General features: G+C 41.0%; 1 long non-coding RNA gene and 2 pseudogenes across 1 annotated transcript; 2 read left to right on the plus strand and 1 right to left on the minus strand.

Annotated features, from left to right (window-relative positions):
* Nucleotides 1-13814: 13814 nt before the first annotated feature.
* On the minus strand, nucleotides 13815-24256 carry LOC141372488 (uncharacterized). Its single transcript, XR_012377752.1, has 4 exons — nucleotides 24198-24256; nucleotides 21940-22017; nucleotides 21478-21524; nucleotides 13815-13870 (listed from the first exon to the last, which is right to left on the minus strand). It is a non-coding gene; the product is annotated as an uncharacterized lncRNA (long non-coding RNA).
* Nucleotides 23872-23953, plus strand: LOC112825652 (U4 spliceosomal RNA; annotated as a pseudogene).
* Nucleotides 24257-47353: 23097 nt separating the features above from the next.
* Nucleotides 47354-48109, plus strand: LOC112825634 (ferritin heavy chain pseudogene; annotated as a pseudogene).
* Nucleotides 48110-72089: the final 23980 nt, after the last annotated feature.

The following is a 72089-nucleotide window of genomic DNA, read 5'->3' on the forward strand; positions in this document are numbered from 1 at the left end:
GCCATTTGCGACAACATAAATGGACCTTGAGGGCGTTGTGCTAAGCGAAATAAATGAGACAGAGAAAGTCAAATGCCACATGACCTCACTTATATGTGGGATCTAAAATGAAAACAAAACAAAACAGAAACAGGGTCAAAGATATAGAGAACAGATTGGTGGTTACCAGAAGGGGTGGGCATGGTGAGAGAAATGGGTAAAGGAAGTCAAAATGTCCAAACTTCTAGTTATAAGATAAATAAGTCATGGAGATGGAATGTACACAGCAAGGTGACTGTAGATAATAATACTGTATTGCATATTTGAAAGTTGCTAGGAGAGTAGATCTTAAAAGTTCTTATCACAAGAAAAAATGTTTTTAACTATGTATGATGATGGATGTTAACTAGATTTATTGTGATCATTTCACAATGTATGCAAATATCAAATCATTATTTTGTATACCTGAAACTAATACCATGTTATATGTGCTATATGTCAATAAGAAAATAAAATAAAATAGATTAAAAACAAAACAAAATAAAAAAGCAAGCAGGCAAGCCAGCAACGGATCCTTACTTCCCACCTTGGACTAAAGCAGGAAAACCTTCCCTGGCTAGGAAGATTCAACTGGGAGCTGACTCTAGAAACTTCATAAGAGATTCTAATGGAGTTTCTTTAACACTTTTTAAGAAGTGGGGCTGGCCCACACACCACGTCAGACCAGGAATGACAGAATTCTGTTTCGTACAGCCTTAAGTCAGCTGCATTGGTCAGCTGCAGAGGAAGTCTGATGGCCGGCGGTCGTAGCCAAAGGAAACCAGGAAAATTCAGGAGGGTGATGGAACTGGGGAGCCGTGGCAGGCCAGAAACAAGCCAACAACTACGTGCCATCACTTGTGGCAGAAGAGACCATGCAACTGCAGGAAATGGCTGCAAACAGCAAAATTGGGGACATGAGACAGAATCCTATGGAGAATCCCAGGACAGCATGGGTAGCCGTGTTATGACATGTCCCCAGTGGCAAATGCAATGACACCACCCTCAGTGGCCTCACAGCAAATGTGGAGTAACTTAGATTCATCAAACTATTAGTTTTATTGTTATTTAGGGAATGGACCTCAAAACCCACAATTGGTTGCTCAACCTAAAAAAAAATTTTACCTCCTGCTACTCCATAAATAATCACTACCCGTGTGAAACTAAACAGGAAATGAAAACGCTTGGTTCATCCCTGGAGAGATGCCACAGACGTGCATTGTCAGAGCTGCCGTTACAACATGGCTCATTGACTCGGGGCCAGGTGCCCTGGTTGGTTACCATGCCCTCGGGGACAGCAATAAGGTACGATACCTGACTGTGATCTGACTTTTCGCACTTAACAAGCTGAATAGAATCTGTGTGGGCGGTAAACTATTGTTTCTGAACAACTTGCCGCATCCTATCTGATGTCTGCTTTAATTTGGTATCGTGTTTGCAAAGCTGAACATTGTTTTAGTCTGGATTTGGTGGGAATCTGTTCCCACTAAATCATGGGCCAGTTTTTCCTCCTACAGGTACATTCTTTGACTTTGATACATCGGTGAATATATTTGTCTCGTGTGAAACCCTATTTAGATTTGATCATTTCTTCTTCCCTCCTAACTCCCTTTCAAATAATAACAGCAGTTCCTGGGTATTGAGTGTGTTCTCTGTGCCAGATCCTGTCCTAAGCTCTTTGTGTGGACAATTTTGTTTCATTCTTACTAAAGCTCTAATAACCACGTGCGATAATCTTAATTTTTCCAATGAGGGAATGAAGTTCGAGACTTTAAGTGACTTGCCCAGTGTCCCCTCACTAAGAAATAATTACTTTGAGGTCTTTGTAACTTAAAATCTGCAAAACTGGGAGTATGGTGTACTTTCTACAAGGCTGCCAAGCATAGAATCACTGTTTCTTTCGTGTACTCCTAAGACATGGAGTTTAATGAGGTGAGCGGAAGCTGTGTTGACTCACCCCTACCTGCTATTCTACCGACTCTTGGTGCCATCAATACCCCAGATTGTCCCATCTGAACTGTGGGCCCAGACATGCGGTGGGTGAGGAGAGAGTCTCACATAGGAGAACGAGCCAGCCGTGTTGTTCGCTAGATGCCCTCTTGGCGCCTACTCTGTTTGGAATCAGTCAATATAATACTCGCCCAGTGACTCTGACCCAGAACTTTGAGTGTCTTTGCTAATTCAGCTCCTGGCAGAATATTTTAACTGCCCACCTGAGGAATTCCTGGCTCCTAGAAATTATTCAGGATGTCTAGAAAGGTGAGCTCCTCAATGGATAATACCACGTGTTGCAGTAAACACCTTCATATGCGAAGTATTAAAATCCATGAACTTAGGGTGGCGCCTGGGTGGCTCAGTCGTTAAGCGTCTGCCTTCGGCTCAGGTCATGGTCCCGGGTTCCTGGGATCGAGCCCCACATTGGGCTCCCTGCTCCGCGGGAGGCCTGCTTCTCCCTCTGCCACTCCCCCTGCTTGTGTTCCCTCTCTCACTGTGTCTCTCTCTGTCAAATAAATAAACAAAATCTTTAAAAATAAAAAAAAAAATAAAATAAAATCCATGAACGTAGCTCAAGCTCTCCTTCATTACATATCCAAGCATATTAGCTATTGAAGCCAGGCTCACCCTTACCTCTGTTTTTTTTTATTGTCCAAGCTTATTTAATGTAATGTTTATAATGATAAATAATCACCAATATGACTACACATTTCCAGATTTTATGCATCTAACCAAAAACAATGAGGTAAATTATTGTGTGGAGTCATAATATGTAGTTGAGTGAAAAATGTTAATGCAGAACAGTAGGTAAAGTCAGTTCCCATTTCGAAAAATGTGTTTATATACATGCATGAATAAGAAAAAAATAACTGGAAGTATTTGTAATACTGACTACTATGTGTCTCTACACAGTTTTCCCAAAATATTGTGCTCATATTGCTTCCCTTTAAGCATCACATTCACAACTTGGAACAAAAACAGGTCTCTAAGTTTATAATTTAGGACCACTAGTTCTCCAGCTTCTGGATGTTAGCTTTAAAATCTGTAGTTTGTTGAATTTGAGTTCTGCTCTCTCTCTCTCTCGCTCCCTCTTTCTTTTTTTTTTTTTCCTGGTGTCATCAATGTTTTCAAACTTCCTGTAATTCTGAGACATTCTTTCAATTCTGAAGAGAAGAAAAGAAGAAACCCAAAAGAATAAGCCAGGAGATTCTCTCAGGGTGCTGGAACTACTCTTAAACAGACAGATGTACAAAAAGATGGGCAAGGGGTTCAGCTTCGGGCCACATGGCTGATTGGGAGCTCCAAGGTACTTTGCTGCTCCAGACCTCTCCACTGCAGAAATATAGCGGCCTGGAGTGACTCAGCAGTGGGGCAGGGTTGGGCGGAGTGAAGGAGGCAGTGCGGAGGGACTGAGGCCAGGGATGGGTGTAGGCTGTGTTCTGAATGTAGGAGTGTACGTAGTCTTCAGTGTCAGGTCACGTACACACAGGATAAAGTGATTTAGACTTCTTCAGACTGAATACCAGACCAACAAGTATTAAAGTTCCAAAAAGATTTTTTGTGAAGAGTTTCAGCATTGTATATAACAGCTCGGTCTTTTTGGAGAAACTAGAAAATCACTGGAGTCTTTTGGAAATACTATATATGAAATAAATATACTATAATTTACTTTTTAATGTCATGTTATCACATTATTACTCTGTTCAGCAAATATTTCTTGAGTACATACCGCATGCCAGGCTCTGCGCAAAGCAGTGAACAAAATAGACAAGGCACATGCCCTCGTGGGACTTATAGTCTAGATGTGTTCTGGTCAATAAAGGAAGGAGTACCAGACATGTATGGCTACCGATCACTTAAAATGTTGCTAGTCCAAATTGAAATGTGCTATAAGCGTAAAATGCATACTGGATTTCAAATACTTGGTATAAAAAAAGTTAAATATCTCAATTTTTTATATCAATTACATGTTGAAATGATAACAGTTTGAATATATTAGGGAAATGTACTAGGGAAATGAAATATATTAAAATTAACTTCACCTGTTTCTCTTCACTACTTTAAGGTGGCTAGTAGAAAATTTTAAATTATATATTCAGCTTACATTAAATTTTCATTGGACAGTGCTGGAATGGGTTCTCAAACCTCCCTTCACTCATAATTATATAAGAAGCTTAAAAATATAGATTTCTAGGTCCCCTCCCCCCCCCCCCCAATTCTTATTCCCTTAGCCTGGGCGTGGGCTCTGGTGCTGGCATTTCTTTTTAAAGCTCCCAAGTGAGACAAAGGGCCACTGTTCCAGGAGCGGTAAGAGTCACAGAGCCCACTAAGGTAAGGCTATGCCCTAACCATCTGTGAGCCAGCCTCTAGTCATTTTCTGAGGGTCCTCTTAGCTTTTAAAATGTGTCCCCCAATTATATACCTCTCTTCCAGAGGTGGAGCTTAATTTCCCTCCTCTTCTGTGTGAAGACTTATGACTGACTGCTAACAAATCAAATGTGGCAGGAGGAACCATATGTGGCTTCCAAACTAGGTCATAAAAGGCACTGTGGCTTTCCCTTTTTCTCTCTTTCTTCCATAACACCCGAGGAGAAGCCTGCTGCCATGTTGTGAGGGCACCCAAGCAGCCCTACAGGCTTGGACACAGAGGAAGGAACTCAGGCCTTCTGCCAACGGCCAGTAGGAACTTCCTGGCTGTGTGAGTGAACCACACTATAAGGAGATCATTCCACCCCAGTCAAACCACAGATGACTCAGCCCTGACCGACATCTTGACTGCAAGCTCCTGAGAAACTCGGAGCCAGAACCACCCTGCTAAGTGCCTTCCAAAGTTTTGCCCCACAGAGACTAGATGAGATAGTTCATGTTTCTTGTTTTAAGTCGCTAAGTTATAGGCAGTGCAGTGTCCCCGTGATGTGGCGCTGGGCCTCCCTGCTCCTCACCATGGCCTCCCTGAAGCCGCCTGCCAACAGTGAGCTGCCCAGGCAGCTCGGAATGGATAGTGAGAGGCTGTAAAGCTCTCCCTCCCAAGGTGAGGGCTCATGCTGTGACGATGGTGTGGGCACTAGGTAGGCATCCGGAGGGCAGCCTCAGGGCTGGCCTCAGAGCTCACACAGCCCAGCTCCCTGGGAGCTGCACACCAGGCTACAGCCCTGATGCCTTGCTGGGGGGCTACACAGCACAGCACCTGGTGGAAAGGCACCAGGACAATTTTACATGTCCTCTGACCTTTGTTACGGGCATATGAAATTTGCCCCCATCCTCCTCCCCAACCTGCTTTCACTCTCCTCAGCCTCCATCCTAAAACAAAGTTCACCTTCAAAAACGGGGCTGCTGAGAAACATACACACATCTGTGTGCCTTTTGACTCCTGAACGCAGTCTTCTCCCCTAGACATTTCTCACTTCCCACCAATGTCCTCAGACCCACAGCTGCACTTGCCTATGATTATGATTTTATCCTTACTTCTGGTATTATTATACAGCCCCATTCCCCTTTGCCTCCCCAAAGACAGTCCCGCCATCCAGCTCTCCTACATTTCCTGGCACACAGAGTCCTCAGGAGGAAATCCTACAGTGCACACTTCTACACTGGGGAAGCAGTAAGGAAAGCATTATGGCAGTCTTGGTCAATTATGGAAACAACTATTGCAGATTCATGGTCTTGGTCAAGAAATTCTGCTGCAGTTGGTTTGGCAATAATAACAGTAGAGTAATAATACTTAACTTTCTTTTTTGACACCATTATTTTAAGTTCAATTCCTTCAACATGAAGTTCTTGAAGATTTATATGGTAAGAATTTAGTTTCAACTCACTGGATCCCCCAAGTTGTTCTGAAATGAACGCCTAAGTATCAACATCAATTAAATGCTTCATGCTTTTTTTTCCAGTGCAAAAGGGGAAACAAAGATTACCTTATTCTTAAAGGGTCTTTTCTCCATATTTTTGCCTGGCTTGAAATCAGACTTGTGTTCTAAAAAGGAGCGATTAAGTACAGACTTCTGTTTTAACAGGATGTATTTAGGTCAGCCAGGAGCATTCTCCCTGCATTGAGTCAAAAAGTCTTAATCAGAAAGAAAAACTGATTTATTGTCTTGACACACGTGACCCTGATTGTTATGAGGGGCTATCCATGTAAGTGTATGATATTTCAGCTTTGCATAAATAACCTCTCCATTTGTTCTGACTATGAATACTCAGGTTTGAACGCAAGGGCATCTGACTTGAGGTTGCTTGTGTCGGAGTCTTCCACTTTGCTGTCAAAGGCGAATTCACATTTCTTTCCCCAACCACACCCTTTTTTAATGCTCCATCCTGCACCCCTCCAGTACTCTCTTCCACCCCAAAGAGATAATCCATGTATTTCAAAAGATTCCTCTTTAGTGAGATGATAACTGGAAGCCCACCAACTTGCCTTTTGGGCTACTAGGCTTCACTCCTTGTAACGACAAAGGGGAAGTCCACTAATGATGTTTACCCATCTCAGCCTGTGTTTGACTAATGTTTGAAAGGGGTTTTGTTATCATAAGACATTCCTGAACAATCACTCTCGCGGAACATCAAGCACACGGAAGGAGAGGTGAGGGTCAGGATGGGGGAGGAGGATCAGAAAGACTGCCTGGTTCAATCCTCCCCGCTTGCTCAGCACCATCTAGTGGGGGATTCCAATGTGACTCTAGGAATGAGAAAGCTCAGCGTGGTCCTCCAGGGGAGGAAGAAGAGGATCTCTTAGTCCTCTCAGACCACATGCAGTCACCCCACTTCATCTTGTGTGGGTTATACACATTTTGAATTATACACAGCACACATTTAATCTTGCTGTTTAATCTTAAATTGTCTCCAACCTGAGATGTGGGACTCCTTAGCTCTCTCTTAATGCGTGGGCAAGGAATACAAATAATATTAATACAATCAAAGCAAGTAGTGCCTGGGAAAAGATCAGACAGCATGCCAGAGTTAGATAAAATAGAATGCTGTTCTCATGTGGCTCCTTATTAGAGTTGTATTATCTTTAAAATTACATTGTTATAACATAAACTGGTATGTATGTATAAATAAATTGTCTAGATAGTTGAAATTTTAACCACCATAATGTTTAATATTATTACTTTCAGAGGATTAGGGAAGAAAACCTCACATGAATCTCATTTACTATATAAAATCCTCAGGAGCAACACAAAACGGCCCCTGTTACTGTTAAGTTCTTGTGTCCTCTGTCCATAGTTTTTCTTCCTTCTCGCTTCCATCTACTGTAATTCTACCTTCTTGTAGCACCCTGCTGCACCGCATTTCTTAATTGTTGACTTCTTTTAAACTTAATGGTAGGCAAACATATGACTAAATTTTGTAGAAACATGTCTAAGTTCAGAGAGAGACCCTCTATAACTCACCGATGGGTAAAATGTACCTGTCCGTGACAACACTTTTGACTTTCCTTTTCTGCCTAAATATCCTGAGCTATCAGAGGTCTTCCAGAAAATGAAAGTGGCTGAATAAGTCAACTTCAAACAAGTTAAGTGCGGTAGATTTTTGATACCCTTTTGGTTAAAAGACATTCACCAAAATATGTGTTCACATAAAAAATAGAGAAAAGGTCCAATTCAGTTGGTACAACAATCTAAGGAAATACATATTGGATACTCCCAACAGTCTTGTCATGCAAATTTCTTTCATGACTAAGTTTTGGTCTGTTTCCTTTTTGAAATCAAGTGGGTGTAAATGAGAGCTAACTGGACGTTCTTTACTTTCTACTCAGCCTCAGACTCCCTTGATAGGACAGAGTGGCAGGTGATCCAAGCTGACAAGATAGTTACTTATCCGTGATATTCTAATCCAGTTCTAGGATGACAAATGGCTCCCTAGAAAGCAAAAATAGTTGTATGGCATCTCTACTTATAGGTTAGAACCTTGGTTAAAACATGATGTCAGGAAACTAAGATTCTAAATGGGATTCCCCTCTCTGGGGCAGATCCCCTTCTGTGAAGTCTAAGGTTTACACCACTTGGCAAGTTCTCTTTAAAGAAACAGAACACATTACAATTAGGTAAGAAAGAAAATATTTAAGAATAACTCCAAAGAGGTCATAAATGCTATACACATCATGAAATCCAGATTAATAGAGTGTTTTTTATTAGCTACCTGACACTTCTCCAGTATTTTTTCTACTTCTTTATAGCTGCATACTCTTGGATTGCCTCTATGAATGACAATTTTGTTGTATAATTTTCCACAACAACAATGAAATATAACTTAGTCCTTCCTGTAGCATTGGAGCTTTTGGCTTGGTGAAAAATTAGATCAAGGAGAATAAAGATGCCCTCTATGAAATGAAACGTGGACTCTCTCCCTGTGGGCGAACTTTGCCATCTGAAGGAATAAACCAAGAGAACATTGGTTAATGTGGGAGGATCCAGTTGGGGCTATTTTGGAAATGGTTTTGGTATCTTCGATGAAAGGAGGCAGAATAGCCGAGTGTTTAGGAGCATGGTTTACTTATAACTATGTGACTTTGGCAAGTAACAATCTCTCTCCATGATTCACTAATACCTAACTCATAAAGTTGCTCAGGGGATTAACTGAGAAAGGTAATATAACATATTTAGTACAGTGCTTGTTTTGTTGTTGGTTAGCTTTGCTCCTGAATTGTTTTGCCTTAAATATTAACAATATTACTAAAAAACAAAAATAAAAAATGCCCCAAGTGATGCTGGTCCACAGTCAACATTGAAAACTACCAGACCACACTTGTACCAAGAATTCAGTTACTTTGATGGGAGATGCCTTGGAGGTGAGGTGAGGAAGAAAACAGTGAAATAATTCCTTATACAGTGAAGAAGAAATGCATTCATTTAAAAGCAGCTTTGCTGTCACAAAAATGATGGTTTGAAAGACTTCTTTAGTCATGCTTCCAAATCTAAGAAAAAAAAAGATTATAAAAAAAAGTGCTTTAGAGCAACAATATTCAAATCAAGTCAAATGTATCTGGAATTTGCCAAATTTCTAGTGCTCCAAAACTAAAGTTTTGGAGTATACACTACATATAGTATAAATACACTATAAAATGTATTTTTTAGAAGATTTTATTTATTTATCTGACAGAGAGAGAGAGCACAAGCAGGGGGAACAGCAGACAGAGGGAGAAGCAGGCTTCCCACCGAGCAGGGAGCCCAATGTGGGGCTCGATCCCAGGACCCTGGGATCATGACCTGAGCCGAAGGCAGATGCTCAACGACTGAGCCACCCAGGCGCCCCTTAGCTATTATTATCTTATCATTTTTATTATTTTTATTTAGTTGGGGGTGTAAAGTTTTTATTTTGGTTTGTATGGAACCAGAAAAGACCTTGAAAGCAATCTTGAAAAAGAAAAACATAGCTGGAGGTATCAAAATCCCAGATTTCAAGTTTATTACAAAGTTGTAGTAATCAAAACAGTATGGTGCTGGCACAAAAATGGACACATAGATCAATGGAACAGGATAGAGAGCCCAGAAATAGACCCACAATTATATAGGTATATATGTAATCTTCAACAAAAGAAGCAAGAATATGAGAATATGCGTGGAAAAAAGTCTCTTCAACAAATGGTATTGGGAAAACTGGACAGTTACATGCAAAAGAATGAAACTGGACTACTTTCTCACACGATTCACAAAAATAAACTGAAAATGGACTAAGGACCTAAATGTGAGACCAGAAACCATAAAAATCCTAGAAGAGAGCACAGGTAGTAATTTCTCTGATTTCGGCCAAAACAACATCTTTCTAGATAGGTCTCCTAAAGCGAGGGAAGCAAAAGCAAAAATAAACTATTGGAATTACATCAAAATAAAAAGCTGCTGCACAGCAAAGTAAACAAGCAACAAAACTAAAAGGCAACCTATTGAATGGAAGAAGATATTTGCAAATGACATGTCCAAGAAACAGTATCCAAAAATATATAAAGAATTGATACAATGCCCAAAAAAACCCAAATAATCCAATTAAAAAATGGGCAGAAGAGGGACGCCTGCGTGGTTCAGTCAGTTAAGTGTCCAACTCTTGATTTCGGCTCAGGTCATGATCTCATTGTGGTGAGATCAAGCCCTGCCTCAGCTCGGCACTCAGCAGAGAGTCTGCTGGAGATTCTCTCTCTCTCCCCCTCCCCCTCTGCCCCTCCTCCCCCTCATGTGCATGCACACGCACTCTCTCTCTCTCAAATAAATAAATAAATCTTTTTTAAAAATGGGCGGAAGAATGAACAGACATTTCTCCAAAGACGATATGCAGATGGCCAACAGACTGGTGAAAAGATACTCAACTTCATTCATGATCAGGAAAAGCGCAATGAGATAGCACCTCACACCTGTCAGAATGGCTAAAATCAAAAACACAAGAAACAAGTGTTGGTGGGAGGATGTGGAGGAAAGGGGACCCTTGTGTACTGTTGGTGGGAATGCAAACTGGTACATCCACTGTAGAAGACAGTGTGGGGGTTCCTCAAAAAATTAAAAATAGAACTACCTTATGATCTAGTAATCACACTGCTGGTATTTAACCAAAGACTACAAAAACACTAATTCCAAGTGCACCCCTATATTTATTGCAGCATTATTTACAATTATTTACAAGCCAAATTATGGAAGCAGTCCAAGTGAATGGATAAAGAAGATGTGGTATATACATACAATGGAATATTATTCAGCCATAAAAAAGAAATGAAATCTTGCCATTTGCAACAACATGGATGGAGCTAGAGAGTATAATGCTAAGTGAAATAAGTCAGTCAGAGGAAGACAAATACCATATGATTTCTCTTATATGTGAAATTTAAGAAACAACAACAACAAAAAACGAGCAAAAGGGAAAAAAGGGACAAACCAAAAAACAAACTCTTAACTAGAAAGAGCACACTGATGGTTACCAGAGGGGAGATCGGTGGAACCATGGGTGAAATAGGTGAAGGGGATTAAGAGTAGGCTTATCTTGATGAACATTGAGTAATGTATAGAATTGCTGAATCACTATATTGTACACCTGAAACTAATATAACACTGTATGTTAACTACACTGGGATTAAAATTAAATTAAAATTTTTAAAGTTTTTATTTTGGCTTTTGTTTTTTGTTTATGATAGTTTTATTCCCTCTAAGAGCTATACTGGTTCATATCTTATCTTGTTGGGCCTTCTCATTTATAACTCAAACCCTGAGGCACTGACAGAGATTTAAATACCCAGTGCGTTTAACAAAAAGTGAAGTGTATGGGCAGGAGTACGTGTGTATGTGTGTGTGTATGTTAAGTGTTCTGTTTCTTGCATTCAGCATACCTTTAAAAAAAATTGTACTAAGGGCTCCTGGGTGGCTCAGTCGGTTAAGCATCTGCCTTCGGCTCAGGTCATGACCCCAGCATCCTGGGATCGAGTCCCACTTTGGGTTCCTTGCTCAGCGGGGAGTCTGCTTCTCCCTCTGCCCCTCCCCCTGCTCATGCTCTCTCTCTCTCTCTCTCTAATAAAAAAATCTTTAAAAAATAAAAGAAATTATATTTATATATGTAAGTGGCCAGAAAAATAACGGCCTAGAAATAAAAATTAACTTTTGGAGCATTTCTCAGAATAGTCTACTTTGCAAGTGTCCGTGTATTTCTAGAACATATTCCAGGATGCTCCTTGTTAACTAGTACAAGCCACTTAGCTTCCTGGTGACTTGAGCTCCTCATATGTGAAACAGGAATAAGATATTTAGTAAGATTTACAGAATGTCATTCATTCAATACGTTTATTAGGTGTAACAGTGAATAAAACTGACATGATTCCAGCCCAGGCATCATGGAGCTTATAGTCAAATAAGAATGACAGACACCGAATAGTGCCATGAGTGGTATAAAAGAGTACTGGGCACAGTGGGAATGTACAACATGCTTGTGTAGTCTAGTCTGAGGAAGTGGCATTTGGATTTGTAGGAGTTAAAAGTTTTTGTGAAAAGAGGATTGGAGAACAGAATAAGAATTGGTTACATGGAATCATTCATTCATTCATTCATTCATGTATTTATTTAACAAATAACCGACAAGATGGATAAATCCCTGACTTCATAGAGCTTACTAACATATGTATCTCACCAGCTGCAAATGCCTACGACACAGTAGGAAGTCAAACTGAAGGCTCTTCCATAAGCCTCGTGTATCCATACCCATTACCTCTGCTCTCATCAAGTTTTATCAGGGCTATTCCAGCAGCTGTTCCTATTTAGCCTACCTGCTACACAGCTATCAAAGTTATCATCCAAAGTCACTTACCTTTTAATGCTCTAAGGGCCATCTCTGAATTTGGAGCATTTATTTTTTTTAAAGATTTATTTTTTTATTTTAGGGAGCGAGTGAGCAAGCATGAGGGGAGGAGTAAAGGGGAAGAATCTCAAGTAGACTCCCTGCTGAGCACGGAGCCTGACGGAGGCTCAATCCCAGGACCTGCCTGAGATCATGACCTGAGCCAAAACCAAGAGTCGGATGCTTAACTGACTGAACCACCCACGTGCCCCTGGTTGTGGAGCATTTAAATGGAGGAAATTTCATCCAGCTGTTCCACGGAATTCTAAAAATGAGGTCTGTTTCCTTGTGGGTTGGTTACTGTTGGCCTCGATACACCCTGTATTTGGAACACCCACCATGAGAAGAATAGAAGTTTTCTGAGCTGTAAGCTTGAGTTGGCCTTAATAATAGTAAACTGCAATCTGTGTTTGCTCTGTCAGGGCTTAAAATACATCTCCAGCTTGAAATGTCTGGACCAAAGATCTGGTAATTGCTTATGGGGTCAGTAGGTTTCCACATGGGGTGCCAAAGGGTTGTAACAGATAACCCAAGATCAGGCTGAGTCAGGGGAGGCAAACAATAAGGAAATAGAAGCAGGCTCGACAGGAGCTGTAATTTGCTAAAGCAATATGGGTGCCAGATTCCCCCTCCAATCCCTACACCAGATTCAGCCTATCTCAGAACAGCCTTAGAGCCTAGAGACTATTATTTAATGTGTAAATTTTTTACTTCCAGCATTCAGCTGCAGTTTTGATGCACAGAAAGTGGATTCTTTAAACAAGTTGCTTAAAAGTGGATTTCAGTAGATTTACCAAAGAGGAATCACCTTCTGTATGATTTTGTGTTTTATTTGGCTTTCCACAAATCACTGTTAAGAGAAAAATTCCCTATGAAACTGCAGGGGTGTGTGTGCATGTGTGCGTGTGTGTGTCTGTGTTTAAAAAGAGATCTCTAGCACAGACTTTAAAAATTATATTCATTTAAATATCTAATTTTAAGAATATAGACATTTTCCTTTTTCCTGTATTATTTCTATAGCTGAAAAGTTAGATTATTTGGGGGCAAAGAAAAGTGAGGCTGAAAAAAAAAAAGTTTCTTCAAATCTCTAAGTTCTTCATGGAACTTGACCTGTGATGGATCTTCAGCAAATATAACATTTAGAAATGGAACAGGTTTTCTTTTCTTCTGTCTCTGTTAGGATTCTCCTGGTTGCAGAAAATACGAATCAAACTGGTTTGAACAAGTAAGATTTATTTGCTCACATAAATGAAGGATCTGGATTGAGCCAGGATTCGTATTTCTTTCCTCTCTTTCTTACTCCATTCTCAGGCCAAGTAATCAGGATAAGGCTTCCAATAGCTTCTGAGCCTGCTTTTATTCCAGCTTCTAATTAAAAATAAAGAGCAAATGTCTTCCTCCCAGCATTCTTAGCATACTTCCTGTACTTTGCGCTGACTGAACCCACATGGGTCACATGACTGGTTCAAGGACTCTCTGTAGTCAGGCAAATGCAATGCGGCCATTGGCTCGGGGCAGAGTCATGTGCTCCACTACTGGGACTGGAGGTAGAGCCCTGTGGGGAACAGGTGAGCAGAAAGTGGGGGAGGAGTAGATGCACACAGTAAAGCCACAGTTGTTGTGGGAAGGAGGGGAAATTGATGCTGGGGAGACAACTAATAATTTGCTTTAGCCTAAATCCCACTTCTTATCAAGTTCCACCCACCCACCCTCCTCCAGTTCACATATCATTCTGAATCCAGAGATACCTTGAGGGGAGGGGGGGTAGAGGGAGGACCTACTTCTATTCCTTGCCTCCTTCTGAAAAACAATTTTTAGCTTTCCATTACCTACAGAGAACTTCTCAATCTGGGATACATCCCTCCAACGATTGTGGCAGTATGCCAGAGACATAACTGAATAAACTGATATCTTCCTTGCGCATCGCTTTTACTGGAAGATTTAGAAAAAATACCCTAAATGTATATTATCAGATAAATATATCATGGAGTAGGATTGAAAAAGCCACACGAATTCCAATAAACCACGAAACTTCAAGTAAATTTTCTGCCTTCCGTGATGTGTTCAGTGCTTGGTGCCATGTTGCCCTGGTACGCACGTAAGACCCCAGATTCCTAGCGTGGCCCCCTAGGGTACTGGCAATTACACACCATCTCTGTAGCCTCGTCTCTCTGGTCTCTTCTCACACATATCTCCCGCACCCCTGAACTTTTCGCCGTTCTCCAAATGTTTCTTTTACATGGCTTTACATGTTTACTCCTATCATGCTCTTTGTCAAAGATGCCCTTTCCCGATCTACTTCTACACCAGGACAACTTTTATTCATTCTTCAGTACCCAATTTAAATATTATTTCTGCACCAGAGTGCAATATTTTTGAAATTTTTTTCTGGCTCTTTGGCCATGAGTCATCTCTCAATTTTTGATTCCTAGAATATCTTATTTATGCCACTGTTATTACACATAGTACATTATGTTGAAGTTGGGTTTGGGGGGGGCTGTGTCTGTCTCTTCCCATCAGACTCTGGTCTCTGTCATAACCCCATCATCTAACACACAGCTGGCAATATATATTGACTGACTAACCTGAAAACTGATATTGCTCCTCATTCTTATTTGCACTTGCAATGTCTAATATAAGACCCAAGGAAGTACTCAAACATATACTGAATGAATTAATACCAAACGCAAGGCTCCATTTTTTTTTTTTAATTTTAAGTAGGCTCCATGCCCAACATGGGGCTCGAACTCATGACCCTGAGATCAAGAATTGGGTGCTCTACCGACTGAGCCAGCCAGGCGCCCCAAGACTCCAATATTTAACACCAGATCCTGGAGGCATTTTAAGCTTTTTCTTGAAATTAAGGGAATGGGTAAAGTTATCAAACAGAGAAAAATGAGTAGTGAATTACAATGGGTCAAGCTCTTGGGCAATACCAGGAACCAAGGGCAACCACTTATGGGGGCCTTCTCTCAGAGCAACCCAAGTAACAGAATCAATTCCTAATGGAGAAAGAGGACCAAGCTGGAGGGCAGTGGCTCTGATTTAATGCAGATGCATTTGGTTTCAAGCAACGGAAAAACTCAATGTACCAATTTAAGCAAAAAAGGATGTTCAAGTACAATGTTAAGTAGACTGCAAATACCTGGTATCTAGGTTACTTCCATCTTTCCTTTCTTCCGATCCCAGCATATCTGCTTTGTCCTTGGCTACCTCTCTTCCCGGTTATAAGATGACTTCCAGAGTGCCAGAGTTTTCTGTCATGCGGGCATGACAATGTCCAGTGGAAAAAGGGGACGATCTCCTTTTTGTGACTCTTTTAATCATAAACTATTCCCAGATTTCCTCTCACACCTCACTGGATAGAACTGAGGCACACGCTCACACCCAGAGAAATAGACAACCAGGATTGGCTAAGCCCAATCAGTTCGGAATTGGGAATGGGTGCCAACAAAAGATGTGTGAACATCTGAATAAAAGTTGGATTTGGGTCGCAATAAAAAAAGAGAATTTGCTGTAGGGCAGGTGATTAACAGGGTCTTTTATAGACTCCTTTGTCATTTGCTGGTGGAGAATAATTTTGGAGCAATGAAATTGTTGCGGCCCAAAGGTGGGTAAGATCCCGCTGTAAGGATTTCCAGTTTAGAAGGACATTTAGCCACATTTAAGAAAATCACGTCTTGATGCTCTGTGATGGAAGTAAGATATGCAAGTTTATATATTTTATAATTATAGCTGTATAGATTTTAAAATTTACCTAGAGAAAAGATTGGAAAGAAATAGTCCAGAATGGTGGTTGTGTTAGTTGGTTTGAGGTAGGGTAATCTTTTGTTTTCAAAAGTTTTATAATGCGGTTATATTACTTCAGACTTTATTTGTCCTATATATACCCTCTTCAAATCTTTTGAAGCCCTATAATAATAGCCTTGGCTGGTGACTTATGATGAATGTCCGACTAAATCTGTGACAATCATATTTAAATATAACTTTTGTTGGTTGTGGATTTTATTTGGAGCAAAGCAAATTTTTTTCTTTTGTTTTGTTGTTGTTTTCTTTTTTCTGATTGCATTTTGTTTTCCTCTCTTCCTGATCTGAGCCGTGCTTTCCTTTTTCTGAGCTCCTCATCATGTCTGTATGTTCACCACAATATCAATATCCATGATAGGATTCCCTAGTGCATTCCTTGTCCCTGCCATGTGTACACAGTTCTCATCATTTCCTTCTATAACATCCAGAATCACGTGGGAGCTCTGGCGGAGAAAATGCCTCCTCAAAGGTGATCAGAAGAAACCATCTGTCTATAGAAAGCATTCTCCCACTATGAGAAAAGATTTCTTTACTTCTTGGGCTTATTCTACCTTCTCAGGGACATATGTGTATTAACTGAACCAGAAGGGATTATTTAAATTTCTTTATTTGTGATAAAGGGAGTGGGGGATGGTCATCAGGTTGACTTCCCATCACATTTTTAGCAAGGAAACTTGGTTTCCTCCCACACCAGGGAGAAATCTTGTGGGTCTACCATCATTTCCTGTGACGTTAAAGCAGCCATTATGGTCAAAATTTGAAAGCAACTGCTCATGCACACCTGGGTGCTCCTTCCCTGGGTCTCCAGGATACCACACTCTCTCGGATCTCTTCCTACCCCACTGGCCACTCCTACAAAGTACCCTTCGCTGATTGTCCTTCATGTTCCAAACTTCAAAATATCAGAGTGCCTGAGATTTCAGGCCTTGGGCCTCTTCTCTACTGTATCTGCATAACATTCCCTCTCAGATCTTATCCTCCGCCTGGCTTTAAATACCACCTCCAAGTAGACGTTCCCAAATTTCTGTCTCCAGCGTGAGCCACTTTCTAAACTCCATATAGCTCCTCTTCGATGTCTAATAAACTACAGTTTAACACGTCCAAAACTGAACTCTTGATTTTCCCCCCTAACTGTACCTTCCCCCATGATTTTCTCAATCTCAACAAACAATGAATTTACTTCTGCGGTTGTTTGAGGAAAAGCCTTGGAATCACCTTGGATCTCCTCTAGCAAGTTCTTTTGCCTCTACCTTTAATATCTATTCATAATCTGGCCACTTCCTACCACCTCCACTCTCACCTTAGGGCAAGTCACACCATCTCTTGCCTAGATTATCAGACTAGTCCCCCGACTGGTCTCTCAGACTTTTGTCCTTAACTCCTATACTGTATTTGCCACAAAATAAACTGTCCCTTCTAAATGTAAAGCAGGTCATGTCATTTCTCTGTTCATCACCCTTGAAAATGTCCCATCTCACCTGTGAAAATAAACTCCAACATCCTTACCATTGTGCCATATGCCTAGAAGGCTCTGTGGCATTTGTCCCCCTACTACGATTCTCACTTAGGCTGCGAGCCCCCTCCTGGTTTACCTTGCTTCAGTTAGGGTTGACTTATCTGATAGGTAGTAGGCACACGGCCTTAGGCCCACAATGCTAGCAAGAGTCCACAAAACCATTTGATTTCTTTTAAAAACAGAAGAAAAAAACCATCTAGGTTAAAGGTAATATTTTAATATATAATATTAATATCTTTGTTTTTATACAACACAATCATAAAATAGAACTTTTAGTAATTTTTTTTATGAAAGAAGGGGCCCACGAGGCAAAATTGCCTAGGCCTAATTAAAATCCTAGTGTATTTGAGGCACCTGGGTGGCACAGGTAAGCATCTCACTCCTGGTTTTGGCTCAGGTCCTGATCTCAGGGTCATGAGGTCGAGCCCCACGATGGGCTCTGCACTCAGCATGAAGTCTGCTTAAGACTCTCTCTCCCTCTCCCTCCACCCCCACCTCTCTAAAATAAATAAATAAATCTTAAAAAAAAAAAAAAGAAAGAATAAAATCCAAATGTAGCCCTAGTCTAGGCTGAATTCCCGGTTGGGCTAGGGAAGTCTTGCTGTTCTATAAAGTGGGAAAGCTGAGGGATCATTCTCTCCTTTTTGGTTTTGCATCCCCCGCCCCCCCCACATGGGATCCTGTTTGTCATTGCTCAGTGACTGTGTTCCTTGTGCTCAACCCTTTCCCAAATGACTTCAGAACCCCACTCACACAAATAATGGGAACCTGCAGTCAAATAAATGGAATCCCACCTTTAGGTCTTAAGACACAGCCACCTACACCTTCCTTAAGGATCTCCACTTGCCTCCTGGGTGCAGTGAGAAAACAAGGGGAAATTGCCCTCAAGGAACCAAAAAGGGAAGACCGTGAGACTCGGAGTTCCATCTAACTGATGCCTAATTAGCTGCTTAAACAAACAAAACAAACAAACAAATAAACAAACAAAAAAGTCCTTGGGACCCCTGGGTGCCTCAGTCCCTTAAGCAGCTGCCTTCCGCTCAGGTCATGATAGCAGGGTCCTGGGATCGAGCCCCACGTCGGGCCCCCTGCTCAGCAGGGAGCCTGCTTCTCCCTCTTCCTCTGCCTGCCACTCCCCCGGCTTGTGCTGTCTCTCTCTCTCTCTGTCAAATAAATAAATAAAATATATTTTTTTAAAGTCCTTACTATCGCGTGTGCCCAAATTCCTTCAAGAAAACAAACCTTATATTTTCAACCTCAACGTTTATATGACATTTTTTGTTCTTCCCTTTTATAAAGATTTTCTATTCTCTTGTATCTCAATGAAGGTAAAAGTTCACCTTTAATTTTCTCCTCCAATAACTATGGCTTGTAAATACGGGTAAGTTATAGGGCATTGCTATCACAACCTGGAAATTACCTATAAATCTAACCAGACCAGTACCTTTACAAGAGGTCAGAGAAATGGCTAAAACACCCTCTCTGGCATTAACTAAGAAGAAAAACTTTGGTAGGGAGTTCTAAGAACATTAATAACTTGGTTTTGCAAAATCAGTTTCATTTGTAATATGCATACATGAAAATTTACCCATGGTGCTTCGTCTTAAAGCAATCTTAATTTAACCTTTTACCTCCATTTTTATTTTCTGTAAAAATAGGCTCTTTCTAGAATGATTTTTACTACTGGTCTGCTTACTTGCTTTTCCATCCTCCGTAATGTTTAGGAATGAGTCACAGAAACATACTTGAATACCTAGCACTGAAAGCCATTAAAAACAGAATATCCATGTCTGAAATATGTTCCTATCTGGATGTGCCTGCGTGAAATAATTGGACTCTCAGCATTCTTTTTATGCTCTTAATTCAATGAAACAATTCATAAAGGAACACACTTATATTTCATTGCTCATTTACACGTTTGCTTTTCCTAGTGTTCTCTTTCAGACCAAGTTTCCTCCCAACTAATACCAGTTCAAACTGGTGAGGCTTCAGACAAGCTGTTATTCAACGCTGCCTGTACAACAGAAAGATCAGAAGAGTTTTAGAAAAGATATGACCTGGCACTCTTCGAGACTCTGATTCGATGTATTTGGAGTCTATATATTCACAGCTTGGTTATTTGGTTACCATGTCATCAAAGCAGATCACAAAGAAGAGGAAAAGCCCGTTTTTCTTCTGCCTGGGTGCCTTGACACCTAACAAATTATTTTTTACCCCCAAAAGGAAAAATGGGGCTAAAGAAATTTTTACATTTAGTAAATAAAACATGCTAACTCTCAAGAGGTGGTTGGCCCCTTAAATAGCATGGCAATGCACAGAAAGACCATTGGGCAGGTCTGCATGTCCTTCATATAGATGTCAACACCTACTCTGGGTCCCAAAGTAAATATTTTTAATATTGTCTCATTCTGGACTGTTTAAACATGTACTATATCAACTATATCACTAAACATGCACTGTATCAGTTTAAACTGCATATTCCTAAAGTAATAACGTGAACGTTTCCAGCAGCTCATTCTGTTTCTTCACTAGACATTAATTCTTCACTACATGTATTTCACCTCTGAAAAATCACATCTGTAAAAGGCTGCAAGATGTCAGACAGACCAGCACAGTATTTCTAAGGCTTAAGACCCAGATCATTGTTAAAGAAAATAACAAAAAGTTTTCCACACAGATATGACCCCGTGTCTCCGGTCTCTTCCTGGTCTCCAACAATATCGGTTTACTACACCCTGCCACCACTTTCCAGGAATGCTCAGCCTTTGACTGATGTGACTGTTCGCCTTATTTCTCAGAAGGAAGTAGATGGGGCTAAAGAGGGAGGTGGGAGCTCCTTTTTACCTCCGCCATATTCGTCTTCCGGTCCTTCCAGTGGGAGGAATGAAAGTAGCCCCACAGGAAACGCTTTTGCCCAAGCCCTTCCCGTGCCATGGCTGAGAATCCAGTGGGGCCATCTCACTAACCCCGCCCATCAATGCCGCCACTGGCCAAACATTTTGTTCCTGGGTCTCCACAGAGCAGGGTAGCAGAAACAGTCGTTCTCACCTGAATGAGGACATTTTTAGGGATGGTTTAGGTGGGGCGGAGAGGAGACGGGGAAAAATGGAGTAAAAAAATAAAAAAACCTGTAAACTTTTTCTTATGAATCTGGATTTAAAAAATTATACCGCAGCTTTTTTCTCCTTTTGGCACTCTCGTCTCCCAGTTGGTTCAAAATAAGCAACAACACCCTCCTTTGTAGTCTCTCTCCTCTGTGTGTAGCCCTTGGTTTGTGAGAGGAAGTTTTAACCCTCTATGAGGTGAATGCCAGGAACCATTTTAGGATGATTTACCAGAAGTCAGTCAGGAAGCTGACATGTGATGCCTGTTTGTAAAGGAAGAAGGACAGAGCCAGGGCATTTTATGTTACTGTGAGAACCCACACTGACCTTTGATACAGAAACAGGTAATACTTCTTATTCCAATAGCACACTTTCAAGTGAGAAATGTAACCTCACATCTGACCACTCCCATATCTTTCATGGCACTATTAATAACGAGTCTACCTTGGTTTCATACAGAACCATGAACTCTGAGAAATGCTGAAGAAGCTGCCCCAGGCCCTACTTTCACTCACAAGCACAGACAAGCTCAGTGGTTTTCTTATGGTCACCCAGCGACACAGGCGGAGAACCCAAGTATCTTCTTCTGTCATTTCGGTGCTAATGCATTCCCCAAACTGCTCATTTTTCTGGGAAATAGGCATTTTAAATTGTAAGCTACTAGAAGACAGAGACTGTGTATTTTAACCTGAATGGCCAAATGGCCACCCTTTTAAAGAAATGGAAAATACCTACCCGGGAGACGAGAGCTCTGGAATTTGGGCTTGACTGTGCCACTGGCCCTGGCAAGTCATTCAGTAAAATGAGAGCATTAGATTATATGAAGTCTAAAGTCTTTTTAGCCCTATGATTGTGCACTGAAGAAATATTCATCAACGAATATGGAAGGCCAAATACCAAAGGCACAAGCTTGTGCCTTTGGTATTTGGCCTTCCATATTCGCTGCCCTCCGCTGGCCTCCCCACTCTTCGCTGCCCTGCCCAGCACACCTTGCTCTGCTTTGACAGACCCCCACCCCCCACCGACCCCCAACCCAGCCCAGAAACTCTAACTGGCCCTGTTTTCAACGCTTCTTTTCCAGGCTATGTGACTTGATCACTATGGTGCATTTTGGTTATGTTTTCTCACTCTTGAGAGATCAACATGATTGTCATTTTCTCCATTTACACTCAGAAACCCCAGCAATGGTGTACAGACCTAGAGGAAGAGTTGTTCGTCTTGAGAGACAGGAGAAAAATAGCGTTGTTGTATTTCTCCATCCATGTTTTCAGAGCCCTTGAAAGAGCAGCATGCTTGTTATTTAAAAGGTTATGATATTCAGAAAGAAAAAAATATCGTCAGGGTACAGTAACTGCACTGGTTTTTGCTCCAAAGGCAGGAAATAGCTTGGCCAACCTGAAAATAAAATATGCTTCTATTAAGCAGCTAAGCTTGTTAGACTCCCAGTCTGGTGGCAGGAACAGCGCTGCATACATAATGCGGACGCGCCAATGCTTGTTCTTTTTCCAGAAATTTAAAAAATCATTTTTCCTATTTTTTAATTCCACAGAAAGATTCCAAAATACAAAACAGATTTTGCTCCAACGGTTCAACCATCTTTGTTCCTCAGATTTATTGTTTTTTTCTTTTTTTCTTTTCCCTAACAGACATTACCCAACAGGACTCTCAGGGAAAAGGAGAGCTCTCAGTCCATCAACTTTCTACTGCCTCCGGAACCCACTTTTTCCAGAGAAGATTCTAAATGGGTCACTTCCTTCGTGTGGCCTCACTACAGATGCCATGCCCATGCTTGTCCCTCATCCTATTTTCAGAAGTGAATGGCCAACTCAGTTGCATAAGGCTTTGCCTACATCCAGCCAAGGTCACGGTTGGTACTTAAAAGCCGTGGTCTTTTTCTCCCCCCAAAGACTAGCTTTTATCCCTACCTCCACCCTTCCTCCTTTTTCCTTTGCCCTCTCCTTCTTCAATGGGGCTGTGTTATGAGGGACCTGGCCACACACAGAGAATATTACAGGAATAAAACCTGGAAAAAGGCACACAGTTATGAAATATCAAACTTAAACTTCTCTTTATTTTGCTCCCTGAATTCTCCTCCCCCTCCAAGAAAACACAAACCTCGACAGATCTGTGGCTCATGTTATCTTCAGCTGTAAAAGCCAGCTGAACCAACAGGGCGACTCTCTCTCTTCCCTGCTGCCTAGAGGTTTCAAAAGGAGCTACTGTAAAGGAACAGTTCCTTCTTTGGCTTTATGGACAACTTTCGTGGAGGAAGCCGATTAAGCTGGAATCAGCCTGATAAAGAACTCTATACACTGCAGAGTTGTATACTAATGAAATCTGTTAACATCTCAGGAATTCTTCCATGCCAATTAAAGAGAGTAAGGGCAAAGACAGGAAAGTTAAAGTGCTAGGGCCAGGATACCGCCCTCTGCTCTTTTCATCGTGATCCTTAAAAAAGAAGAAAGCAAGTTCAAGGATCCGTCCATTTCTTCAGTCAGCCCTAACCTATGAACTTCAGTGGGAATTTGGCCTGAGGAAAGATTGCCTCATCAAACATTGATTCGGTTGAAGCCAACCCATTTTGAGGTGCCACCCATTAATTTCTTGACTGCAAATAGGAATTTTGCCCCAGGCCAGAACTCACAATTGGTCCCAGTTGACCTGAAATGGATTTCCACAAGTGGCTGGGGAAAGGGAGTCTCTCTTTAGGATCTCTCTCCTTTGGTCCAATCTCTCTTTCTTTATTCCCTCTCCTGCTTCATCACATTAATAACAGAGCCCTCAAAGAGCTTCATTAGTCAATGGCACACAAACGGCTGCTCAGAGGATTTGCGACTGGATTGATCCTGATGCGGCTGGTCTAGACAGCACAGGACTGAAATGACTGTGCTTTCCAACTTGGGCGGCATTCTCTTTTTTTTCTTCCCCATCTGATGTATTCATTCAATGTTCGCTTCGTAAATGAAAAGACAGTGTTCTTACAGAATGCCTCTCTGCATTAGGATCGAAGTCTTGGTTTACACATATTTGTATATAAATATAAAATGGCTCTTATTTTTTATTCCTGAAATGCATATTGAACATGCAAGCTACGAAAGAGAGAAAGCATATTAAAGTAGTATATTTTTTAGCTTCGTGCAGTGGCAGTATCATAGCCAATGAGGTTTATCCAAGGCACGATTATTGCTAATTGAAAACTTTTCCAAAAGTAGTATATTTTTAGGGGTGATGACATGTGTAGCTTTCCTAATCAGTCACTAACCACAGAGACTGGAAAACTAATAGTTGTTTCATATATCTGGGAAATGGGCTGATGTTTGGCTCAGATTAGAGTAACTCTTCCTTTCTCTCCAGTTTTTGAGGCAAATTTTCAGACCCTCTGTGACATATAGTTGAATTCAGGCTGCCCTTGTGAGACTTAGAGACCCAGAAGCCAGAAGCGCAGTTATTTGTACCTCAGAGAAGCAGTCCCATTGGTGCACACGGAGGCATGTATAAGGATGGTCTTTGCGGCATTTATTGACCGTAGCTAAAACAACCACCTGGAAAACACATAACCGAAAATCATAGGGGAATGGCTAAATAAATAAACTATAACTTGTCTTGGCCACAGAACACTATAAAACAGTTTTGAAGAATGAGGTAGAGTTCATGAACTAATAAGGGCCCATCTCTAAGACATAGCAATAAAAAACTCCATCCTGATCCCTTATACATTGTTGGTGAGGATGTAAATTGATCCAGCCGCTGTGGAAAACAACATGGAGGTTCCTCGGAAAATGAAAAATAAATCTACCATCCGATCCAGCAATTCCACTTCATATGCAAAGGAAACGAAAACAGGTTTTGGATGAGATACCCGTACTCCCATGTTTATCAACAGCGTTATTCACAATAGCGAAATGGAAATAACCCAGAGTTATGGAAATAACCCAAATGCCCACCCACAGATGGATGGGGAAAAAAGATGTAGTACATATATACAACGGAGTATTATTCAGCCACGAGAAAGGAGGATATCCTGCCATTCGCAACTACACGGTTGGACCTTGGGCACATTATGCTAAGCGAAGTAAGTCAGACAGAGAAAAAGTACTGTATGTTATCATTTCCACGTGGAATCTAAACAAGTTAAACCTGTAAAAAAACAGAAAGTAAAATGGTAATTACAAGGGGATGAGGGGTGAGGGTAAGAGTGATGGGTGTTTAAGGGTACAGACTTGTCACAAACAGTAAATAAGCCATAGAGATCCAAAGTACAGCATAGTGAACATAGACAATATTGTACAAGAATTACATAATGTGATCGATATCACTACATTGGCAATCACATTACAATATATACATGTATCACACTAACACCCTGTATACCTTACACTTACACAATGTTACATGTCAAGCGTATTCGATAAAAAAATTTTGTAAACCATAGTATTTATTTTTAAAACACGCTTATATGCATAGAACAATACTGCATCATTTCTACCTAGAAGAAGGTCTATAAAGAAAACACAGTAGACTGGTAAGACTTCCTTGGGAGAGGCTGGGAAAGAGTTTGGATTAAGAATGGTGATGACAGGGGAGCTGAGCCTTAAATGTAATATTTTCATTTTTCACAAAGAAATTGTATCCATCTATTATTTATGTAGCTTAAATTTAAGTCCTTTGAAACACAGTATGAAGAGGTTGAAACTTTTTTTTTTTTTTTTTTTGCATTGCTCTATTTAACAAACCCTTAATACTACTTCCTGAAAATCAGCTATTCTTCTTCCGGAGGCTTATTTATGCCTGAGGGTTCTGTTCTAGTAGAGCAATGGGAGAAGGAGGGTAAACAAACTGGAATTTGAACTACGTTTCAACACAGAATAAAGCATCAATTATCTCCCTTTTCCACCCTTTCTTGGACCTGAGCCCACTACTTCTCAGTGGCCACCCCACCCACCCTGCGAGATACAGAACCCCTAGAACTGTGAGGCCCTTAGAAATCTTTGCTTGAACCCCTTGGGTTAAGGTGAGGGTATCAGCTTGCTCAGGTTGAATCCATTGTTCCCAGGGACTAATCCTGTTCCTCCACCTCGGTTTAAGCCTTCCTCTGGGAGGGAGGCAACCCCCGGGTGGTCTTCTCTGTCCAGCTTCGCAAACTCCTCCCGTTAATTTCAACAGCAAAGAGCTGTTGCTTTGTCAGAACTGTTTATTTTTTTTCTCGGGCCGGGGGGGGGGGGGTGACGTTGGTTTCTTTGCCCGCATTTTCAGTATTCCAGTTTTTCAGAAGTCAATTCCTTTAGTTTCTCCCTTTCTCTTCCTTCCTTTTCTTTGTCTATCGGCCTTTCTCTCGGTCTCTCTGTCTTTCTGTCCCTTTCCAAATGCACGCTGTCCCTTAGGGTTCTCTTTATTTTCTCACAAGGGATTCTATAAAGCAAATTTTTGTTATGATAAATTTCAGTAATACTGATAAAAAAAAAACTCTAAAAAAGTTAAGACCAGAAGGTAGATTCAGTTTTAATGAACTGTTCTTCTTTTACCTTGCTTTTATGTTGCTCCTTTTTATCTCTTCATCAAGGAAACTGTATTCCATCAAGCCTCGGGGTATGATAAATAACTTACAAGGATGCACGATTGTACCTAACTCACTTGACAGGGTGACTCACAACACTGATAGGTATTATCTACATTCTTTAAATGGTTTCCTGCAGGGGTAAACCTGTGCGCACCCAGAAATACAAAAGCACAGGAGAATAAAATGTCCGGAGGTGACTTGTTTGGCCCATCCTTATTTCCTTGCAAGAGGTTGCTTAGAAAATGCAACTATTTTCAAAAAGGCGTGAGCAACTGAGAGACAGATGTTCGCATTCTCCCTGGATCTGGAGCCTTCCAGGATGGCTCAGCAAACAGCCCATCTCTCAGGGTGTCGCAGCCTTTCATGGGCTCCAACAAGAAAGGCAGAAGTCATTCTGGCTGAAGTGAAGGCACTGAAGCCGAGCCTTCCCGACCTTGCTTAAGAAACCTTTTTGCCAGGTGCCTTTCCAAAGAAGTGGGAATTCCAGAAAGCGACATTTCTCGGGTACAGAATCCTCCCTTTGAACTTGAGAGTCTGCGCATTTTCATTTACTTCTGCTTAAACAGACACATGACCAATGTTTATCAGGCCAGCACTTGCTGGGGCCTTCTCCCTTCGAAACCATGAAAGGAAGCTCTGGTAAAATTAAGATTTTTTTATACCTGACAGGCTGTGACCTGTAGAAAGCTCTGAGTTCTGGCAGAAAAACAAAATCAATTGAGTTTCATCTAAACCATTCTTTGGCTTTCAAGACCCTTTGATAAATCTCAGATGGAAATTCTTCAGTCCCACAGAAGCTCAGGAGGGTAACCATACACTTTGATTTTTTACTTTATCATGTAATTGAAGTGGCATTTTTATTGATCAGTTGCTCACTGGATCAGTGGTTTTATTAATCTGCTTTTCTAGTCAAATAACCTGACAGGACTTCATTTAAAACTGATTGTAGTGTCTGTAACTGGGTACCACTTGAGCAGTGACCATAGATGACTGGAGTCAACATTTTATTACAAAGCCCACACAACGGGATAAAGATCCAGTCGAGTTGGGAAAACTGGGAAACTTAACATGGCTGCCATTGTCAACTTCCCGAGTCACTGCCACAACTGGCTTTTTTGCCTAGCGGGAGGGGAAGGGAGAAAATGAATGCACCCTCCACACTCCAGCAACAGTGATCTTTCTGAAATACAAATTCTATCATGCCTATGCCCTGCACAAAACCCCATTGCTTTTGGTAGAAAGACCAAAAGACTCACCCCAGCCTCCAAGATCTTCCAACACTCACCTACCTGTCTAGGCTCATCTCTTGCCCCTCCCACTGTAAGCTCTGCCACCTGAACTCCTTACAGCTGAAGAAGTTCATCAGCCTCCCTCTTACTTCTTGGCTTTTAAGCATGACAGTCCTTCTGCTTGGAATACCCTTTCTCTATTCAGCTAGATAATCCTTATTTGCCCTTCAGGACAGTTTTAACTCCAGACTTTCCAGAAGCTCTCGGCATCTAACACACCAATTTGAAATCTCCTTCTATCTTTGATGCTCGATTGTAAATTTCTTGAGAAAAGGGACTGTGTCCTAGACATCAGTGTTTAACTCTATTGCAATAGCCTTCATAATCCATTAGACAAAATTTTTCCCCTCCAGGTTATTTATCCTCTCTCGAAATGTATCGTATGGGGTCTGGTCTTCCCAGCCAGAAAAACATCCATGAGAGCTTGTCTGGCCCATTCACAACACATAGCAATTTGGGAGAACATAGTAGGCATTCCATAAATATTTTATTCATTAACTATATCTGCAAAGCCTAGCACAGGGTATAGCAGGTACTCAGAATTCATTGGATCTAAGGTATCACTGATGGTGAGATGCATCGCTATTTTATATACCATTAAGAAACCACGTAAAGCCTCCAAAATTATGACATAATGCTTATTGAAACTATGACACTATGCTTTCTTATTACTTAGACGTTTTTCTGTTTGGTCTAAGAGAACTGCTTAGTCATAGATGTTTATCATATCATTCTTACACATACATTAAAAAGGAAAATATAAGCAAAATAAATTGGTTCCATTTTCTAAACTTTTTCATATTCAGTGTCTAAAACTCTGCTGCATCACATTTTTAATTCAGAAAGGTCAGCGTCCGTGACGTTTCCCACAGTATCAGCTGTGCCACCCTGAGTGTTGGTGTTGTACCATTTCTTTTTCTTTTCTTCCTTTCTTTTTTTTTTTATTTACAGAGAGGGAGAGAGAGAGAACACGCACAAGCTGGGGGAGCAGGAGAGGGAGAAGCTGACTCCCCATTGAGCAGAGAGCCCAATGTGGGGCTAAATCCCAGGACCCTGGGCTCATAACCTAAACCAAAGGCAGATGTTTAACCGACTGAGCCACCCAGGTGTCCCCGCTGTTGTACCATTTTCTTAAAAGTGTGCTCCACTAGTATCTCTTGGATTTTCTTCCAAGCCATTGACACCCACCATTTTGCAGGTTTGGGGGCTAGTGCCCTGTTGATCTTATCAAGTGTTAGATTTCAAATGACCACAATTCATGTGCCTTCCTCACATGGTCCTTAAAAGTCAGTTGACAGGAACACAGAAGCGCTCAGGTATCCAACTGTTCCACAGGGAATGATCGCCAAGGATACACCATGTTTGCTCTGGCTGACAGCAATGTAAGCCACAATCAATGCAAAAACCTACCACAATTTTAGAGATAATAAAATGTGAATAAATGCCTCACTTAGAATTGATGCAATATAAAAGTCTGTGCTTAATAGGTATTGTTGAAAGAGTGAGACTAATAGAGAAGCATTTTGGAAAAATAGTTCTAGGAAGTTAATCCCCAAGGTATAAATAATTTCGTATACAGTTTCTACTTTCACTGATGCTCGATTGTAAATTTCTTGAGAAAAGGGACTGTGTCTGAACATATACTGTGTACCAACCCTAATGCTTGGTTCTTTTATATACATTATCTCATTTAACAACATGTACATAATTTCCAGGTGTTATAGTCAGTTGCCAGAGTGAAATGTAGATCTACTTTATCTATCACTCTGTCTCCAGAATTCTCCATTCACCTGGAAATAACTCATATCAAATATCACAATCAAAATTGCTTTTTATAATTGCATAATCAGAAAATATCTTCACAAATCATCAAGGAAATCCTTAGTCTTATTGTCAAAGATATTCTATAATAATTCCTGAAGACGGATAATTGATGTCTGGCTTATTTTTTAATTAAAATATTTAATTAACTTGAAGTTTCCATAAGGTTTCACAAAAATCAACTGTTAAATCAAAATGCAAAGACAAATTGAAACTCAGAGATGGAACAAATAGCTAGAAAAGTTATTTCTAGCCTTAGCTTTGAAAAAGCCTGGAATGTTGCAAATAGTTTCAAAAGGTGTCTTAAAATTGTCAGAACAATTATCAAAACAAAATCAAATTTAATTCTCTTGGGCTTAAAAATACAGACCTACTAGGGTAGGAATGAGGAGACTGGGTGTTATACTCCAAAAGCAAGAGAATTATGCAGTTGAGTAAAACCTCTACCCACATGAATTTAAGAGAAAATCTCCTAAAACCAGAAGGGGTATATGTGTGTGTATGTTTTTCGAAAAATAATTGATTAATGCATCAGTGTTATTCAAAGCTCATCTGCCAATGAATCTTTGAGCAGAGAGGTTGTCGCATTATCTGTTAATCTCCACTTCCTTCTAGCCACAGAGTGTTGGTCCCACCAAACTGCCTAGAGACAGCTTGGCCAATCCCACTCACATCATCCTCCAGTATTATTTGAAATTTGGGTGGTTGACATCTGAAGAAGAAGTGGGGAAAAGCTCCATGGCAGGCCTGACAGCATGGAGGCTAATTTCTAAGGGCAGAGTAATAAAATGTCATTCACTCACACAAACCCCTGTGGTTGTCAAAGCAAGAGCCAGTGTGTTTTCTGCCACAATCTTAGAGCAGAATTAGCGGAGGGGGGAAAGGGGCGGAGGTCTGAAACCTTGCCAATGTGTAAATGTACCTGCTACAAAGATCAGTCCTTAGCTCACTTTCCTGGTCACCAGGGATGTTGTGGATGGTGGTCAGGAGCTCCGTACCCACATGGTGACGGTGTTGCTTTGGGGTTTGTTTGTTTGTTTTTAATATTAATCAACCTGATAGCCAGTCTAATTTACATAGCAGTACAAAGGCCTGCATTTTGCAGTTAGTTCCCAGTTGAAATGGAAATACCCTTACTAATTACCTGAGCAGGACTCTCTGACTGGGTTGGAGATTAAAGGGATTTATTCACCTGTGGAAAGGCCAAGGTGAGAGAAGCCCACTCCTCTGGAGAAGGAAGGAATCTACAAAAGCAAGGAGAAAAAAGGGAGGATGGGGGTGAGCGACTCTCAGGAATGGAGCTCCAGGGCTGCTGGCCTGTTCTTGTCCCAACCTGGGGCTTACATCCCAGCAGGCCCTGTGGGCACACGGCGCCTAAAGAACACAATACTTTTAGGGGCCCAAGAACATGTTTTTATTTCTTTATAAATCAGTAGGAAAAAAATGAACTTTTACGTTGAGGAACGTATTGTAACACATAATACTAATATATCTGTCTCTGTTGCAAAATTAAAAATGTAATTTTAAATTTCTTCACAGGAGGAAGTGTCTTATGCCCACAAAAGTCATAAGGGGGTCCTGCCTGTCGTATTAGGTTAGTTAAATGATATGAAATTGCTGATGACCAACTGTTTTAGATGCACAAAACAGGGAGCGACTAGTCAATGGGTAGAAAATGTCAGTTACAAGAGATGAGTAAGTTCTAGAGATCTGCTGTACAGTCTAACGTCTGCACATAACAATCCTGTATTGTACACTTTTAAAAATCCATTAGGAGGGATGCCTGCGTGGTTCAGTCAGTTAAGTGTCTGCCTTCAGCTCGGGTCGTGATCCCAGGTGATCGGGGGATCGAGCCTCGCACTGGGCTCCCTTCTGAGCAGGGAGCCTGCTTCTCCCTCTCCCACTCCCCCTGCTTGTGTCCCCCCCCTTCTCTCTCTGTCAAATAAATAAATAGAATCTTTAAAAAAAAAACAAAACCGTTTTGACCTAATACCTATGTCTCAGAGGATCCTTTGCTAGCGTGTAGAAAATCTCAACTCCAGCCGGGCAGGCAGGGAAAGTAGAGAAGGCAATCCTTTCTTTCTTTTCCTCTCTCCTACCTTTTTCTCTCCCCACCTGCCCCCCTCACCTCCTTCCCTTTACTCTTCTCTCTCACCCTCTTTTTTTTACTTCTCTCTCTCTCTCTCTCCCAAACTTCTAGGATTTTTCTTATGGAAACCGGGGAAGGTTAGTCACCTCCGACCTAGGGCCCCCAGTGGACCTTGGACTGTCCCAGGCACTCACCCTGCTCCTTCCACCCCTCAACGCCGTTTCTGCTGCCTTCCTCAAGGAAAGTCCAGATAAACTCAGATCAGGGGTATGCTGAAGCTCTCTGGGGGCTGGGGCAGGAAGCCAGGCCCAGAGACAGACCCACTCATGAAGCTCTCTTGTTCTTCCCATACTCTTCCTCCGTTCTTAGTTCCTGGGATCTCTATCTGGTGGGAAGGAGGAGGAGGAGGAAGACGGATTCTATACATTTGTTTATCCTCTACAACCTCTCCCATCATTCAGTACAAAGATTTTGATGTTAAAAGTTGAGAATTTGCTTTTTTTTCCCCTTCTTATTTCATCACTGACTACTCCTAAAGAAAATGAATGCCTTCTGGTCTAGCTGCCCAAATAAGGAAGTCACCAGGAAAAGAAGGTTAAGTAGGTAAAGAAGGAAGGCTTATGGCATAGAGCACATCAGCTATCGCTTCATCTATCACCCACTGCAAATAAAACTCATTAGGGCCAAATCACAGAGATGACTGTCCTAGGGGATGAGGCAGTATGTTATCAATACAAACATTAAGGAAAGATAGGGCCCTACCCTCAAGGAACTACAGTTTGGTGGATAAAAGCCACATGCGTAAATGACACATGAAAATGAACATCAATGAAGAGGAAAGAAGTACTATGTGGGTATTGATCGAGAAGTTAACTAGGATCCAGACTCCCCTTGGTGATGAAGTGAGCTTTAAATCTATGCCATGGGCATCGCGAATGATGGTGGATTGCCCGCTCTGGTCTGTGGCCTATTGAGAAGGTTGAGTGACATCTGTTAAAACCCAGCACAGAGGTGTGGTTAAACATTTGAACTTAGAGATGTCCTGCAGGTTTTGGAGAAAGAAGATACTTATAAGCCAGGTGGTAAAAGAAAGAAATGACTGAACTCTCATCTTATAGAGCTGTGAATGGAGAAACAGGAGACTCTATGGATTTGGCTCAAGGCTTTCATTTACCTGAAAATGTCAAAGAACCTTTGCTATGCACCTGACTTTCAGAAATTCTAAGAGAAGAAAATGAAGAGAGCCATTATCTGGCTCCTATTTAGAGAACAACAAGAGCAAAATGGTTACCTTCTTAAAATATGGCCCACGTCATTAGTTAGAACAAGGATTACAGAGGAGAAAACATGGAGTCCATTTTGTGCCAATTTTAGTTTGGGCTGAAACGGTGAGGTTGAAAGTAAGAGGTGGAGCTGGGTAGTGGTAAAGCCTTAAATAACCAACCATGACTAATTGTTGAGTTTAGCCTGAATGAATTCACTCTGCAAACATAGGTGTCATCAAAACATAGCTTATGCAAGGCCTGAATGGGAAGCATGTCACAACATATAACTACAAATCCATTCTTTGTCTGCAAGGTCACAATCAACTGTGCATTTGGTATGGTCGGGTGACCCAGGATGGTTGCCCCAGGTGATTTCAACTTGATGAAAGTAGACAAAGGTAAGCATTTTATTAATTGTGTTGTTAAAAATGAATCTGTGTGGGCGCCTGGGTGGCTCAGTCGGTTAAGCAGCTGCCTTCGGCTCAGGTCATGATCCTGGGGTCCTGGGATCGAGCCCTGCAACTGGGCTCCTTGCTCATCAAAGAGCCTGCTTCTCCCTCTCCTTTTGCTTGCCTGCCGCTCCCCCCCCCCCCCCCCCCCCCCCCCCGCTTGTGCTCTTTCTCTCTGTCAAATAAATAAATAAAATCTTAAAAAAAAAAAAAGTGACTCTGTGTAGTCAAAGAGTTTGTTGTTGTTATTGTTGTTATTTTTCATTCAAAGAACACACTAGGACAGAGTATAGTTACCTTTTAGGACAGACCTGGCTTCATATTCTAGTTCTGTATTGAGCTGGCTACACGAGGCACAATTACTTTATCTTAAAATGAGGCCCCTGCTAGCCCTAGAGTGCTATTACACTATTTGGTTATTGTGAAGAGCTGAAAGGCACTTTCCTCTGAGAAGGTGGGAGAGCATCTGAGAAAAATGTAAGACACCATTAAATCCACTTACCATTGCATGTTAGAAAGAAAAATAATGAATTAAGTAGGGATTCTGTGAATTTATTTCCTACTCCCTTCTTTATCCACTAATCCCAGCTTTCAAAAAAATAAGTGAATATATTAAATATAAAAAAATCCACCAGGCAGGGGTGAGCCATAGGACATTCAAACTTAGTACTTTTCCACTGAGCCCACACACCAAAGAGGGCATACAGTTGGAAGTCTTGACACGTGTGTGGTACTCTGAAAATGGGCAATGTATTTAAGAGACCAAACTACATAAATGAGCTGTTAGAGTTTGGTCTTAGGCCAGGGTTTCTCCACCTCGGAGCTATTAGAATTTTGGACCAGATAACTCTTGGTTGTAAGGGGCTGTGATGTGCCCTGTAGGATGTTTAGCAGCATCCCTGGCCTCACCAGATGCTGGTAGCAAACTGCTCCCCCTCCCAGTTCTGATCGTCAAAAAGGCCTCCAGGTGTGGCCAAATGTCCTCTGCGGAACAAAATCACCCTCAGTTAAAAATCACTGGTCTGGACAAAAGGATGAGGTGGATTATGACTTTTTTTTTTTTTTAAAGATTTTATTTATTTATTTGACAGAGAGAGACACAGCGAGAGAGGGAACACAAGCAGGGGGAGTGGGAGAGGGAGAAGCAGGCTTCCCGCGGAGCAGGGAGCCTGATGTGGGGCTCGATCCCAGGACCCTGGGATCATGACCTGAGCCGAAGGCAGATGCTTAACGGCTGAGCCCCCCAGGCACCCCAACATTTACTTTTGATACTGTCTGTTCCTGCTACCTTTCCTGCTCCTCATCCCAAGCCTTTTTTTTATTCATCCATTGAAGAGATATTTATTAAATGACAACTATGTGGCAGGCACCATACTAAGAGATGAAGGATAAAGTAGTGAACCAGAAAGAATGGTCCTAACGGTCATGCAGTTTATAATTTTGTTAGTGAGACAATGTGAAGAAAGTAATTATAAAATAATATGTACAAAATATACAAAATTCAGAATTTTATAAGGTGCATATAATAAAATATACAATAATATGAACCAAACAGAAGTTCAGGGAACCGACATAGATAAGTAAAGCCCCTGTTTCCCCCAACCTTGTTAGTGTTACAGTGAATGGTTTAGAAAGGCATAAACCTACAAAGGAATGGTAGTGGGAGAGGAGTAGAACAATAAACATTTTAAAAAGCAAAATTTAGATGGATGAGATGAACTTAATAAACTAGAGGAAACTGAAATAAGACTCAAAATAAATCATATCGTCATGATGCTTAGTAACACTGAGGTCAGAGAGGAAAACCTAAAACTTCCGCAGAAGAAAAAGAAAAAACCAAACAGATCACATACAAGGATACATGAATCAGTATGCCATCAGACTTTTCACTAGCCGCACTTATAGCTGGAAGAAAATAGAGCAATACCTTCGAAGTTCTGAAGAAAAACTCTTTCAACCAAGAATTCTGTACTTAGCCAAATTGTTAAATGACTAAGAAATAGAATGAAGACATTTCAAGGCATTCTCTCAAATTACTTTCCATATGGTCTCGTTTTATATTGCTATAACAAAATGACCTCAAAACTTAGTGGCTTAAAACTATATGTCACGATTCTAAGAATTTGAACAGAGCACAGGGAGACAGATCATCTCCGCCCCTCCGTTTCTGATATCTCAGATGGGATGATCGGAATATCTGGTGGCTGGCCCATCATTTTTCTCTTCCTACATAGCCTTTCAATGTGTTTGGCATGGGCTTGCTCACAGCAGATTAGCTGGACTTCTTCCATGGTTCCAAGACAACAAAACAGAAGCTGTCAGTTCTCTTAAAGACCAGGACTTGAACTGTCCCCCTACTCTATTGGCCAAAGAATTCACAGGTCAGTCCAGATTCAAGGAGAGGAGGGGGAAAAAAACCTCTCTCAATGTGCTAAACCAGTTCTTAAATAGACCAAGAGGTGTTGCATAGCCAGCAAGTTTGGGATTGAGTTGAAGAGTAAAAAGATCTGCTTCATGAAAAGATAAAAAGATCTACCTTTATACCTGATAGCAAGAAACAAAATGGATGAGACTGTGTGACAGACTGATTTGATTTTAATTGAAATGACAGGGAAGGGACATGAGATGAAATGCATTTAAGAAATCGCTTTGGGGGCACCTGGGTGGCTCAGATGGTTGAGCGTCTGCCTTCGGCTCTGGTCATGATCCCAGGGTCCTGGGATCGAGTCCCGCATCGGGCTCCCTGCTCGGCAGGGGGCCTGCTTCTCCCTCTGCCTCTCTCTCTCTCTCTCTCTCTCTGTCTCTGTCTCTCATGAATAAATAAATAAAATCTTTAAAAAAAATCGCTTTGGACTGCTGTGTAGAGGATGACTTGTGTGGGACAAGGGTGGAAGCAGGAAAACCAGCTGGATGCTTACTTGGACTGAGAGTAAAGGCAGAGAATAAGAGAAATGAGCAGATTTGTGATCAATTTTGGAGGGTTAGCCGAATAGATTTGCTGGTGGATTAGACATAGGAATAAAAGGAAAGAAAGAATCGAGGGTGATATCTAAAAGTTTTTAGCTTGAACAACTACATGGACACTGATGTCATTCATTGAACTGGTAAAGAAAGGGAAAGATTTGGGAAGGGAATCAAAAATTCTGGCTTGAAATGATTATAAGTTATCAAATTTCATATCAAGGAGGCAGCTGGCTATGTAAACATGGAGGTTAGTGGAGCTGATGAAATATGTTTGGAAATCATCATCTGGGTGGTTTGCAAAACCATGGAAATGGATGAGACAGAGATAGAAAAGAATAAAGAAACTAAGACCAAGCCTTTGGAATGCTCAAAAATTTAGGAACTGAGCAAAGAAAGATCATCCAAAAGGAGGAAGACAAAGGCTATCAATGGTAAAGAAAAACCCAGAAGAACATAGTGTCAGGGAAGCCAAGAACATATGTGCCTTAAGAACATAGAGTGGTTTATATGCTGATTGGCCAGTAAGATGGTATAAGGAATGCTGGCTCTTGTATTTGGCTAGCTGGGATCACCGTAAATCTTGACAATGGAAACCATAGTAGAGCAGGTTGAGGAGGAACGGGATGTGAGGGGTTAGAAAAAATAGGATTCAAAGCAGTGGGTAGAGATAGGATAAGGAACCAGAATTCCCCTAGGAAGAAAAAAGATCCAATCACTCTTACTCTTCTCCTGAGCGATACAGAATTAGGAAAATGTATACATCAAGGTGACTTGTGATGACTTGATCTAAAAGCTATTGTAGGAGAAGCAAGATAGGAGCAGTGGCTGGCCCCAGCATTAAGACAGAAGGTAAGTGTGATGGTACTTCTGGAATGGATAGAAGAAAGCTGAATGAGTCCTGATCTACCTGGGTAGATCTACCTGGGTTTACCTAGCACCCTCATAAACAGTGTGGGTGTGAAGCAAAAAGATCTGGTTGCTAAGAACCATAACACGAAGGGATTAGCCAGATTCTGGCCATAAATTCTCTTGTGATTGGGCATAACCCAGGAAAAAATAATTTTCCCTTGAAAAATTTCTGTGAATGAGACAGGCATGTCTCTACCCTCTTAGTCCTGCTCACAGTCAGGACTTAGTCTTGCCTGTCCTGGTCCAGACTTAACTTTCAGAAATAGCCAGGGAGAACCAACCAGGAGCTTTAGCAATTCTAAGGCTCTCTGCTCCCACCAGCCCAGTGGTAACTAACAAAGCCAAAGCCACTAGCTTCACCTTGAGATTGCTTAGCCTAGGCAAGAGTCTTACTCCAGAGGGCCCTGGCCACGTGAGCTGGAGTTTTATTCCAGAGGGCCCTGGCCGCTTGAGCTGGGAGGCTTCCTTTTTTTTTTTTTTTTTTTTTTTTAATTTGAGGGAGAGAGAAAGAACACAAACGGTGGGGAGGGGCAGAGGGAGAGGGAGAAACAGACTCCCTGTTAACTATGGAGGCTTATGAGGTGAGGGGCCAATCCCAGGATCCCAAGATCATGACCTGAGCCAAAGGCAGACACTTTACCGACTGAGCCACCCAGGTGCCCCTGGGGAACTTCTTCATTGAACTTGGGAGGAAATCAGCCTATTCTTGAAAAGTGCTATCACTGGACCACTTTGGAGAGAAGGAACTTATTTCAGCTTTTCTCTTTAGAGGCAGTCCCCAAGACCAACCACTTTCCAACTATCAAGCCCTCTGCTGTCGTCAGCACACATAGGACCAACTGGACCTCAAGTTACTCATATGAACTCAGGGATACCTGATAAAGAAGCAGAGGCTAGGGCTGTGGGGGGGATATGTGCTGTCCTTCCAGACTTTGTTATTACTGATTATTTATTACATATTATTATCTGAACATAAAGAGCACAGGAAGATATGGCAGTTACACGTGGTTTGATATGGCTTGTTCACTTTCCCTTTTTCCTTGACCTAATTCCAATGTCCAGAGAGTATCATCAAAAATGAGGCTCTGTTCCTACCCAATGTCAAGTCAAATGCATTTTCGCAATAATTATAGAAAGGTATCTATCTGAACATGATCGCTGGAACATACTCAAGGCTCACTAAATGTTGATCTTTGGAAGTGAGTGAAACGCTGCATAGTATGCAGGCCATGAGTCCTAACGGAGTCAAAGTTGGCTGGTTGATATCACAGTGGATGTCTTACATCATGTTTTCTTCCTGACACCTGTTTTGAGGTATAATGTACATGCCATAGAACGCACCCATGTAAAATGTACAATTCAATGATTTTTTGTAAATATATGGAGTTGTATAACCATCACCACAATCTGGTGTTAGAACATCTCCAACACCCTCTAAAAATCCCTCATACCCATTTGCAATCATATCCATTGCAACCCAAGCCCAGGCAACTGCTAATCTACCTTTTGTCTCTATATGTTTGCCTTTTTAGGACACTACATATAAATGGAATCATAAAACACAGAGTTTTGCATCTGGCTTATTCCATGTAACACAGCATTTCTGAGGTTCATCCATGTTATAGAAAGTTCCTTTTTATTACTAAATAGCATTCCACTGTATGGACATACCACATTTGTTTATCCCTTCACCAGTTCATGGACATTCGATATGGTTTTTAAAAAGCCTTTCCTGAGTGTGTTTGGTTCAAATGCGTCATAAAATTATCTTGCAAATGGACTGTTTCCTCCCTGCCTAAATAAAGGTAGTTATAAGCACTTCCTAAGGGAGACCACCAGCATCTCACAGAGGCTGTGCCAAGGGCTTATGTCAGCTGCCCCAACAGGCTGTGATACAGGCCATGGACAGATAAGTGAGCATTGATGCAGTTCTACTATCTTCTCTCTCTCTCTTTGTGGAGGGAGGGATAGGGAAATGAGACTTATTCAGAAAATCCACAGGTGGTCTTAGAGCGTTTATGATACCAAGGCATAAGGGCGTTGAATTCTCCTAGGAAAGAAAAATGAAGAATATCGGAAGCAGCATCAAGATTGATGAAGGTCCTAAACAACAGGGGAGGAGAGGTTTGCTGGCCCTAGATGGGTAGGAATCCTGAAGGGGGGCAGAGTTCTTGCTCTGAGTTAGTAGAGCCCCAGAAGCTTTATGCCTGGTCTTGAGGCACCAGCTGGTCCTCTGTGGGGAGGAAGAAAAACACTGTGGTATTATTCAACGGTACCTCCAGACCAGTCCCTGGGGAGACTGTTCCAAGTTCCTTTAACAGCGGGGCCAGTAAAATTGAAAGAGTAAGACTACCTCTTGGGGACCTAAAATATCTGTGGCCACTAAACTAAAATATCAGGTCAGACCACCCAAGATTTCCAGAGTAGTATTCACTTGGATTGAGAGGTTGGCTCCTCCAGCAGGGAGCAGGCGGTGGTAGAGAGCAGAGTGGCAGCCCCACGCAGCTGGCAGCCGTGGGAGGAGATGGGGGCGTTGGTGAGCAGCCGTGGAAGCAGAGCTCAGAACAACGGCAGGAAGACTATAACGGCCACAGAGGGTCACGTGGAAAGGGAGAAGCCTCCCTGGTTTAGAATTCTATACTACAAGTCAACGGGGGCCTGGGGAAACCCAGGACAATCACTGCCAAACCTGGGAGGCAGGTCCAGGCACCTGAAACATGCCCTGGGCTTTCCTGCCTCTGGGTCCTGAGGCTGTTCCTGCTGCCTGGAACAGTCTTTCTTGGGCTTCAGTAGGAGGACCAACTTTTACTCTTCAGTTCAGAGCTAAAACGTAGCTCATCAGAGAGTCCACTGCTAGTTAGAGACGCCCAATGACAGTCTATCACAGCCCCTGCTTTCCTTGAGAGTACTGCATTTCAGTGGTTCTAAAATACACATTTCTCCCCACATTTTAACATCTCTAAGACTGGGATAAATCACAGTTTAATCAGCCACAGTCTTTCTTAATAAAGGGTTAAAAAAATGATGTACTGAGGCACCTGGGTGGCGTAATAGGTTAAGTGTCCAAATCTTGGTTTCAGCTCAGGTCGTGATCTCAGGGTCGTGATCTCAAGGTCGTGAGATCGGGCCCGGCATCCAGCTCTGCACCCAGCACCGAGTCTGCTTAAGACTCTCTCTCCCTCTGCCCACACCCCCCTCCTTGCACGTGGGTGTGCTCTCTCTCCTTTCCTCTCTATAAATAAATCTTTACAAATAAATAAATCTTTTTAAAAAATGACGTATCTTAAAACCAGTGGCATCTCTGTTCAATAAAATACAGTATTCCTCACGCTCTATGAATGTTGTTTTGTATGTAGGTTTATTGTTTGTCTACCCTATGAAACGGCAAGCTTCTCTGGAGTACGGACCACACTTGATTCACCTACCCAGCATGTAGTACAATTCTTGGCACATTGCATGTGCTCAGTAATGATTAGTCAAATGAATGACTTAGCCTTGCTATAGGCTCTCAGCCAGAAAAACACCATACACAATACTATGTATAATCAGGTGACATAATAAGCTCTTTTAGACAAAATCAAATATATATTCCCACTGTCAGATTCATACGGATCCAGTAGTTGATCCCGATGTTGGTTCCCATTTTTATTACTGGAAGCAGAAACTCCCAAACAAGCAGATATCTGAAAACAAAGCACACTTCTATCTGTCTGACCAGAAGTAGCTGGCTTTTGCATTATACATTTCTCAGAAAATCACTTTTAAAAGTGACATATTAAGAGAAAGTATTCACACAGCCTCTCTCAGTGTAAAACCCGGGTGCTTTGGCAAGTATGCTATTTTTGCATTTGAGGAAAACTCATTGTCAAACATTATGACCAGTTTCTCCTGCTTAATACTATAGTTAACACTAATCCTATGTTTATAACCTTCTAATCTATTTTCATAGACACAATAGATTTGGCTTTATCTCTTCATTTGGCCCTGACTTAAATAGTAGAAAAACCAGGGGGATTGGATCTGGGCAAAAAATAATTTAATAATTAGCAAATATTTCAGGAAATGCCACTTAGAAACAGAGGAAACGTAAATGGATTTCAATGCATGGTTGATCCATTTGAAAATTTTCCTCTGACTAAAAGTCCTTCTTAAAACCGATGCAAAGTTCTGGATAAATCTCCTTATTATAAAAGTCCCCAAGAGTAAGAATTTAAATACAAAATTATGCAAACTGAGAAAAATGGGTCATTTCTGACACTGCCTCATTCTAGGGTTTTTGAGCACAATAGAGCTGAGAATGAAACCATCTCAACTTCACAATACCACCACGTCTCCCTCTGGCATTCACATGATGGTTCTGAAGCAGTTTGCAAGGATAAACACAGAACTGATTCTGATCTCGGGCAAATCATGCTGCTGTGGACCTCAGACGGAATTTCTGCTCGGCGAATCCGACTTTTCCAAGTCCAGTTTAATTGCCATCTCTGAGAAACCTTCCAGACCTCCCTTGTCACCATCAATGTCTCCTTCCTTTTCTGGACACCTCTAACATTTTGCTTCGTCTTTCACTGAAGCTATCACATAGTCTGCCTTGTGGTATCGATGGGTGTGTGTCTATTTGTCTGGATCCGAAGGCTGTGAACTCCTGGAGTCAGGACTATTTGTAGTCACCTTTAGGTCTGGCACATGGAGGGTATCTTGTGCCTTTGCCATATCAAATTGAATGGCTTTATAAGATCAGCCTTGACTTATTATTCTGCGTATGTTCCCTAAGGCATTTTTGATTTTGTTTTTAAGTACTAATATTCCAGATTCGAAAAAAATCCTGCTCCTCTCCAACCCTCAGGGGTCTTTGTGTGTGACCTGGAACAAAGAGCCGGGTTCAGCCCAACTCAGCTCAAAGAGTGCCTCGAGCAGTTCATACCAAGTTCATGTCCTGAGGTATGATGGTTGGCTGGGGCTTCACTGTGCCCGCTTCCTACAAGATCTTAGAGATGAAAATCAATTCCCTTTGGCTCTAAGAGCAGAAGTCAATGCTGTCTGTGAACTATGCAGCCATCCAAGCATCAGGCATATCCGCGCAGCCTAATCCTGGCTCTAACGCTAATTTTCTGGGTGATGATATGCGGGTGCCCGAAGCCTTGTGGTCATTAGCTCGTTGGTCTCTAAAATGAGAAATCTGATGTTAAAGTGACTCCATAAGGTGGACTGGTGTGAAAACTAATAAAAAGCATTCCCAAGGACTCTGCAAAGGTCCAGTGCTAAGTATAGTGAAAACAATGTGGCCAGAGGCCTTGGACCTGTGCCAGACGCAACTGGTGTGGCCACTCTTTCTCATACTGTTCCCAGATGACGAGGGTTTGGCTGAAGATCCTGGCAGGACCCGCCACATCACCATTCCCAAAGGGAGTTACAGGGTCCAGCCTGGTGTGTGCCCAGACAGCCCCTGGGAAGGATGGGATCCACAAAGGCATTGCTGATGCTATTCCAAAAATCAAATTCACGAACGTTCCCAGCTCTAAGCATTGCTTTGTGTATATCAGTGCTTCTGACCAGCAGCTCTTCATTTGTGATAGAAAACTCTTCAAATAAAATTCTTTTTACTTTACCAAATTTTTGGTTTCAGGGAACCTAGCTGTGGGCAACATTTCAGTCTTATACCTACACAATGCCTAAATTGTTGGCCACCTGAAGCATTTCCTTGGAAAATCAATCCAACCAAACTGTTTGATGTTGTTTAGCCACACCAATTGATTGGAGTTTTCACTTGCTAGCCAGTTGCTTTGGCATTGCTTAGATGAAGGCCAAATTAATTTTGTTCTTGGTCACTGTTCATAAAATCTGAAATCTGAAAGCTCAGCCCTAACCACCTCACAAAATGGGCAGTCTTGTTCTTGACCTCATTAACAAAGGACTCTCCTTCCAACTCACACCAACCTGGGGGAGGAAATAAACCAGACAGCCCGAATGACGACAGAGAGGGATGAAATACCCCCTCCTCGGGACAATGCCTTTTCCTGTTTCTGGAGGCTCCTCCTAAACACTGGTTTCTGTATCCGTTACTCTACCAGGATCCTCTTTCACATCAAAGTGTCCCTCCTTGGGCTTCACAAGTAGGGGCATAACCTTAGCGTCTACAGGAAGGAATTTTCTTCCCAAAGGAAAGGGAAAAACCATGTGTTTGGGGCGCTATAAAATTACACGCCACTCTCCTTGTTTTTCATTTAATAATCATGCACACGAAAAGTATAGGCAGGCCTTGAGATATTATGGGCCAAACATTCAGCTCCTAGACTCCAATAGTTCCAGTTGAAAGCATTAAAAAAAAAAAAAATTAAAACTCTAGCTATTCAGTCTTCATTAATAATATTAAAGGCCTGAGTCAGGAAAAGTTTTTGTAGAGGATACGATTCTCTTCTACTTCAAAAGCACATGAAAGGGCATAAGCTGGACAGATTTTAAGGAAGAGAGGTTGAAGAATACCATGCATTCCATCTCAGACCAGGCTACTGGGACCCTTCCTGGGAGGTCCGCGTTGAAATCCAGTTTTCAATTGCTCCATGTAACTGGTGATGGTAGGAGGCTGTCATTTGCATCATTATCAAAAGCACTTAGTACCTAACATGTCTTAGGTGCGGCAGATGCTTGAATAGGCATGTTCCTCTCTTTCTGGGGCCTTTGGTCTAAAATGGTGCTCATATCTCTGGGGACACGGGGTAAATATCAGAACCTTAAGCCGGAGAAAGCCTACATCCAATTTTTTTTTTCTAATGTATAATTTGGGGGCAGGGGTAGAAAAAATGAAGCTCCACACACTTTTAAATGATGGGATATGTGGAAAATACAGTTCATTGTCTTTGGGGCAGGATCCTTTTAAAGAGTATCACGTTTAAGGGGTGGGAGGTATTGATCAAAAGAGGCATGGGTGTCAACACGTGAAGAGACACTCTTCTAAAGGTGTTCATTAACCCATTCACTTGCTCATTCAGCATGTATCAACGGCTTCCCGGATGCCCAGCTGTGTGGCTGGCACCGTGAAAGGCATAAAACAGACAGACTCATCCATACCTTGAAAAACTCATACACACTCAGGGGTCCACGATGGCACCATGCTAACACGTGGAAAGAAGGGAGTTATCCCAATCCAGACAAACACAACTGGTCATGTGGAGACAGGGTGAAAGTGATTTTGAATCACTTTGGGATAGACTAAGAACTAGGCTTAGACAGAGAAAAGCACAATTCCTCACTGACCTTAAATAAACCCAAGGCAATCTTCCTTGCTGTTCTCTCTCCCTCACTCCTTGATGAAGGGGCAGAAATCAAGCCCTGTGGCTTATGAATTTCTTCTCACAATTAGGAGAAGGTTTCTTCACCAAAGGTGAACACCGTAGGCTTTACTCTTGGGCTAGGAAAAGGAAACACTGAAAACGAAGCAGCTCTTCCACAAGGACTATATCGTCATATCATCATTAGGAGCAAAAAAAAAAAAAAAAAAAAAAGAGAGAAAAGAGAAAATGCAGCTCAAGGCAGAAGAGACCAGATTCCACTCAGGCCCCCATTGTCTCTGAGAAACCCGTGTTAACATGAGTAACAGTGACCCCTTCACCCTTACACTGACATTAAAAGGAAAGGAAATGAAAAATCATTGGCAAAGCTGTCAGGCCCTCCGAGCTTCAATGCCATTATCTTACTTAATCCTCACAAATAGCTTACCAGGAAAGTGTTAACAACTCTCATTTCTTAGATGAGGAAGCTGAAGCTCGGGAAATTTAAGTAACTTGGCCCAAAGTCATATTGCCAGTAAGTACAAGAGCCAGGAGTTAAATTCAGGGCTGTCTGAGGCCAGAGCTCATGAATTTTCCCCTGCCCCATATACACCTCACTCCATGTATGCACACACACACAGAACAATGCACGCACGTATGTCCAGCCCCTAGCTGGCTGCAGGATAGATAGTCCTTTAACAACTTCGACCTGTTCAGCCTCTCCAGGGATACCTGAGTATTTTTCAAATAGATTTTCCTCATTTCTTTTACTCACCCAAATTCTTAACGATTTCTATAATATTTTTATAATAGCAGCCAGGGTTTATTTTTGAAATGGACTACAGACTGCTATCTGGATTGCTTCTGATGAATAAAATGAGAAACTTCTATGCACACAAAATACTGCAAAATAAAATATTTAAAGACATGTGCATCTATTTTTATCATTCTGAGGCAAAACTATACTATATTCTATTTATAAAGTTTATTTCCTTACATGTTTTCTATTTTTTCCCCCATCCTGTCATTCTTTTTCCCCTGGTAATCTCTAATATATCTAAGGAAGAGGAAGCAAGAAGTTGTACCACCTGTGTTTACTAATTATAGTGTTAGGCCTGGGTACTTTATTAGGATGCCGATTATCTCTCAAGCGGCTAACCCTACCCTTTTTCCTTAGAACTGGCAACAATTTAGATTCAAATATCTTCACGACGGGCAATTTTATTTTATGTGGCACACCAGAGGAGTAAGTTGGTTTGGGTGTGTTTGGTTTGGGGCTTTTTTTTTCCCCCTTTCCATTTTTGGTAGAAGGTTGTGCTTCAGAAAAGTATGTTCAGTTGGCCTATACCATTGGAAAACTTTCTTGAGTTGTTCTGCCCATATGCCACAAGCCCGAACCCAACAGATACCAGCTCCAAGAAAAAGCAGGGCATTCTATCTCTGTGACTGATTTCACTTTTGGATTCCCTTTGAGTCTGCCAATAAGTTCCAGATGTGATGCGTTGGTTTTACGAATGCAAGTTACCTGTCTGTTGGGAACAGAAGGAGACCGCTAGTTTGGGCCACCCACAACTGACAGATGGCAGTGACTTTGGTCACTGATGATATTGGCTGGATTAAACTCTGCTTAGAAGAGAAAAAAACCATAATACCCCTTAACAATTTCCTTTGCTCCACCCAGTCATTCTACTAAAGAAAAGAAGATTTGAGAAGTCAAGACTCCAACACCACATGTGCCACATTAACATCTGGACAAGGGCTTGAGGGAATCTCTCTGGAAACAGAAAAGGAAAAAAACCCTCTTGGTAATTGTTGCTCCCTAACTCTGCAGGACAGTATAGTTGGTGGAGTGGGGGTGGAGTGGGGTGGAGCACCCGGTTTGTGAGAGTAGCCAGCAGAAGGTCTGGCTGGTTGGTTATATAAACTGAAACTACTTCCCATTCAACTAAAAAAATTGGTAAATAGAGGTGCCTGCGTGGCTCAGTCAGTTAAGCGTCTGCCTTCGGCTCAGGTCATGATCCCTGGGTCCCGGGATCGAGCCCCGCATCGGGCTCCCTGCTCAGCAGGAGTCTGCTTCTCCCTCTCCCTCTGTGTGTGCTTGCGCTCTCACTCTCTCTCTTGCTCTCACTCTCTCTCAAATACAGAAAATCTTGAAAAAATTGGTAAGTATAAGGTGTCTCTTATATATACAAAAATATTACTAAAAGACTATAACTGTATAAAAAATTTTAATATATTTGACTTTTTTTCATGAAGAAATGCTTGGAAAAAGTTTCTGTATTCTGGATTTGGGTTCCCTCAAGGAAATCAATAAATCGAAGTATCCTAGAGTATCACATCTGATCAAGACCATGGCATATGTGAAGGCCAACTCAGTCCAGCCAAAGTGCAACAGTATCCTGAAAAATTGTTGTTGTTTTTTTAGAGTTCTTCAATAAAAATGTTAGAGCACATTTACATGCTTTAGTGCTTTTTTTTTTTTTTCCAGAATTCCCTGTTTTCTGTCCAGAAAAGAACTTTCATAATTACCACAGTGGAGTTAACTAATTCCCCAGGCTTCGGAGTCTTAAGGATCACAGGTTCAAACACAATAATGACCTTCGTTCGGCAAGTGACTCGACATCTCAAAGACCTCGGTTTCCTCACTTGTGGAATAGTGCCTACATTACGGAGTCGTGAGAATTCAGGGAGGTCACGTCTACCCAGCACTTCACACAGTGCCCGTTAGGTGGCTGAGTGCTCGATAATTGCCAGCTATGAATGTAATCATGGCTCTTCCACTCCTCGATTCCTACTGCTTCCTCTCAGCCCACTGGCCATATTTCTAACAGTCTAACTCCTGACATGTGGGTTTTATGGGCAGCACAGTGAAGGGTTAAAAGCATGGACTCCGGCCACAGTCTCCGCCGAGAGTCGCGGCGCTTTCCTGCTTCAACAGTGCTTGGACGGAACCCGGCGCTCGCCCCCCACCCGGGCCGGCCGTTCAGAGCCAGCCCTCCGCCATCTATCTCTTGGACGCGCCCTCGGACCGCTCCAAGGCCCCCGCCGCCGCTCGGCGCCGCCTTTTCTCAGCCGCCGCCATGACGACCGCGTCCCCCTCGCAGGTGCGCCAGAACTACCACCAGGCCTCGGAGGCCGCCCTCAACCGCCAGATCAACCTGGAGCTCTACGCCTCCTACGTCTACCTGTCCATGTCTTACTACTTTGACCGCGATGATGTGGCTTTGAAGAACTTTGCCAAATATTTTCTTCACCAATCTCATGAGGAGAGGGAACATGCTGAGAAACTGATGAAGCTGCAGAACCAACGAGGTGGCCAACTCTTCCTTCAGGATATCAAGAAACCAGACCGTGATGATTGGGAGAATGGGCTGAATGCAATGGAGTGTGCATTACATTTGGAAAAGAGCGTGAATCAGTCACTACTGGAACTGCACAAACTGGCCACTGATAAAAGTGACCCCCATTTGTGTGACTTCATTGAGACTCCTTACCTGAATGAGCAGGTGAAATCCATCAACGAATTGGGTGACCACGTAACCAACCTGCGCAAGATGGGGGCTCCCGAATCTGGCATGGCAGAGTATCTCTTTGACAAGCACACCTTGGGAAACAGTGATAGTGAAAGCTAAGCCTTAGGCTGTCTTCCCATAGCCACAAGGGGGACTTCCCTGGTCACCAAGGCAGTGCATGCATGTTGGGGTTACCTTTACCTTTTCTATAAGTTGTACCAAAACATCTACTTAACTTCTTTCATTTGTACCATTCTTCAAATAAAGTAATTTGGTACCCTCCCCCCAAAAAAAGCATGGACTCCGAAGTCCCACTGCCTGGGCTCGATTTCTGTCTCCCCCATTTGCTGGCCCTTTGACCGATAGGGCAGTTTACTTCACCTCTCTGCCATCAGTCTCCTCTCCTTTAAACCAGAGATGATAATAGTATCTAATTTCTAGGGTTATTGTGAGGACTAAACGAGTTAATACGTGTAAGCGACTGAAAACTATGCCCAGCTGTAGTAAGCTCTCAGTAACTATTAGCCGTCATTATTATGTGTACGCCTATTAATGCAATAGGATCATAACCTCCTTGAGCATAGTTGCTGGACTGCGATGTTCATAAAGTCATCTTTTGTATTCACAGTATCCCCTGGCACCGAGCAGGACCTCAATAAATATTAACTTCAACCATCTCTTATTGTAGACTATGAAGTGGCTTTCTAACAGTTCTCTCACTCTGTGATAGCTCCCTTCAAATCCATCCTAACTGGCCCCCAGGTCTGTCCCAATCCTCCCCTACCTTGCTGGGCCCATCTCATCCCCCATTGCTCCCCTCAACATACTCTACCTCCCGCAAACACTGACTTCCTTCACCAGCCATGAACTGCAGGGAGGGAGGTCACAGCCCCAGCCATTGGGAGTGAATCATTATTCCTTTAGACCAGTCATGGTGGTCTCGGTCTCATTACTCTTGCCGTGGACTGACTGAGGCATGGACATAAGTGGAATTTTGACCAATTAGATGTGAGAACAAGCCTTTGGAGGAGAAGGGAAGTATCTGAAAAAGATTTTCCTCAATGAGAGACCGCCTCTGTCCTCCCACTAGATACTGTGGCATTTGCATGGGAGGCCTGGAGTGGCTCTGCCACCCGACATCCATACGGGAAACTACGCCAAAGTACTGAGGATGAGTAACGATGCACTGACCTGCTGAATTCATCAACCCTGGAGCACCTTAGCTATAGGGTTTGTGTTACATAAAAGAACACATATATTTGATTTGGGCTCTTCTGTTACTTGAAGCCCTAAGTAGCCTAACAGATACACAAGAAATCTTCCCCCTCCCCAATAAGCCAAGATACTAATACTTACCGCCCCCCACAAGTGCACATGTCATAAACATACAGCTCACTGAATTTTCACAAACTAAATAGAGCCATGAAACCAACACTGACACAAAAATTCAACTTCATTAATATGTCAATAAAAGAAATAAATCTTTTTTAGCTAGCTAACAAATAGGCAGAGATGATTAATATTCTTCCTCTTGACTTGGCTGCAGGAAAAGTGTATTCTCATATACTTTTGGTGAGAATATAATTTGGTAATACGTGTCGCAATTTTAAACATGTTCACCATTTGACTCAGCAATTTAACTTCTAGGAATTTATCCTAAGGAAATAATCAAACAAACGCACAAAGAGGCATATAAATCTTCATTGCTGGTGTTCCACAGCAAATGTTTGCAAATAACCCAGGTAGCTATCAATGGTGAATTGCTGAAATAAATTTTTGTGTACCTTTTAAAAATGAGATCTTTATGAATTGACATGGAAAGCTCCCCATGATTTACTATTTAAGAAAATCAGCATGTTGTCAAATACACAGTATAGTAGGAGCCCATTTAGAGTATGTAAGGATAACCGTGGGGAATAAAAGCATGGATGACATCTACTTTGTACACCATTGTTGTGTTTTACTTTGTGAATCAATAGGCACATGCTACTGTTTTCATCAGAAGTTACACTGAAAAAGCTGAGAACAAATACCCTGCAGGGTGTTGGATGGACCACCCCTGTACAACAGCCCTCTCCTCTTGACTTCCGCCGGCCTGGGTTAAGGCAGCGGTTCTCACTGGGTTGTCCCTGTACCACTGGCTAGATACAGACATGGTCTAAAGAGGACACTGGGTTTTCATAGCAACCTCAAAGAATTCACTGGAAAGATTATAACCAATTATATTAATGGCAACTTTTATATTCTTTTAACGTAAGGTGAGAGGAATAATTTTAAAACGTCTAGAAGAATTACAGCTATATGACATTCTGGAAAGGGCAAATGGAGATCAGTGGTTGCTGGGGGGTTAGGGTGGAGGAAGGGATGAATAGGTGGAGTGCAGAGGACTCTTAGGGCAGAGGAAATATTCTGTATGATACTATACGATGCACACATGTTGTTACACATTTGTCCACACCTAGAAAATGTACAACACCAAGAGTGAACCCTCACATAAACTATAAACATTGGCTGATAATGATGGGTTCATGTCGGTTCATCAATGGTAACAAATGTACCACTTTGGTGGAGGATGTGTGGGGACAGGAGGTTTATGAAAACTCTGCACTTTCCATTCAACTTTGTTGTGAGCCTGAAACTGCTCTAAAAAGATTAATTCTGTTTTTCATTCAATATATGTATATATTGCAAAGTAATCACCACAAGTCTAATTAACACCCTTACCCCACATAGTTAGACATGTTTTTTCTCCTGATGAGAACTTTTAAGATCTACTCTCTCAGCTACTTTCAAGTACACGATACAGTGTTGGTCACTGTAGCCACCGTGCTGTACATTCCATCCCCAGGACTTACTTTATAACTAGAAGTTGTGCCTTTTGATCACCTTTGCTCACTTCCCTCACCCTCCCCAGCCCTACCTGCAACTACCAATCTGTTCTCTGTATTTATGAGTTCAACTTTTTTGTTTTTGTTTTTGAGTTCACATACAAGTGAGATCATATGGTATTTGTCTTTTTCTGTCTGATTTATTTCACTTAGCATAATGTCTTCAAGGTCCATCCATATTATCACAAATGGCAGGATTTCTTTCTTTTTTATGAATGATACTCCATTACATATATAGTGAGTACTTAACCATTATATATGATATAGATATATCACATTTTCTTTATCCATTTATCTATCAGCGGACAGATTGTTTCCATGCCTTGGCTATTGTAAATAATGCTACAATGAACATATATCTTTTTGAGTTAGTGTTGTCATTTTCTTCGGGATAAATATCCATATGTGGAATTGTTGGATCATATGGTAGTTCTAGTTTTAATTTTCTGAGGAAACTCTATACTGTTTTCCATAGCGGCTGCACCAATTTACATTCCCACCAACAGCATGTGAGGGTTCCCTTTCCTCCACATCGTTGCCAACACTTGTTATTTCTTGTCTTTTTGATAAAAGTCATTCTAACAGGTCTGAGGTGATATCTCAGTGTGGTTTTGATCTGCATTTCCCTGTTGATTAGTGACTTTGAGCAGCTTTTCATGTACCTCTGTATGTCTTCTTTGGAAAAAAAATGTCTGTTCAGATACTGTGCCAATTTTTTAATCAGATTGTTTTGATGGGGTTTTTTGGGGGGGTTATTGAGTCATATGAGTTCTTTATATGTTTTCGATATTAACCCCTTTGAAGTCTATTTTTAAAGAAATCCTATAAGCATAAAACTCTTCTTGGGAAATAAGGTCATGTGTTTCTCTCATGAGAAAAAATGACTGGTGTGAGCTAAAATGGGAAAGGTTCAAACTACTCACTAATTATAGCTTGTTTCTGGATGCCCACTGACTATAGCAACCTAAACAACACCTTATTATTCTCACACCTAGAACATTTATCTGCCCAAGGATGTTTTGTATTTAGAGTTAAGTTTTCACCCAAAGCATTGCAGGCAGAGATGAAATCAAATAGAGACAGTTTCAATCACTTGCAGTGTTTAAAATATTTATAATCCTTTCTATAGCCAAAGGCAGCCAGGCTAATTATTTACCAAGCAAGTGGAAATGATGTCCCCAGGGATACAGCAGAACTGATACATCAATTGGGAGAAAGATTTGTAGTCAGTTGGAGTTCAGGGAGTCTCAAAAGCATCTTGGAGTGGCTCTATTTTAGCCTCACATAAGAACTGGACCACCGAGCTACAAATGACACATTTGCTACTGAAAAGATCTAACGGTGCTGGGAGGGCTTCTGTAGCTAGTCCTCACGTTGATTTTCTGAGCATCTCTAATGAGCTGCAGCGATAGAAATCTATGCTCTCTGGGACTAGGGGGTCCCCAAATGGAAAGGCTCTGTAGATTCCAGGAGAGAGATTTAATGGAGGTGGGAGATCATTGGCTCCACAAAGGGCTTTAAATTTCCCAGCCGAAAAGCTTTCTATTGGTAACAACAGTGATTTTATGGGTTTTGTTAATTAGAAGACCAATTAAGGCTTGCTTTAAAATTTTTCAGACAACATAGTAACATCTAGACTTGAAATTGATGCTTTCTGTCATCTGACTCCTCCAAAAAATAACAGCAACAGCTTGATCATATTCTTCCAGAATTTTTTCTACATGGATACATATGCATATATTGGTATTGGCAGCTCTGAATTTAGATATCACATTACGATGTTGCCAGTCATTCCCAGCTCTTCCTAAAATGTTACATTAATGACAGAGAGGTTTGGAGATTTGATGCAAAGACCAACAGACTGGACTGAGTTTGCCCCCTGTTGAGATGTCTGATTTCCACTGCACATTAGTTATGATAAGGCTTCCTAAACACTGCTAGCTGTGTTGTCTAAGGTTGAAAACCCTAACCGGTGATCATCTTGCAAGCCAGAAACCTTGAGGTTCTCCTTACCTTAACGCCATCCTCTCCCTACCACCTTCTTCCACCCAGCCAGCCAGTCTGAGCTTCTTCCCTGTTCTTGTCTCTCCATTTTCAACATCATGACCTTAGTCCAAGTCATCAAAATCTCCTGTCTGAACTACTGCGGTAGCCTCCTTATGGTCTTGTCCTTTTCTAATCCACTCTCCACAAAACAGCTAGAGTCCTCTTTTTTTTTTTTTTTTAAGATTTTATTTATTTATTTGACGGAGAGAGACACAGTGAGAGAGGGAACACAAGCAGGGGGAGTGGGAGAGGGGGAAGCAGGCTTCCCGTGGAGCAGGGAGCCCGATGCGGGGCTCCATCCCAGGGCCCTGGGATCATGACCTGAGCTGAAGGCAGACGCTTAACTGACTGAGCCACCCAGGCATCCCTAGAGTCCCTCTTTTTAAAGACATAAATCTAACCCTAACATCTACTTATTAAGAGCTTTGCATTGCACATACAACAAAATCCTGTATGGTGTTCCCATCTGTCCTCACGTGTTATTACTTTGCCTCCTGGTCCAGCCTCAGCCACTCTCCTTTCATTTCCCAGGTTCCAGGCACTCTGGCTTCCAATTCCTGGAGTGGTCCCCCCACCCCTGGCTCAGACACATGGACACTGCTGTTCTCACTGCCTGGAGTCTTCTTCCTCAACACTCCCTACTTCACCTAGTAAACTCCTATTCAGTCTTCAGATCTCAGCTCAAACACCACTTTGTTCGGATAATTTTTTACTGTATGTGTGATGGTTTGGTTAATATCTCTGTTGCCCACTAGATTGTAGGCTGCATGCAGACAGGTCTGTTTTAGTACCTCGTTTCCCCAGAAACTAACAGAGTACCTGCCACGCGGTGGGAACTAGAATATTTGCAGTCAATTTACATCCCAGTAAAGGACCTGAATTTGCTAGTAATTAAAGGGCCAGCACTGGTGAAGTTGCTGGCAGAGGCCCAGCTGGGGAAACACTGACCATGCCCCCTGGTAAAAGAGCCTGAAACTAGGAGTTTGCTCTCCACTTCCAAGACCAGTCATGCACCCAACCCCTGGCTTCTGGTTGTTCTCCGTTCAGGTTGGCCACTTCTGGATGGGCAGAAATGACATTACACATATGCATAGCAGTTCTGATTTCTCCTTTTTCAAGATAAAAAGACCTTTCAAAGGTTTTTAAAAATTATTTTTTTTACTAGTGAATTGAGCTGGGGAAATAAACCAAATCTATCAAATTACTTTTCCATCCTTTGGTGCCCTCTATTGACAGTAAACTCAATTGCAGTGAAATTACACCAAGTTTTTTTCCTAGCGAGGAGAGCTGTGAGGAGGGTCTTTGCAAGTCTTTCTACAAATACAGGTTCTGGGTGAATTTAAAATCTTTGGGTAAGTCCAACTACTCTTTCATCAAAAGCAGTGTTTATGGGATCATGCATCCGAACTTTCTGGCGCATCTTTAGGCATCTTCATCTGGCCAATGTCAGAACTCAAAGCAAAATTGTGATAGGATTTCCAAGCGTCAAATAGCAATAAGAAAGAATCATCTTTTCCTGTGCAGAAAATACACCCTACACAGAACTGCCAGATTATGTTTTTGTTTCCTGCCTGGGCAAAAAGCAGACTTATACTGGAAACATGGACAAAGCAACTATTAAAATATAACATTTACTTAATTTTACTTATTTTAATTTGTTAATTAAATAAAATTACATAATTTTCATTTTAATCAATTTATTTTTCCCAAATAATTTTAGTTCCAAAATAATGTTAGTTCTTTTCAAAACATATGGTCCCCTTCTCATAGAAAAATGGATGAGTCCGTAAAAAAGGAGACATCAACTTTGTATGTGACTTTAATCAAAAGTTCAGTTATTGGTTAGAAACTTATTTTTCTAGAAGCATTGAAAATTGAAGCAAACAAAAATGTAAGAAAATTCTCTGAAATGAATTAATTATATTTGCTTGGTTTTCACAAATTTTGGAAGGAGATACATGTAGAACAGAGCCCACTTTAAATTTTCCAGTGGTCAGGGCGCCTGGGTGGCTCAGTCGGTTAAGTGACTGCCTTCGGCTCAGGTCATGATCCTGGAGTCCCGGAATCGAGTCTGGCGTCGGACTCCCTGCTCAGCAGGGAGTCGCTTCTCCCTCTGACCCTCCCCCCTCTCGTGCTCTCTCTATCTCATGCTCTCTCTCAAATAAATAAATAAAATCTTAAAAAAAAGACACTTTAAAAAAAATAAAATAAAAAATAAATTTTTTCAGTGGTCAGTCAAGAGAACTCCTCCATTTTTTCCCTCCGGAAGCGGTCCGTGAAGATAAATGAAAGAATGACTAATCTCCATACTGAATCTACAACTCAGCTTGTATATCTAAGGTACATTTGGATGCTGAGGCAGTGTCACAACACCAGACAACAGAAATACAATGCAAGCCACACGTGTCACTTTAAATTTTCTAGTAGCCACTCTAAAAACAGTAAAAAGAAACAAATGAATGCTGTTTTAATATGTTATTTTATTTAACCCAGGAGGTCCCAAATATTATTACTTCAACATGGACTCAATATAAAAATTATTCACAAGCTATTGCACACTTGTTTTCATGATGCTTTCGAAATCTACTGTGTACACATCTCAATTCAGACCCTGAGTTTTCAATGATTAATGTGAAATGGGGTTCTATTAAAGCAATAAAGTTATCTTTAATGGAAAAATATTTTACATGGCCTCGGCTCCTAAATTAAAGTTAAGTAGGATGAAGTAAAATTTGAATTTCAGTACCTGCATCTCTCTTGCCACATTTCAGCTGCTCACAACCGTAGCGAGGCTAGCAGCTAACTGTGATGGGTAATTTTACATGTCGACTGGGCCGCCACTGGGTGCCCAGATGAAAACACTATTTCTGGGGGTCTGTGAGAGTGATTCTGGATGAGATTAGCATTGGAATCATCGCACTCAGTAAAGTAGATTGCCTTCACCAATGTGGGTAGACGGCATCCAATCTGTCGAGGGCCTGAATAGAACAAAAGGCAGAGGAAGGAGAAATTCACCTCTTTTTTCCTGCCTTATCGCTGGGCTGGGACATCTCATCTTTTGCTGGACTGGGATTTACGCCATAGGTTCCCCTTGTTCTCAGGCCTTTGGATTTGGACTGAATCGCCTCACCAGCTTCCCTGGGTCTCCAGCTTGCAGATGGTAGATCGTGAGATTTCTCAGGCTCCATAATAGTGTGAGTTCATTCCTCATAATAAATCTTTATTTATAACCTGAAGGTTATATATACAGGTCCTGCTTCTCTGGAGAGCCCTGGCTAACACACTTCCATCCTGCGCGGCACAGGTCTAACACATTCCCAGCCGACAGCAGCTTCTGGTAAATGCTAAGTCATCTCTATCCTGGCTCTGCCACCAACTAAGTGATCTTGATCAAATCATTGACCTCTCTGGGCCTCCCTTTCCTCATTTGTAAATAAGTATTGAAGAACATGATCTTTGAGACCCCTTCTAACCTGTAATTTTATATCTCTAAGTCCTCCCACATACCCCTTGGATTCACCTAATTTCCAGAAAGGAAAGCAGAAACTCTATGTGAGCCTACACTCAGTTCTGTTCTACAGTCTTTCATGGAGCATCAACTGGTGTAAAGACGTGAAGACACACAGATAAATACGTTACTGGTCTGCACTCTAGAAGCGCACAGTTGAATGATATCATTTGCTATGATGCATATAGGACAAAGCTACGTGCAAGCTATAAACAACTACTGTAGTAACACACTGAACAGTGCAATACAAAATGATTGTTTTAACTCAGTGAATTCAGTGAAAAATCTGTTAAGCCATGCGTTTGGCATCACCCAAACAAAATAAGTAATATATTGGATTTTTTTCTCTTTTGGAATCTATGCTCTAGGTTTCACTTGGGCAGCCTCAATAGCTGAAAAGCATACAAATGGTGCTGAGTTCATATGTCCCTTTCCAAAACGTGCTTTATTTGCTCTCTCAGATCTAAAAGCCGTGTGCTGATCTGCTTACCATGGACTCTCCTGAGAACAGCAAGTCCCCTAGCCAACATGTGCCAAGCAGATACCAGCCTGTGAATCAAAAGTCCACATAAAGCAATTTCCAGCTGAGGCAAAGCATTCAGAGCCCCCACTGTCTTAGTCTGCAGTATCTTTTTCAGCTCATCGAAATGCTGCCCATGGTCCACAAATAATCCATTTCAACCTCAACCTCAGCTGCTGAGACCTACGATTCACCCCTTCCGCTTCAACTCTTTGCAAACTGGGGCCCATGCTAGCTCCATTGGCTAATGGTGGCTACGGACCTGTCCCTCCAAATTCCTGCACTGAAGGACAAAGCAGTAGCTATACATTTCACTAAGATCTGATGTTAAAGCTATTTAGTGTTTCTTAGGACTCTGAAGCATTTATTTCTGCCCCACATCCAACCCATTCTCCACAATGAAATGGGACGACTTCTCAAAAGAAAGCATTTGATGATCTAGCTGGTGAAAACATAGAAATGATTAAAACAGAGGCAAAGAATCCACATGCTGCTATTACCTTAATGATTAAAACATGGATCTCATTAATTTAAGCTGACAGTTGGCCCTTTTGTGGGTAGACAACTCATATGTAATGTCTTACTCCAGCTGAAGAGACTTGTCCCATGCCAAGCCTGGCTCCCCATTTCTTTTATTACTGAGAAGCCATCGGTACAATCCAAAATGATTAAAGCCATAGAGATTGAATTGCAGACAAAGAACTTCAGACTGGATCAGGGATGGGAAAACAAAACTCCAACCAAGTACAGAACTCGAGGGACTTACGATCAAAACATCCAACATTTTTTTTAAGCCAGAAAATTCAACTTTCTAGTTTATAACATGTTAGAAAAAAATAACTGACATGGTCCATTAATACATTAATACTTTTTCTGTGGGAGTTCTTCCAGGGTCCCTAAAAGAGAACCCTTAAAATCATATATGTATTGTACACAAAATGTCAGAAGTATAAGGAAACTAATGAAACACATTCCTGGGTCCAGTTCTCCTTGTCCATAGCTGCTCAAGCCCAGAGAAACTTGTGAACTTGATTACTGGGATAATGATTAGCAAAATGGCACCGAAAACATTTAATCACAAATACAACAGAACAGCAAAATTAATATCTCACAAAAATTACAGAAAAATAAAATTCTTCAAATTGCCTCCATATGCCCAACCCACGAAAAAGAAAATTTCTTTTGCACAAAACAAACACAAATAATTCAAACCTCCACTGTTACTCAAAAAGCACAGACATTATTTTCTATTGCTAGTACTCTGCATCTAATTTTTAAAATCCATTTTAAACCCCTTCTCAATCACCAGACCTGAGCCTTGTTCTTTTTCTTCTTTAGTTGTAACTAATATATTAAGGCAAACTGTCCCCTTATGTGATGTTAGGTTAGCCCACAGAGGAAATTCCCACTTCCTCTGTTACACATCTTCTTTCACACTGTATCCATTCCCATGGGACCATCTTGATCAAGCTCATGATACAGATTAACTGAGTGAAGGGCACAATTCTTAGGATACTTTCCAGTGCTTCTTAAAACAAAAGTGCTTAAGTTGAGCTAGATCCTGTTTTAATCAAATGGTAAATTTCATTCTGATATTCTGCTGTTCAATGGCCAGTTCTTTCAACGTAAAGACAATCATGACCAATGCCATATGAATTTTCCCCACTTGACTATGGATGGATTCTTCTTAAGTCAAAATAAGCTTATCTTCAGTAATAAAAATACTCAAACAGGGGATACATGGGCGACTCAGTCGGTTAAGCATCTGCCTTTGGCTCAGGTCATGATCCCAGGGTCCTGGGATCAAGCCCCGGGTCGGGCCCCCTGCTCAGCGGGGAGTCTGCTTCTCCCTCTCCCTCTGCCTCTCCACACACTGCCCGCCCCCGCTAGTTCTCTCTCTCTCTTCCTCAAATGAATAAAATCTTTTAAAAAAATACTCAAACAAACACTCTTAAATAGACTATGTCTGAAGCACCCCCCACTCCACCTGTGTGTTGACCTGAGAGCTGTATTGCCTATGAAGACAAAGAGTAACTAAATGGTGATGCCACAACTATTAGTTCTTTATCTGTATAGATGAGACCTATTTCTGGTTGATACTTCCTCTGGCTTGGTAAAGTTGGCGATATGATATTGATGCCTAAGAGTAATGTTTCTGGCAAAATCTTGGTAATTTTAGATGACTTCTTTCATTTAATTTCCTTTTTGTGACCTGCTGTTTAATAGGTTTCACAATGCATTTATCATATTATGCTTCAATATTAGGACTTTCAATTAGCAATATTAGGACTTTCAATTGCGGGCTAGCAGAAATAGTTCAGCTGATGAAAATAATGATTTTTTTCATGCTGTACTACATGGTAATTTATAGCATTTCTATTAAACAAACTGTCTCATTAGAGCTCCTGATGATGTTTTGATATGGTCAGAAATCCCAAGGATGCTACTGGGATCCACTCTCATATGAATGAGTTAAGGAAAGTTACCCTATGCCAAATATTTTAGAGTACTCTAACGACCTACTTTAAAACAGTTTGAAGCCATTTGGTGGTGTGGATCCAGGATAAATTACCCTTGATTAACAAGTACATTCCAATTTATGTTCCAAAGGGCATCCAAGTTCTACCACTGAGATTTATTTGAAACATTCTATTTTTTTTCCTCCGATCCTATCTGAAGATTACCTGAAAGCACATTAGTTTGTAAAGTCCTTGTTGTCCTGTTACTACTTTATTTCTCACAGGATAGGCTAATAATGAATATTATAATAAAGACTTGACCGTTTTATACCATATTCCCTATCAATTTTTCCCAAGAGATTCTAGACTCATTTGGACATTTCTCGAGGAAACAAAATATTAAATGTGCAAATAAACGAAATTGGTAAAAGTATCACTGAGATACACTTTTTTTTTTTTTTTTAGGAATCTCTATGCCCAGTATGGAGCTTGATCTCAGGACCCCGAGAGTCATGCTCTACCAACTGAGCCAGCCAGACACCCCTCACTGAGATACCCTTAAGATAAATTAAATGTTATTACTTTAAGTTAAATATTCAAATGCCTTTAGATAAGCTGAAAGTTTTTTTAAAGATTATTTATTTATTTGAGAGAGAGAGAGAGCATGAGTCGGGGGAGGAGCAGAGGGAGAGAGAGAAGCAGACTCCCACTGAGCAGGGAGCCCAACAAGGGGCTCAATCCCGGGACTCAGTCCCAGGGATCATGACCTGAACTGAAGGCAGACGCTTAACGGACTGAGCCACCCAGGTGTCCCAAGCTGAAGGTTTAAAAAGATAAGAAATTATGTTGCTTTTACTGTGGTTAAAAACAGATGAAAAATAAATTTTTATGTTCTTAACATAAGCAAGAAGTGAAATTTGTAAACTTTTTATGTCACCAAAACAACTAGTTTCTTGAATTTAAATACCTGTTAATTTGATTTAAATATCAGATTTATTATTGTAGCTGGCTGTCTGCCCAAGGAGGTAAGAAATGGTTTTCGTGAACACATAGCAATCCTGCCACAAGTCTCTAGAGCCTGGGCAGGAACTTGACAAAAGGAATATAATCTCACCATCGTTCTTATAACAGAAGAGGTCATCATCTGGTCTTTAAATCGAATACTAAATGTAAGTCTGTGTAATAACAATTAAAGTACTATTCTAACTAAAAGTATTAAGTAACCAGTAACTAACTACATGACATGACGTAAACACCATGGTGCCTCTTCAAGGCACATGGATTCAGCTTTTCCTATGCAATTCGCTGAAACTCCGCGTTCCGAAAATATTTCTCTTTTCCACTCACCTGGCTGCCCAAAATGGCAGATACAATAACTTCAACTTCACTTTAATTCTGAAAGCTGGAGTACCTCAAATTAAATATCACCCAAATATTGTTTTCCTAGGCGACCCAAATCCATGCTTTTTTAAAAAGCATACCTCCCAAACCAATTTAAAGCTCAAGCTGTGTGTGTGTGTGTGTGTGTTTTAAGCTATGTATTTTTGAAAGCCAAACATAGACAAAGCCTCAACAGAACATCCAAATAGCCTCTCAACTGATATTTCATTCAGTTGAAGTTCTGCCAGAGGTCTGATTTCACAAGTCCTTCTTATTACCAAGCTTTCCGAACTTTCTGTAATGACCTGTGATGCACAAGCAAATCCACCCACTGTATAACCAGTCTCCAAAGCAAAAAGTAAGCGGAAGATTGAGGCAAGCACCAGGAGATTCAGGCAAAACCTCAGAGCTTGTTTTGTATCTTCTTTTAAATATCACAACCCCAGAGCAAGACAGCAAATAATTGACAGGCAATGGAGAAAAGAGTGATGGGATTGAAACCCCGCAGGAACTGACCCAGAAAGACAGATAAAAGGAACCGAGCCTGACTGGTTGCTCCATCTTAACACAATCCTGAGAGGTAGATATTTCTGAGATCTGGCCCATGACTTCAAACATATTGCTCAATGTTTCTGTTTTGGTAACTTACTTTTTCAAAAGAGGATAATAAGAAATGGGTTCAGTTTCATCTCTGAGCGGAGGTGCATTCAAAGGCATCCTTCCGGTCTGTTTTTTCTCTAGGAGACAACCCTCCACGGAAGCCTTCCCCGGGAGATTTCTTTGTGACCAAAGTAAAGTTACTCAACCTCCTGGCCTCAATTTTCTCTTCTGCAAAATGGGAGTTAAAAATATCTACCTTGTGTGTCTGGATGAGGATAAAATAAGTTAAATGTATAAAGGCACTTAACAAAGGGCCTTCCAAATTCAAAAAAACAAAATTTGGGGAAATGGTAGCTCTTGTTATTTTAAAAAGAAAGTTTATACCAGCTGTCAGTGACCTTCTGCATTATCTAACAATCCTTCAAGTTGGCAAATTATTATTGGAAACCTAAAACTCCGTATTTAATTTAATCTAATTCCATTCATTTTAGGCTATAAACTAGAGAATTACACACTATCTTCTATATGGTTTTATGTAGTTTCAATTATTTCATCTTGAAAACGCTGAGGATTCAGAAAAGCGGTAATATTGAAATAGATGGTGCCACATGGAGTCAAATTTGTCCACATAGAAACTCAGAAGGAATTTAGGGTGTACTCAGTGTAGCATGAACAAATCAAATTAACAATTCTCAAAGCCTGTATGATAAATGAAGACTTAAGTGTTGTCCGAATATCAAACATCATAGGAACACAAAAGCTCAAGTTTTATTTGAAAACAAATAGCAAAAAAAATCCATGATAGGCAACCATGGGCAAAGCTCCTCTCTTGTCAGAGCTGTGACAAGTAACTAAGTCTACACATTTTATTTTCACCTCCTCTAGTGGACTAGTAGACGGGGTAATGTATCTGAAGAGAGCAAGAGGAGAGAAGGAACAAAGACAACTGAGGTGGGAAACCAGACATGCTGATCAGTTCTTGAATAATCTCTATCTGTAAGAGTATGAAATTTTGGGTGATTAACATATAAAACAGCCTCAGTGCCTAAGAAGAGAGAAAGGGTTAAGAAGCAGTATGGGAAACCTCCAGGAAAAAGCTAAACATACTTCAAAGGAAAAACCTAGGAACAAAAATAAAATATTTCTCCATAAGCAATTTTGTTTAGCTCTTGCGTAAAGGACAAGATCATCTAAGGTGACCGTTGAGTAGGGATGCTATCTGTTGGGCCACTACCATTGAGAGAAGCAGAACAGAATAGCAATGAACAGACTCTAGAGCCAGACTCTCTGGGTTCAATCTCAGTTCTGGAACTTTCCAGCCTTGTGACCTTGAACAAGTTGCACAACTTCTCTGCCTCAGTTCTCTTCTCTATAAAGTGGGGATGATAACAGAACCCACCTCATAATGTTCTGAAAAGGTTTAAATGGGCTAATATAGCTAACATCTAGAACACATAATAGGTATTCTTGACATAATAGGTATTATACTTGAATGTTTGCTATTGCTCTTAATTGCTATAACCTGTTAAAGATCAAACCTCAAGGGACGCCTGGCTAGCTCAGTCGGTGGAGTGTCTGCCTTCGGCTCGTCATGATCCCAGGGTCCTGGGATTGAGTCCGGCATCAGGCTCCCTGCTCAGCAGGGAGACTGCTTCTCCCTCTGCCTGCTGCCCTCCCCCCACACCCCGCTTATGCTCTCCCTCTCTCTGACAAATAAATAAGTAAAATCTTCAAAAAAAAAAAAAAACCAAACCTCAAAGGAAGGTTGAGTTTTGTTATCATGTGTTTATTTTTAGGTACTTTAGAGAATGTATTGATTTCCTATTGTTGCCGTAATGGATTTCCACGAATTTAGTGGTTTATTTTTTTTTAAAGATTTTATTTATTTATTTGAGAGAGAGAATGAGAGAGAGAGAGAGAGCATGAGAGGGGGGAGGGTCTGAGGGAGAAGCAGACTCCCTGCTGAGCAGGGAGCCCGATGCGGGACTCAATCCCAGGACTCCAGGATCATGACCTGAGCCGAAGGCAGTCGCTTAACCAACTGAGCCACCCAGGTGCCCCGAATTTAGTAGTTTAAACAACACAAATTATTAACTTACAGTGCTGGAGGTCAGAAGTTAGAAATGAATCTCACTGGGCCCAAAATGTTGGCAGCGCCCTGCTGCCCCTTTCTGGGGGTTCTAGGGGAAAATCTATTTTCTTGTCTTTTCAGTTTCTAGAACCTGCCCACTTTCCTTGGCTGGTGGCCTTCTTGATTGTCAAAGCCAGCAATGTCCAATCAAGTCTTTCTCACATTATAGCACACTGCCACTGACTCTTCTACCACTTTCTTCCACATTTTAAGACCTTTGTGATTACACTGGACTCATCCTGATAATCCAGGACAATCTTCCTATTTTAAACTCAGCTGATCAGCAGCCTTAATTCCATCTGCACACCTAATTCTTTTTGCCATGTACCAAAACATATTCATAGGTTCCAAGGTTTAAGGTGTAGACATTTTGGGGGGGCATTGCTCCACCTAGCACAGTGAGGGATAGCAATCTATCTTAAATGCTGGGATGATTTATATAGTTAGCATGGTAAAGTGAGAAAAGTTCTAGAGTGAACAGATAACAGGCCTGAGGTCAAGCCTGTGTTGTTATTATCTAGTGTTATGACTATGATTAATTTTAAGTCACTTGAACTCTCAGGGTATGCACAATGAGCTGGTATTGCACTGCCAAAGTCTGCACCCCTAACTAGGTATTCGCCTCAAACATAGTAATTTGGTAACATGGAGCACAGAGCCAGGGAGTACAAGATCATCACCTCCAGTGGAAAAAACACTCAAAAATGCTTAGGCAACAGATGATGGTCATAAACAGTGTCTCTTTTACTTGTTGTGAACAGTGGCCCATGCCCAAACTTTGGCTGACTATTCACCTTGAGATAGCCTCCGGTTCCAACTGTGAAGCAACAAGGATTCCATTGACTTTCCAATCTAGTCTGTTTTGAGTTCTTGTATACTTACGCAGATGTTTTTAGCTGGTGATATGTGTTGCCTTCAGAAGTTCATCACTTAAAGAATCTTGGAAAGCAGTATGTGTGTTCCCTGCTCCTCTTCCCAGGCAAGAACAGCTGTGTAATAGCAAATCTGTCAGGCTTTCAGCTGCTCCTTGTCCAAGACCTCCAGGGTTGGCCTATCTTTCCAAGCGAATTTGAGGTTTCTCTCTTCTCTTTGTTCCCTGTGGCTATCTATGACTAGGGGGTGGGTCTCAGAGCTGTGTGGTCCAGTGGGGATATTTTGGGCTAATAATATCCATTGTCCTTGGGAACTTACATTTGCATGATGCCACAATAAAGTTCCTGGGTTGAATTTGCTTGATGGCAATGGCAGACCATTGAAAAGGAGCCAAAGTCTTAAATGAAGTGAGAGAGGTCATGCCTAACAGATGGTGTTGAGCAGGAAGGTAACAAAGAGTCTAAAATGAGTGACTTACCTTTATTGTTGAAGGCATGACCTTGAAAAATATCATGAAGCCAGAAATGAAGAAATGAATGTGACCCAGTTGCTCTTCATTCCCAAGCAAAATAAATCTTCTCCTCTACCTCTTATCAGAAGGGCTCATTAACAAAAACTGCAGTAAAAAAATTGTTTTAATGCTTTCTCTAAGTTTGTCATGTGAAAAGAAATCACTTATTAAATCATTTAAATTTGATGTCCCAGGGCAGGAACATTTGGCCGCACTAATAACAATGCATCGAGCATACATACGGTAGGGTCAGTGGGGGGGTCTCTATGTTAAATGATTTTAGTAGATGTGACTCTTGGCCCCCAGGAGCATGAAGTCTGTTTCTGTTTGTTTGTTTTGTATACTAATATCCAGCGAAATCAACCCTTTTCTCCTTGCATTTGGAAAACTCTTTTGGTTGAATTTGAGAGCTGGGTCCCTTTCAACGTTGTATATATTTTTACTTAATGATGGAAAAAGTTGATTAATAAGAATGCTTGAATACTAGGCTGAATGGCTATTACCATTTTTAATCACTAAGGTTCACTTAGCAAGAAAATCCTTTCTGCCTCAACTCTTATTAATAGAATCATTCAAAAATATATTGGTTGATATTGGTTTGTTTTCTTAAAATGAGAAGTATAATGCATTGAATCTAATTTTTTAGTATGTTACTACTATATTAAGGATCTCGTAAGATATGGGAATCAAGATTCTGGACATGTCTGGACATTATACAGCCGTGGCATAAATATGTCTGAACCTTAGAACATGCCATTGTAGTCATTACTTTTTATTAAAGGACTGATACTCCATTATTTTTCCTGAGAGTCAGTGTGGAAGCTAATTCCAGTTAATTTATGGTTCATTACATTGAGTTCCACATAAATGAGATTTTACTGTAAGATGGCCAATTCTATTATGAAATATGAGATTTATTTGGAGGCAAAAGTTAACATTTACAAGCAGGAAGAAAACGAATGTCTTTAAAACTTGAAAGATGAGGCTTCTTAGAGCTTATTTTCTGCATGCCACACAGGTCTGCCTGTTTCTGATGAAACCTAATTCCAAGCACCTCTTTTTACCTCTAAGAACTCTGGTTTGTGTATTTTATTTGGTGACATTGTGGTGGCTTCTTTCTGTTGCTCTGAATTGTCCAAAAACTGTGGAACATCCTGATGAGCTCAGTCTCTGTAATCCATCTCTAGGTCAAGTGCCCCTCTCTGAAGAGTTCTCTGGTCCTTATGCCTGCTGCCCGACCAGCAGGGTTGGCTTGGAGGCAGGACTTAATTCACCTCATTTTAAATCATGTGCTCAATTGCCTTTTCTCAGGTGGTGAAAAGCCACCAAAGAATAGCTTAGTGCTTAAGGAAAAATAAAGTTAGGGAAATTATCCATCTGCTTGTAAATATTGGGTTCATGTATATAAAGTAGCTGATTCTAACACAATATTAGGCGCTCCTTCAATAAAAGCAAAAGAAATTAAAAGATCTTAGAATTTCTTTGTCATGCTTAAAAGTCTCCCCTGCTCCAATTGCCTAGTTTTTTAGGAGTACTTGTACTCTCTTATAATCTGAAAATGCATGTGCCTAATTGAAATAAGATGTACTCCTTAAATGATGAAAATAAAAAGTGATCAAAATAGATTTTTGTTATCCGTTGGGCATTGGCAGTTTAAATGCAAACTGCATGGCTTGCAGTGTGGGGAATTAATTATTGGTAATTGAAGTTGTAAGCTTAATTCCCTGCTTGCTTCAATGAAAATGAATCCTTTTATTTAATATTGAAATAAGCACCACTAACCTCATGATCTAGGACAGCACATGCATTCAGCTATTGAGCAACAGTGAACGTTAAAAAAAGCTTTATCTCTTAAACACTGAATTGTGATTAAAACAAAACAAAACAAAAACATCAGGAGGTAGATACATTAGCAAATAGCACAATAGATGGTGTTGGGTACCCTTAATAGATTCTGTTCTTTTTCATTGGTGACAAATCCCATCATGTATTCTTTTTTTTTTTTTTAAGCAGATAAAGGTTGGTTTTATTGAGTTAACTGATCTGTGTTACTGCGGAGGCCACTATGTACAGACAAAAGACAGGGAGTTTTATTTCTTTGTCTCTTCCTCCTTGGACAGTCTTGATGATTTCCTCCTTCTTGGCCTGGAGCCGCTCTTCAGCGCGCTTGCAAACCTCCTTGGTCTTAGATCTGCGGGCCTCAGCCTGGTCAGCCATGAGCTTCTTGCGAGCCTTGTCGGCCTTCAGCTTGTGGATGTGTTCCATGAGAATATGCTTGTTCTTGAACACGTTCCCCTTCACTTTCAGGTACAGGCTGTGATACATGCGGCGGTCAATCTTCTTAGATTCACAGTATCATGTATTCTAATAAAAGTCTAAACAATTAAAATATAGATAGATAGATAGATCACTTTTTGTGCCCACTAACATGTTTTCATTGAAATGCACTGTCATACTGAAGCAAGATGACCATTTCAATTGTGAAGCAAGTAAATGTACCATCCTGTGTTTCTGCTGTGAGGAGTTCGTTTCTTTCGGAGTGAATATTACAACCAGGCATGATGTGGACTCTGCTTTCTGCCTGGTCTCATCTCTGATCTGTCTCTGTCTCTGTCTGCCTCTGTCTCTTGGCTCTGGTCATCCAAAGATGCCCTTGGGCATTTACATTCCCTGTTCCTTAGGTCTGGTAGGCTTTCCCAGGTCCCCTATATCTACCCTTTGCTTAATCAACATTTTTTTTTACTCCTCTCAAATCTCAGCTCACACATTACAACTGAGACTGGGGCAAGTCCTCCTCTTTCATATTCTTAACACAGTAAATCATGTTGTCATAACTTTTCCCTTCTTCCAAAAGACAGTTTCAGGAAGGCAGGGACGGTGTCTGCCTTGTTCACAGAGCTCCAGTCACTAGTTCAGAGCCTGGCACGTACCGGGAATTAAGAAACATGTTTGGGAGAAGGACGAAAAGAGAGAAAATAGGATGGAAGAAAAGAAAGCTGAGGGTTAATTAAGGTCAAAGAGCCCCTTGGCAAAATTGCCATTTTATAGTCCTGTAGTACCTATGAGAGTTATAATACAATTCATGATTTTTTTTCATTTTTTTTATGGGAAACAAATGGAATTAATACTTTCCAATGTTTTATTTATTGTGCTTTGTGCTAAGTCTCGAGTGCACCTTTCCAAAAGACAATTTATCCATATTTCAATAATTAACACACATAATTGTATAATTTGGTAAGCCCATCGAGTGCCCCCTCCACCAAATAGATTTGAGTAGAACTATATCCAGGAATAGCACTGTGAATTTCAGAACACTGGGGACCAAGAGAAGATCCTATGAGCTTCCAGAGAGAAAAACAGTTACATACAAAGGATCAGGAATCAGAATGCCTTTAGACTTCTCAACTGCAACCAGACAAGGAAGAAACACCTTCAAAATTCTCAAGGAAAGTATTCCTACCGCCATTCGAGATTCAGCCAAACTATCAAAGGACATTTGAATAAAGACATTCATATGAAGGAAGAATAAGACATTTTCAGATATGCAAGTTCTCAAAAAGTTAATTTCCATGCACTCTTTCTCAAGAAGCTAGAGAGGATATGCTCCCACCAAAATGAAAGCAAAAAGTCAAGAAAGGGGAGGATGTGGTGTGTGGAAGAGTTTGCTTCTGCATCCTAACCTGTGTTGTTGGAAACTGACCTTTGTGTAGTGCATCTCAGACTAACATGCCCTATGGTTGCGTTCAGCCACAGAGATTCACCAGCAAGAGATCTGGAAGAAAGGAGGGCAGAAACAGCCCAGGGCTCTGATGGGATTAAGCAACCTACAAAGTAACCATGGCACTCATTCTATCGCTCATCTCTCATGGATTTTTATCTCTCTCTCACTTTCTTTTCTCCCTTCTTAATCCTCCTACTTTCTTACTCTTTCTCCCTCTCCTTCAATAAACAGTTTTTGACAGTACCTTCCATCACCGTGTTTAACTATACAAAGGGCAATCAAGCCAAAAGAAACAATACAGCACAACGGATGAAGAGCATGGATTATGGAGTTAGACAACAGTGCGTTCAAGTCCTAGTTCTGCCATTTAATAGAGAGGTGACCCTGGGCAAATTACTCACCTTTATCATATCACAAGAAGGAAGAAGAAAGATCACTATACAGATCACTATATATATTCTTTGAATATTTTATGCAAACAGCATGAGTTACAGTGATATCCATTTAAACAATAATTGATAATCAAATTCATCCACTCCACCAATCTCTTGTCTTTTCACTGGTACATTTAGACCAACATTTAAGGTAATTACTGATATGCTTGGTCTTAAGCCTACCATTTTATTATTTGTTTACTGTTTCCACTGTTCCCCTTTTCTTGCCTTCCCATGGATCACTCAAACATTTTTTAGAATTACATTTCAATTTCTTTACAGTGTTTTTGAGTGTTTTTTGTATAGTTTTCATAATGGTTGCCATAGGGATTACAATATGCAGGTATAACTTATCATGGTCTACCAGTGTCAACATTTTGTCACTCTGTTATGGAAACCTGACTTCCTTTAAATCTCTTACTCTTTCACTTCTTTTAACTGAATTTTTAAAAAGATTTATTTATTTATTTTTAGAGACAGACAGAGCACAAGCAGGGGAAAAAGAATTCTCAAGCAGACTCTGTGCTGAGTGCAGAGCCCAATGTGGGGCTTGATCCTAGGACCTTGAGATCATGACCTGAGCTGAAATTGAGTCGGTTGCTTCACGGACTGAGCCACTCAGGCGCCCCTTTTAATTGAAGTTTTTATTGAGATAATTGTATATACGTATGCAGTTATAAGAAATAAGAAAGAGACCGGTATCAGTCTCCCCCAATGGTAACATTTTACAAAACTATCACAACCAGGATACTAAAATTGATATAATCCACAGATTGTATTCTGATTTCCCCATTGGACTCATTTATATGTGTGTTGCATCTATGTGTATATCTTGAGTTCTATATAACTTTATCATCTATGCAGGATTATGTATCCATCACCACAGTCAAGATACTATATAATTCCAACACTGCAGGGATCCCCAGTGTTGTTAACTATATCTGCCTTCCTCCTGCCTCTGCCAACCACTTTTCTAAGATCCTAAAGAAATGGTCAATATCCTAAAATATCTTGCTACCTTCAGAGACACTGAGATTAATATACAAATTAAATCCAGTACTTATCATCCCCCCCAAAAAAAATTAACTAAGAAAAATTTAAGTACTCTAGATATGTATTGACTTTGAAGTCCCTACACCACAACCAGGACATTGAAATCAATACACCCTACTGATCATATTCCGATTTCTTAGTTTTACTGACATTCGTGTGTGTGTGTATGTGTGTTTATGTATTAAATTTTACACAATTTTATCACCCGTGTAGGTTCATGTATCCACCACCACAGTTAAGATATTCAACAGTTCCAGACTCACAAAGACTGTGTATGTTGCCCTTTTATAAACTGTTCACTTCCCTCCAACCACTCCCTCATCCTTAATGCCTGGCAACGATTTGCCCTGGCAATATGCCCTCCATTCCTACATTCTTTTTATTTTAAAAAGTGTTATAGAAATGGAAAAATGTACTATATAACCTTTGGGTTTAGCTTTTTTCTCATTATAATTTATCCCTCCCCACCTTTTAAATGTAATGTCCTAAGTATTTCCTCTATATACACTAAGCATCACATCTGATGGCATAATAGTTAAATCCTGTGGTAGGTAGAATAACATCCCCTGCCCCAAAGATGTCCATAACCTAACCCCCAGAACCAGTGAATACGTTAGGTTACATGGCAAAAGGAATTAAGGCGGCAGATGAAATTAAGGTTGCTAATTAGCTGACCTTAAAATGGAAAGATTATACTAGCTTTTCAAGGTGAGGGCACTGTAGTCATAAGATCCTTAAAAGTGGAAGAGGGAAGCAGGAGAGAGAATCAGAGAAATGACAGTGTGAGAAGGACTTGACCAACATTTCTGGCCTTGGCATGAGGAAGGGAACCAAGAACCAAGGAAGGCAGGTGGTCGCTGCAAGCTGGGAAAGGTAAGGAAATGGATTCTCTCCCCTAGAGTCTCCAGAAGGAATACAGTGCCAATGACACCCTGATCTTAGCCCAGTGACACTCATTTTAAACTTCTGACCTTAAGAACTGTAAGATAATAAATTTGCATTATTTAAGCCATTATGTTTGTGGTTATTTGTTATAGCAGCAATATAGAAAACTAATAGAAAGTAACAAACATGATTTTAAAAACCCATGAGATGAAGAAACAGTTTATTATGTTTACCCCTATTTTTACCCATTCCACCTTTCTTTCTTCCTTTCTGAAGTTCTAGGCCTGCTGTTATCATTACCTTTAGGGAGATCTCCCTTAGCTATTCTTTAAAGGCATGTCTGCTGGCAACAACTTCTCCTCCTTTTCCTTTGCCTGAGAGCTAATTAGATTTAAATACCTACTATCCTAATTCTAATATAATTAAGTCATTTTTCTAGCTTAAAAACTAAATGAACTGATGTTAAGCGTGAAATAAAGGCATACTCTGATGCAGAATCAAGTGGAGATACAGACAATAGGACTACAACTGGGCCAAAAAAAAAAAAGGACTAGAAGTATATCACAAATTTATAATGAATGGAAACTAAAATTTGCTGCAGCACAGCAGAATGAAGAAAATTATTTGCTTTATAAAAAAATATTTAAGTAATAAATTGGACAATATGAAGAGATATTTTAAGCAAATACACAGTTAATTTGATAAGAAATTTTTTTTTAGTAAGTCAAGTGTCTTTATTTATTTTTTGTTAATTTTTTAAAGATTTTAAGTATTTATTTGACCAAGAGAGACACAGCAGGAGAGGGAACACAAGCAGGGGGAGTGGGAGAGGGAGAAGCAGTCTTCCCTATGGAGCAGGGAGCCTGATGCGGGGCTCGATCCCAGGACCCTAGGATCACAACCTGAGCCGAAGGCAGAAGCTTAACAGCTGAGCCACCCAGGCGCCCCCGAAATTTCCTCTTGATAGTAAAAAAAGTATCAGTAAAATTAGCTTGAAGTGGGAATTAAATGTCTAACAAAAAAACTCAACGGTTTTTAGCAGAATCTGAGTTTGTAAGATTAATCAGCTAAAGAATGTTTCAGATTCTTGCATCCATGAATCTGTCAATAGAAAATCATTTTTTGACAGATGTAGTTAAAGAAATGATTTTGGAATAGTGCTAGAAAATTATGAAGAAAAGACTAAGATTTTCTATGAAAAGTGAAAGATCACAA

This window comes from Callorhinus ursinus, unplaced genomic scaffold (genome assembly GCF_003265705.2).
Source record: "Callorhinus ursinus isolate GAN/ISIS: 27379988/994484 unplaced genomic scaffold, GSC_fseal_2.0 scaffold4, whole genome shotgun sequence".
NCBI classification, from domain to species: Eukaryota; Metazoa; Chordata; class Mammalia; order Carnivora; family Otariidae; genus Callorhinus; species Callorhinus ursinus.